The following is a 57,591-nucleotide window of genomic DNA, read 5'->3' as shown; positions in this document are numbered from 1 at the left end:
CCCCCCACACTGCAAATTATAACAGCATATAACTGTAGCCAAGACAAAACAAAGCTTCATTATGGAAAGTGTAATGCTGTGTGCCAGGCATCGTTTGCCTGGATTATCTCACTTAATTTTTTGTTTTGTTTTGTTTTTCGAGTTTCTCTGTGTAGCCTTAGCTGTCTTAGAACTTACTCTGTAGACTAGGCTGGCCTCCAACTCACAGAAATCCACCTGCCTCTGCCATCACCACCTGGCTTCTCATTTAATTCTTTTTTTTTTTTTTTTTTTTTTTTTTTTTTTTTTTCTTTTTTCGAGACAGGGTTTCTCTGTGTAGCTTTGGAGCCTGTCCTGGATCTCACTTTGTAGACCAGGCTGGACTCGAATTTACAAAGATTCGCCTGGCTCTGCCTCTCGAGTGCTGGGATTAAAGGTGTTGGCAAACATTCTCAACTACAAACTTGACCTTGTTGGTTTTCTGCTCAGTCTTTTCTCTTAAAAAAAAAATCAGTGGGTCATGGTGGCACACGTCTCGCAGCACTCGGGGAGCAGAAGCAGGCAGATATCTCTGAGTTCGAGGCCAGCCTGGTCTACAGAGTGAGTTACCGGACAGACAGGACTACACAGAGAAACCCTGTCTTGAAAGACCAAATTTAAACAAACACACTATGATCTGTAGGTATGCGTGCCCAAGTGTGTTTATGTACCCCACGAGCATGCGGGTTTCTGTGGAGGCCAGAGGGCACTGATTACCTGGAATTGGAGTTACAGGGGGTTATGAGCTGCTTGCTGTGGGGTGCTGGGAACCCAGCCCAGGCCCTCGGCAAGAGCAGGAAGCACTCTTAACTGCCGAGCCACCTCTCCAGTTCCTTCCCACCTCTTTCTGGAACCTTTCCAGTTGTCCCGATACCTGCTTTGGCCCCATTCCTTAGGCTCATCTTTTCACATTCCCCTGCTCAACTGCCCACACTGTAATCTACCTGCAGTTTTGACCCAGCCTCGAGTCTCCAATCCACTGACAATCCTATCTTCATCTTAGTGGGGGGTGGGAAGGAGGAGCTATTTCTGGCTCATTCTTCTTAGCTTCCTATACCTATTCTTCAGGTCTGAGCTGCTTGGTCATCTTCTCCTCTTCCAGGAAGCCTTTGCTGAGTTCCTGGCCTGGGTGCCGGGCTCCCTACATGCCTCCTTGGATCTCAGATCTTAGGAAGATGAGAGAACTGCTCACACGGAGGGTTAACTGCTGATTCATGGCTCCTTCCCACTGGACTTTAGCTTTAGGGGGCACAGGTTATGTCTGACCTAGCCACTGCCTTATCTCCAGCACTGGGTACAGTGCTTGGCCTGTCGTGGAGCCAGAGTGAAAAGGGACGTGAAGTAGGCAGAGAGGCCCCAGGGCCGGGATCCCTGGAGATCTACCAGCCTAACAATGAGGAAGTAGGGGACGCTGACACAGTGAGCGCATTTTCAAGGGCCAGGCAGAGTGTACGGGGTAACTCTAACTCTCTGTCTTCTCCCCAGAGCCACTCTGTGTGCAAACCTTATGTCTCAGCGCGTGTTAGAGGGTGAGTTCAAGGTCCTCCTCAGCTACATAGTTTGAGATCAGCCTGGGCTGCTTGGGCCCCATTCTCAACTCTCCTCCCTCCCCGTGACCAAATCCAAGCCAGAGCCTAGCAATAGATGGAAGCAATTGATGTCAAAATGAACACAGCAGGAACAGACCACAACTTTTTTTCTTTCTTTCTTTCTTTTTTTTTTGTTTTTTTTTTTGTTTTTCGAGACAGGGTTTCTCTGTGTAGTTTTAGTGCCTGTCCTGGATCTCGCTCTGTAGACCAGGCTGGCCTCGAACTCACAGAGATCCGCCTGCCTCCGCCTCCCAAGTGCTGGGATTAAAGGTGTGTGCCACCACCGCCTGGCCCCACAACTCTTGACCCATAAAGAAAGCACTCCCCCCTGAGTCTACCAGGTTGATCGTAGTCCTCGGGGGAGGACTTGTCCTGGAGGAGGTGGGAATGGAGGGTGGGCTGGGGGTAAGGGAGGGGGTGGGAGGGGGGAGAATAGGGGAACCCATGACTGATATGTAGAACTGAATGGTATTGTAAAATAATATATATATAAAGAAAGCACTCCCCCCTCGTGCTCCCCCTAGAACTGGAATTCCATAAAGTGGACTCTATGCTTGAATCAAAGTTCTCCACGCAGGGCTTGCCATAGGGTGCTAGGTCCATCATCAAGGGATCAGCTGGGGGAGGCCATCACCCCTCCAGAGCTGAGACGGGGGTAGGTGCAGATGCAGCCGTACAAACTGGGAACTGTTTATTTACTTTAGTGAGAAGCCCATATACAAAGAAGGCACAGGGTGGGGAAAGTGCTAATAGTACCGTGGAGGGGCGGAGCTGCGGAGTGGGCCTGCCTGCGGGTTCCGGTTCCGGGTTCCGGGTTCCGGTTCCGGGAGAGGACCTGGGAATCCGCCTCCACTGCCAGAATGGGGATGCAGCTCCTAGGGGCGGGGGAGGGGGCGGGGGAGGGCTGGGTTTCTCAGAAAGCCACAGGCAGCTCAGAATACCATCTCTGTGGTCAAGGAAGCAGAGTTAAGTCTGGCCAGCCGGGCCAGGGGTTGGGCTCTCCCCTGCCCTACATTCAAGTATCACACCCCACGTGGTCTTGTGGGGTCTCCAGGCCTTGCTCAGGCTGAGGTGGCCAGGACGGGTCAGGAGTATCTTCCCCAGCATCCTGCCAATATCTGCTGCTGGGCCAGGATTGATACCCTGCTCTCTGAAGGATGCCACCGTGCTCCAGGTCAGCTCCAGCACAGTATGTCCAGGCTGTCCATGGTTACGCTTTGTTCCTTTGGGCTGCGTTTCTTGCCAACTCCGTCTGTCGCCAAGGTTTTGGAGATCCATTCATAAAGCCCATTCTAGGGACTTGCTTTTTAGTCCATTGCTCTTGAGTCTGAGCATACAAGTCACAAGAACATCCCTTTTGGTGTGGCCCGACTCTCCAGTGGGTGCCAGGAATTGCAGCTGGGCCCGACTGTCTCCTTGTCGTCAGTAGTTTCATTCTGGACAGTAAAGTCAGTCCAGGGACAATGGCTCAAGGGGGATCCGGTGTGGAAGAGGGATGTCACCACGTCAGGGACCTTTTCCTCCTGGCTCCCGGGAGAGGCGCTTTGGCTTGGTTTTGGCACAGATAGAGGCTCGGACACGGCACCCTCCATGGTATATCTGAACAGGCCCTTAGCAGTAGGCCGTGTGTGTGTGTGTGTGTGTGTGTGTGTGTGTGTGTGTGTGTGTGTGCGCGCGCGCGCCCAGTGGGCAGAGCTGCGCTATGCTCAGCGTCACAAGGTCTTGAAGGAGATTCTGGGGCCCCAGAGAACATGCCTGCCCTGAAGGGGGATAGATGCCTGAGCCTGCTGGTGCCAGCCAAGTGAGTGGCCCCTTTTGGACTATCAGAGTCATTAATTTATGATAAATAGGAAGGAAAGGAGCACTGGGGGCGGGGGGATGACAGGGAAGGTATCAGTAGTATTGGTCCCGAATCTGCCAGCTGGTGACCCAGTGCTTCTTGGTGGGTAGGGTGCTCCCTGGAGGTGGGTAGCGCTCCTCCTCCCGGATACGCACTGCATGGTACTTGGGCATGATCCGGTAGTATCGGGTCGGTTTAAAGAAGTCACACTGGAGTTTAGGCAGAAGAGAAATTGTGTCAGTATCCAGCATTCAAATGGGAAAAGATGCACACACACACACACCCAACACGCACGCACGCACGCACGCACGCACGCACGCACTCCTATGGTGCTTACAGCAGGCTTCCACTCAAACATCCCAACCTCCATATGAGATGGGAGGATGAACATCCCCAGCCCAGACCCAGAGGAAGGAGGAGCTGAGGAAGACACAGAGGAGAACAGAGGCAGGTGAGACCAAGCAGACGCCAAGATTTTGGGCCAGGAAGACAGGGTGATCTCAATGGCCAGTGTTAGGGGTGGGCAAGAGGGTTATCCCTGGGAGATGGTGGGACTCAAGACAAAATGTTCTTGGTCCTCTCCTTCCTTGTGGGAGGGGATAGGGTTTAGAGTCATTGTGGACATGCCTGGTGATCAGACAGAGGTGGTCAGTCCAGCCCTGACTGTTTCTCTTTTCCAGTCCCCCAGAAAGCAGCATGCTCACTGGAAGGATTTCATGGCATGCTCTTGGGGTTTTAAGCTCCTGAGAGCCAGGTGTAGGTGGGGGGTCCCAGGGTTACTCAGGGTGGCCTTTGCTTTGAGATGGTAGACAAGTGAGATCCAAGCAGGCCCTAAGGCAAGAGGAGCAGACAGGACAGAATCAGAAGCCCCAGGCAGTTGGGGCTTTGGAGAGGAGGCCCATAGGCCATGTTACCCGGGTGGGCCGGGGCAGGGAGGGTGCCCCCCCCTCAGTAGTCGTCGGTCAGCCTTTCTGTCTCTGACGGCTGGCTCTTCATCTCAGCCTTCTGCCTCTTAGCTTCATACAGGGCCCGAGTGCGGGCTCGCTTGAAGAAGCCGCACTGGAGGGAGGAGGCGGGGACGGGCATCAGGGGTGCTGGTAGACCTGGCCATCAGCACTCGGGGAGCTGGGGCTTAGAGGTGGGGAACCTGGGAGGCTATGTCCTGGGCCCAGCGTGGTGGGTGGCCAGACACCAGAGCAGCCTGCAGTTCCCCAGGCGTGGGTGGCACTGGGAGCCGGGGGTGGGGGTGGGGTGGGGGGTAGGGTTGGGGGGTTTGTATCTGGAAAAGGGGCTGCTGAGATGGAGATGAGGGATGGGATGCAGAGCCGTGGGATGGAGGGAGGGAGGGTGAGCCGTGCTGGCGCTGGCAGGGGGTCTGAAGTGTGAAGCCAGTAGGCTGGGAGTCTCTACCTTCCACAGCAGGATGATGATGAGCCCCAGCAGCAGCAGCCCGGCACCGACGGCCACCAGTACCAACCACAGCTCAATCTCAGCAGGCAGCTCCTCCACCAGCTCTGAGTCAATGTCCACTGAGAACTGCAGAGGAGAGAGATGAGACTTAGCTGAGGCCAGCCTGCTGAGACCTTGCTCCGTCCAGTCACTTTTTCTGTCCCTGCTGGGCCCATAGCCCTGTTATTCGATCTACAGCCGGTAGGGGGCGGTCAGTGACTATAAAAAGGTCCAGCAGTACTCATTGAGGGGAACAGGCCTTGTGTCCAGTTTCTTAGGCACAGATTTGGCCAGAGGGACAGCCTCAGATCTGATAGGCAGCCTGGCAGCTGAGTTTGTGATCCACATATCTGGACTTGCATATCAGCTCTGTTCCTGATAAACCGTGTGACCTTGGACTAGTAATTTCATCTCTCTGCATCTTTTCCTGTGCTCTGGGAAAGAGATCACTGGTGGCTACTTTTACAGTGTAGAAACGTGGCCAAAAGCATGCATTCGAGAGCCAGGCTACTTGGGCTCAAGTCCAGCTTTGCTATCCACTGGCTGTGTAGCCTTGAACAAGTTACTCAACCTCTCTGTTATTCATCTGTACACTGGGAATTATAATCCCCTACCTCATAGGCGGTTGGACAGGATTAAAGATAGCATGAGTAGACTTCTCAGAACGACACCCGTTACATGACGAACGATGGCATGGGCGTGTCCATGTGTGCACATGTATCTGTAGGTTAAATAGCCCACACCAGAGATGCCTGCGACTAGAAGTGTGTCAGATTTGGAATTTTGTTTTATTTGTGGCTCAGAAAGCTTCAGGTTTTGGAGTGTTTGCATTTCCAATTTTTGGAGTAGAACTTCTCTAGTACCATGCTTACTTTTCACTTCCTTTGTAATTATTTTGATTTTGATTAAAAAACAAACAAACAGGTAACAGAGAAAACGAAAGGCTTCCAGTAAGTTGATGCTCTGGGAAAGAAAAAAAAAAAAACTGTCTCCACAGCGAATAGTAGTTAGTGGTGGTGATCCCAGCAGAAGGTAAGAGGGTCTTGTTATATTAGCCCAGGCTGGCCTCAAACTTTTAATCCTGTCTCAACTTCTGAGATTATAGGCATGCACCCATTTGCCCTCTCCAGCTCTCTCCATATATTTAATACGTTTGCCCCACATGGATGGGACCACGCTCTATGCACACTCCGGCAAGCTTTGTCTCCCCCATTTTTATTAATACCATCCTCTTTCCCTCTCAATTGATAAAGGCCAATCTGATCTCTTCTGCGGACCACACAGTCATTGTAGAAATGGACCACATTTTATGGAGCCAGTCTCCTACTGACAGACATTTAGATCATTTCCAATTCCCTGCTCCTATTAACGATGCTCTAAAATACCCCCATATATTTATCTTTGCATGCTCGTCCGATGAGCTCCTTGAAATATGTGAGCATGAGCTAGCTCAGAGGGAATGGGTGCTTTAAATATTAATGAATATTGACAAATGTATCTCCACAAAGGAGCCACCAATTTATACTCCAGTCAGTAACATTTCCCACTATCTACCATCACCGGACAGCATTTCTCTTTTTAGTATTTTCCAATCAGACAGGCAAACAACTCTTGTTTGTTATTTGTGGGGTTTTTTTTAAAGGTTTGTTTGCTTGCTTGTTTTTTGAGACAGGGTCTCACTAATGTAGCCTTGACTGGCCTGGAACTTGCCATGTAGACTAGACCGGCCTTGAACTCACAGAGAGGGATCCTTCTGCCTCAGCCTCTAGAGTGCTGGGACTAAAGGCATACACAAGCATGCTCAGCTAAAGGGTTTGCCTTTTTATATGAAATTACGCATGTGCACGTGTTTTACATTAAATTATGTGTGTATTGTGTGTGCAGGTGAGTGCAGGTGAGTGCAGGCTCAGAATAGGCTGTCTGATCAGCTGAAGGGAGAGGTAGCGTGGTTGTGAGCTGCCTGACAATGTGAGCTGGGAACTGAACTCAAGCTTTCTGCAAGAACAGTGTGCACCCTTAACTGCAGAGCCGTCTCTCCAGCTCCTATTCTATGTATGTGCAAGTTAAATACTTGTGTTTCATCACACATATATTATCTTCTATATTGAAATATTAAACTATATCCACACTTAGTCACGTTCCTTTGGAACTTGTCCTTTTAGCTTATCGCCTTTTGTTGTATATCGATTTACAATTTCATATAGACTAATTTCTCATCCCGTTGGTTTACTTCAGGAAATGCATCACGGAGTGTTTCATCAGCCTCCCATCCGCTCCGCTCTGTGTATCGCCTATGTGTTTCCACTTACATCCTTTGACAAGAAATTATTAGCCATCCGCCATACTTCTTCTTCCAGCTGTGACTTAGAACATTCCTTCCCCCCTGTGGAATTTCCTGAATCTCACTTGAACTGGAATGACTTGAAAAGATCCAACAAAGAGAGAATGTCGGCCTTTTTTCTATTCATAATTTAATTTTTTGTTATGTTTATTGTTATGTGTTATCCCACGGGGCTGTACACCTTTTCAGCCGTACACACAAATGCTGTTATTGTTGAGGATTTGTTTGATTGATTTTTCGTGAGACAGAATCTTGCTATGTAGACCAAGCTGTCCTTGAACTTACTAAATTGCCCAGGCTAGCCTCAAACTTGGGTCAATCCTCTGTATCAGTCTCTAGAGTATTCTACTATGGTCAGCCTTTTTAAAAATTTTTATTTATCTATTTATTTTATTATTCTTTTTTAAGTATAAAATTTTCTTTTTTTACATATAAAGTTATTTATTATGTATACAGTGTTATGCCTGAGAGGGCACCAGATTTCATTACAGATGGCAGTGAGCTACCATGTGGTTGCTGGGAATTGAACTCAGGACCTCTGGAAGAGCAGCCAGTGCTCTTAACCTCCAAGCCATCTCTCCAGCCCTATTTTATTATTCTCATGGGGCGGGGGCAGGTATTGAGACAGGTTCTCTCTATGTAGTCCTGGCTGGCCTGGGACTCACTCTGTGGACCAGGCTGGCCTTGAACTCAAAGAGATCCACCTGCCTCAGCCTCCTGAATACTGGGATTAAAGATGTGCGCCACTATGCCCAGCCCCTCCCCCCCTTAAAATTGTGTGTGTGTGTGTGTGTGTGTGTGTGTGTGTGTGTGTGTGTACTCATACATGTGTGGGCCTCCTGTGTGCATTTTTGGAGGCCAGAGATCAGTGCTGGATGTCTTCCTCTATCATTTTCTTTTTTTTTTTTTTTTTTTTTTTTTTGGTTTTTCGAGACAGGGTTTCTCTGTGTAGCTTTGCGCCTTTCTTGGAGCTCACTTGGTAGCCCAGGCTGGCCTCGAACTCACAGAGATCCGCCTGGCTCTGCCTCCCGAGTGCTGGGATTAAAGGCGTGCGCCACCACCGCCCAGCTCCTCTATCATTTTCTACCTTTTTGTTTGTTGTTTTTGGTTTTTTTAAGTCAGGGTCTCTCACTGAACTAGTAACAGTTTGCCTAATTTGGCTGGCCAGCAAGTCCCCAGCATCCACCTGCCATCACTGGCCTATAGCCTGAAGTTACAAGCATGTGTCAACACACCCAGCTTTTCACTAGGTGCTTGGGTGCTGAGGATCCAAATTCAGGTTGTCAAGCTTGTGGAGCAGGGCTTTTGTCCACTGGACCATCTCCCCAGTCCCTCACTTTACACTTCTAGTTTCAGGACAATATCCTAGGTTGTCCAGACCGGCCTTGAATTCACTCTATAGCGCAGGCAGACCTGGGCCATAATACCCTTCTGTTCTATCTCCCCACAAACTAGGATGGCTGCCCTACACCATCAAGGCCAGCATCAGTGTCCTCTTAGAGATGTCCTGTGCCGTGTGGCCTGGCCTGAGACTGCTGGCCTTGCTGACACACCGACTCACCCATGTGGTCTTGTTCTCCATGTTGATGGTAAGGATGTTGGTTCTCAGGAACAAGGTAGCCCAGCCATCCACCCGGACTCTGTCAAAGTCTCTGTAGTCCTACGAGAAAGACAGAGGGGTCCGACCTAGCGGTGGACGTCTCTCTTGGCCTCCCTCCTGACTGAGCTCTACCCACTTCAGTACCCTATGCGGCAGCACCATCACAGGACCTGTCATCCAGCCTCTCCTTCACACACAAATGCATGCCACTCACTCATCTGGGCACGGGGTCCTGTGCTGATGCTGGGACAGGAGAGATGGGGAAGGTCATAGTCTAGGTCAGACTCATGGACTAAATCTACCCCGGCACCTGTTGCTGGCACATAGCCACACCCCTTCATTTGCCTAAGGCAACCTTTGTGGTCCAGTGTTGGAAACTGAGTACATACAACAGAAACCAGCCACACAGGCCACAAAATTTGAGTCTAGTCCTAAACCAAAAAAGAAGTGGGGGAGACTAGGTAGCAAGAGAAGGTTGGCATGAGAGTGACTATAACCCATCCAAGCAGGACAGATGACAGACATATGTAACTTCTGAGAAAGGTCTGTGCAGCTCAGGAGAGTGGACTCCAGGTGCTGAAGTTAGATAGGATCTCAGTGATGAGAAGTGAAGGCTGATGGAGGCCTTGATGGCTGAACAGAGAATTCACACAGAGAGACAGAAAAAAAGAAAAGCTGGTATCCCAGTGGGGAGGGCCAGAGGCAAAGGACAGAGGTAGAATGTAATGGACACATGAGAGATCATTTTGGAAGCATTATACACTCACGCACAGACACACAATCATGACACCAATGTGGCCTATGGTGATAGACACACAACTGTGCAGAACACGACACTGTTTTGCATACTACACACACACACACACACAGCACATGCTGGCTTCAATCCCTCCCTGTCACTCTCCTCACCTAGGTGGATGACAGTGGAGACCTCCCAACACAGCACTCACCTCAATGAAGGTGCTGTTCCATACCCGCGCCTTCACGGTCACATTGGTGACGTTGGAGGTATCAGGAATGGGGCACTCCAGCCACACACAGCGGGCGCGGCCACTGGCACAGCTCTGAGGTAGATAGGAGATACAGACATGAGACAGCCTGGGTCTCCAGACCTGACGCTGCCTCTGCTCACCCTCTAGCCTTCTAGACTTCAACCCACCCCTGAGTGACCAAGGGCTTTGATCCTTGTTCTGCTCACACACAAATTCCTCTACTTCTCAAACATCGGTTCAAGCTGCATTCTTGGGACAAACTCATCTGATTCAGGGAACACAAACGTGAAGCATAGTCCTTGCTCAGGCTGCCAAGTCCCAGCCTCAGAAATTTCTCCCAAGCCAAGTACTCTGGGTATTGTCTGTTGGCTTGGGATACCCCTTCAACCTCTCTAGCGAGTTATGCCTTCCCTGGGTCCCTGTATTTGTTTCTCCACCTCTTCCTGCAGAGGGCACCCTGCTCTACACTTCCCCCGCCCCTCCCCAGCCCAAATGCCCAAGCAAAACAGCCCCCAACATGGGGTGAGGTCTTGGAATCCAGCCAGGAGCTCCTCTTTAGCTCCACTGTGATGGATGCTCCTTAGGGTAGGAGGTGGATCTGTTTTCCTGTCACACCCAGGTGCTGTGGGATGTTCTGTATGGCAAATGTGTTGCTCTGATTGGTCAATAAATAAAACACTGATTGGCCAGTGGCTAGGCAGGAAGTATAGGCGGGAGTAACAGAGAGGAGAAAAGAAAGAACAGGAAGGCAGAAGGAGTCACTGCCAGCTGCCGCCAGCACAAGCAGCATGTGAAGATGCTGGTAAGCCACGAGCCACGTGGTAAGGTGTAGATTTATGGAAATAGATTAATTTAAGCTGTAAGAACAGTTAGCAAGAAGCCTGCCACGACCATACAGTTTGTAAGCAATATAAGTCTCTGTGTTTACTTGGTTGGGTCTGAGCGGCTGTGGGACTGGTGGGTGACGAAGATTTGTCCTGACTGTGGGCAGGGCAGGAAAACTCTAGCTACACCCAGGTCCACAGCCCCTCTGTAGACCAGCATCTCTGGGTGAGTGGTCTCTGTCCCCCTCGCTTCGTGGGGCCCCCCATGCCCATGCGCCTTGTGTCAAGATGTGTAGTTCTCTCCACCTCTGCCCTGGCCACTCACCAACACAGTCTCAGATTTGGCTTTTTTGGCAGCAGCTAGCGTGACAGGTGGGGAACCTTGGTCTCCCCCTGGATCCAGTTGTCTCCGCCTGCGCTGTGGAGAATGTGGCTTGTCTCCAGGGTCCTGAAGAGGGCAAAGATGTGTTGGGAAGGCAGAGAGAGCTAAGAATAGCTGACGGGAGACCGGGAAGGGGCAGAGGGGACCCAGGCTCCCAAAGAGGACCCGTGCCAGGGGAAGATAATGGCTTTTCTGCCCTCCGGCATGCAAATGAGATGTGCATGGACCATCCCTGCTGATGAACTTACAGAGAGAGTAAGGTTGAGAGGGTTGACAAGGTTTCCAGGCGGCTGGCAGGGCCAGGACCCATTGCTATGGATGGTGATCTCCGTGGGGTACAGCAGCCACTTGCCATTGGTAACTTCATAGGGCCACTCCAGACCTAGGATCAGTGTGCCCAAGGCCGCCAGCCTGTCTCCCACGGGGCTCACCTGTGGGCACACATGACCTGTGTGTCACGGTTACCGTCTTTTGGAAAACTCCCCTATAGCTCAACAACCCTCAGCCCTCCCAGTTTTGAACCCCAGACCCAGAACAATCTCCCCATTGCCTTTCTTAAGAGTCTCCAGCCAGGATCCCAGAGGTGCCCTTGCCTGGAATTCATATTTCAGCGGACTTCCCACATCCTCCACAGTTTTCATGCCGGCCTCGCCCATCACTGTCCCACCAAAGGAGCTCTGTAGCCGATGGGTCATCCTAGGGTCAGAAAGACAACGAGTCAAAGCAGACAGGAGGCCTGCCAGAGGGGACTGTAGTGCCAAGGCTGGCTGACTACAGTTCCCCTGATGCATAAGCCCTGGTTCTACCACACGCCGGTTGTGTGGCCTCACACAAACTGCAGAGCCTCTCTGGGCCTCAGTTTCCTCGCCTGTAAGGTGGATTCAGTAATGGCTGGCACAGTGCAAAGCAGGGGTGCAAAGTCACTAAGATGTCTTTGACGTCTTTGAAAGGTGGGCTCTCAAAAAGGTGGGGGGAGGGCTGAAGAGATGGCCCCGGGGTTAAGAGCACTTACTGCTCTTCCAGAGAACTGGGGTTCAGTTCTCAGCACCCACATGGTGGCTAGCAACCACCTGTCACTCCAGTTTCAGGGGAGCTGACACCCTCTTCTGACCTTCAGGGGCACCAGGTGTGCACATGATGCATACATACGTGCAGAGGAAACACTCATACACATAAAATAAAGTCAATCTAAGAAAAAAGGGGGTGTCTGGGGAGCTGGCTCAATGGGTAAAGCACTTGCTATGGTAGTGTGAGGTTCTGAGTTCAAATACCCTTAGAACTCACTTGAGAGCCGAGTATGGTAGCACACATCTGTAATGCAAGTGCTCCCAAAGTGAGTTGGGTGGTGGAGACAGGAAGATCCCTGAGGAAATGCATGGGCCAGCTAGCCTGGCATATGCATTGTGGAGTATGCAAGAGACCCCCTGCCTCATATGGTCCTCTGAGTTCTACATGTGTTCCACAGCATGCACATTCCTGCATTCTCACACCTGCACATGCAAACACACATCATACATACATACACATACTCAAAGATAAATATCAAGAAAATTAAGTGGAAAAGTTAACATGAAGGGTAGAGACCACCACCTTAGCCCTGGGTGTCAATTCAGCCCTTCCTACCTGTGTTATAGGAAATAATAATGCAACCATCATGGTGGCTATTGTTATTAGGAAAAGATGACCCAGGAGGACACCAGACCAAGAGAAATGTCAGAGGAGCCTAGGAGGCACCTTGAGGGTAGGGAGGCCCTGGCTCAGGCACAGAGGACTAGGGGCAGAGCGGTACCCACAAGCTGAGTGAGGCCTGGAGTGTGTAGTCCACCTCCAAAGTCAGGGTCATGGGCTGCAAGTTGTCCTGGTGACTTGACCTAGGGGGAAAATGCAGGTGGTAAGGACATCCAGGACGTGAGCTCAGCCCTGACCAGACTAGCTTTACAGGGTCACTCACGTGGATAGCTGCAGCTGTGCCTGAAGGTCCCTCGTGTTCAGTGTCACCCCAATGACCTCAAAGGCGATGAGCAGCTCCATCTAGCACAAGGGTCAGGGTAACAGAAAGGAGCATTGGATCGCAGCAGGGGGCTATGGATGGCATGGGGAGATCTAGGCGAGCGACCCTCCATCCCTCTTCCTGATCCATCTCTGGTTCCCTGTCTCTTCTTTGGGTGACATCATTGCTACTTTGGGGATCTCTGCTACTTTTGCACAACCTTAAGCAGGTTACTGAAACTTTCTAAGCCTGTGTTTCCCATTCTGTGAGATAGCTTTTGTATTAGGGAAAACTGAGATACTACATCAGATAAAAGAGGCGGCATTAGGTGTAGCGGTGAGCACAGCATCAGGGCTCCGCCAAAGGGGTCTCCTTGCTTACACCTCCCCTAGAACCATGCATAGCTCCCTAGTGGCTCCACTGCTTAGTCTCTTGGCCTCTTCTCACCCCTTGCTGGGCCTTCCCCTCCTCCACTTTGGTTCTTTGCTTCAAGAAATCCCAAGAACGGGGCAGGTAAAGTGGCTAGGAGCTCGCCCGAGGACCCTCCAGAAGTGGAACATGTGGCCAGGTCTCACCCTCTGGTTCCTTTTGAAGGGGTTTCCTAGCTCACACAGGATGGTCTCGTTAGCTTGGCAGGTCCCGGACTGCGGAAAGACAGCAAAGAAGGTCAGGGTTATGCTTGTCTCCCGTCTGCTGTGGAGCACCGTTAGAAGCCCTAATGACTTGTCTCCCGAGCAGCGGAGGGAGCCCAGTCCCGGAGGAGGTCAGCACACCACAGCAAAGGATAATTCAAGGAGATGTCATATACACTGGGGTGCAAATAGACAGGAAGCCAGCTTTGGGCTGAGCCTGGGCGGTGGGCACTCACTGGGCGCACAGAGGACAGTAGCAGGGCAGGCGGCACCTCCAAGGTGAGCAGTGCCTCGTGGGCATCTTCCCCGGCACGCTCGCGGCTTGGCGTGTTGGTCACATTGATGCTCAAGAACAGTTTCTTAGTGTCTCTGCTGTACTGGAGCCTGAAGAGAGGAGCCCTGGACTAAGTTAAAAGCCCCACCTCCACTAGGCTCCGCCCCTCGGCCCTCCGTGGGGGGCCGGGGGCGGGGTCGGAAAGCCACTGCTGGGCAACCAGGTTTTACCATGTAGTCTTAACAGGGCTTTAAAGCCCCTCTGCCCACATCCACCCTACCCCTGGCCAGTGAGGCCTCGCCCCAATTCTGCCAGCCAATGAGGCCCCGCCTAGCCTGTGACCAATCAGCATCCCCCAGAAACCACCTGCTCAGAGGCTGCAGCTGCTCAGACACGAAGGCCGCTCGCATCTGCAGGTTGCTGTCACACTTGTTGTCCGGCCCGCACTCCTTCTGGAAGTGGACCTGGGGACAGCGGGAGGCTTGAGGGGGCTGCGCCCCAGATCCCCCTCCGACCCCACAAGCCCTCCTGGCCCGGGTAGACCCTGCTCACCTCAGTGTGGTTCTCCAGAGCCTGTGCCTGGTTGAGAACTGGGTAGGCATCCAGCGACCGCATCCCCAGTTTGAGGCGATCGGGCATGGGCACAGGTAAGGAGTAGTTCATGGCAATAACAATGGGACGGAGTTTATCACGGACATTGTCCTGGAGAAGACGGTGAGGTGAACCCAGCCCTCAGGTTGAATCCTCCTACCTCGCTAAACCCTAGCCAGAGTAAGCCCCAGGGGAGAGCTAGGGTTCCTTCTACCCTGAACCCCCAAGTTAAGCTGAATCCTCACGAATCCGGTCACCAAATGAGTCCTACCATCTTGTACTGCCCCGCCTCCCCAGGAGATGAAGCTTTTTCTTCCTAAAGATTGGGTGCTCCCTTTACGGATCTCCAGGTTCACTTTCCCTACACCATGATGCCCCAAAAGAGGAACTGAGCTTGTCCTGCGTCAGGGACCCACTTTTTCCAGACTGGACCAGAGCCAACATCTCTTTCCCAAGGTGATAAACCCTTGGGCCCATCCCCACCCCTGGGCGCATCCTACTCCTCCTACCACGTGAGACATGCTGTGTGTTGACACCATCCTCCAGACCTTCCCCAACCTCTGTCTTTGGGGATACCTCTGTCCCTCTGCTTTGACTTAGAGGGACACGGGCCACCTCTTCCAGAGATTTCAGAGGCCCCCACCCCATCCCGCCCCACAGCTCCTCCCTCACCATCAGCAGTAACTCCAGTGTCTGGCAACGTGTCTCTGGCATGGAGAAGAAGCCATGGAAGACAGCTGACTGGCTGCGGGCAAATCGGAGCCTAGGTGGGCGGCGGTCCCGGTCGGCCTCCAGTGTGTAAGCCAGGGCTGTAGACAGACCCGGCAGTCAGCAGGTGGGCCAGGTGAGCATCCCCCCCCCCCACCCGAGCACCCTGTGCCCAGCACTCACTGATGTTCCGCCTGTAGTTGGGGTTCCCAGCGCTCTGGTTGTAGGCAAAGCACAGCTCCAGCTGAACACTGTTGGGGGGGACGCACAGCAAGGCCTGGTCACAGCGGGAGGGACAGCCGTGTCCTACTTCTCACTCTTGTGCTAGGCAAAGGGAACTCAGGACCCTTGTGTGGGGGGCGTGGAGGAGTCGGGAGCAAAACTGGGGGGTCTGCAAAGCTGTAGTGACTTCTTGCTCACTGTTTCAAGAGGTCACCAGTGAGGAAACTGAGGCGGGGAGGGGGGAGGGGAATTTGTCTGATGTTATCAGGCAACTGATGGCCCTGCCCAGGTCTTGGAATCTCCAGACCTTCCTTTTGTCACCCACCCCCGGCTTTTCCGCTCAGTAGGCCCCTTTGCTATCAGACTGACAGCCACAGAAGCCCTCAGGGTCACCACAGTCTTTTCCACTTTCTTCACTACGGTTTTTTGAACACTTCCCGTAAAGAGTACTTACTGTGCTTAGGGCTTTTCTGTATATTGTCTCATTTAATTACCTCAAGGACTCTGTGAATTGGTTATTACCTTTCATATGTTATCTGAGTCTCGGACTAATTATTTGCCCAGGGTGAGTCTCCTTCCCCACACCCATCCACCTAAGAGCATTCCTCTTCCCTTCCTTCCAGCGCTCACTCCTCGGAGTTCACCCTGCTCTCCCCCCAGCAATGAGTTGGCTGGGCTTTGAGCCAGATGCTCCGGAGCTCCTGTTTCCTAACCTTGTGCTCACACATTAGTTCCTGCAAGGAACTTTGAAGTGAAATGACATTGGATAGGGAAGGTATCGCTGCTCAGGGTAGGACATCTGGAGTGTCCAGGGGAGGGTTTAGGGCCTGAGCCCTCTGGGCCTGCCTAGACATAAGGAGAGGGCAGGAAGAACCGGGCTGACAGTCTCACCAGGAGGTAGCAGTACAAAGTGAGGGGTCCAACACAGCTGGCCTGGCCACCAAGGTCCTTTGGAGAATATTGATGACAGGCCGGGCCCTATCGTGACAAGAAAGCAGGCAGAGATTAGTATTTCCTGCCTACCCCAGGCTAGGGCTGGGGTTCAGGTTTCTGTGGATCACTGCAGAAGGTGGACAGGTCCATAAAGATGAGGATGGAGGAGGGACATGCCCCTGCCCACAGTCTCCTAGCTCACCGCAGCAGCACAATGTGGTCCGACAGGCTCCCTACTAGCAGGTCTGGATAGAAGTTGTCATCCACATCCATCTTCCCACTCAGAGAGTAGCCGAAGGTGGACAAGCCAGGCAGTCCTAGTTTCTCTCCGTGGACTATCTGAAGCCAAGAGGAAGTGGTAGGGGCAGGCTCTGAGACATGCTTGGAGGAGGAGCCCTGGGGGATAGGGGTATCAGACACGTCCCCGTGGACTCATACCTGCTGGGGCTGCCTGAGGAGTCCCCCGGAACTGCTGTGGTAGATGTAGACCTTGCCCAAGCCCTCAAACGGAGCTCCCACGGCGATGTCTGGGGAGGAAAGACGGGGCAGGGTCACCTGGCACTCCGGGCCCCATGGCTCTTTCACTCTCTGCTGTCGGCCACTGAGCCCAGCGTGGCGGTGACCTCAGCCTGGCAGAAGTGTTCAGAGCAACAGGGAAGGTCATCGCTTCCGAGCTCTGGTGGGAATGGAGGCTGGGGGAAGGGGAAGAAGTTTCCTCCAAGGCAGGCAGCAGGTCAGTAGCTCACACAGAGCTTTGCCCCATATTCCCCAGCGTAATCCGGTGTTTCCTGCTTTCCCTATTCCCCATCAACCACTTCTCCAGACACCTTGGTTCTTCTAATGACATTCGCCATCAAGGCCAGAGAAGAAGCCATTCCCCACTGAACACTGCCAGCGCTCACAGCGTCCATTTCACTTAACCCTTACAAGAATGCCCGGTGTGTGTGGGGTCCTCTACTATCATTTACCCGCTTCGTAGATGAGCGGACTCAAATCCCAGAAGCTGGATTATAACTACAATGTCACAGTGCACTTTGTCCAGTATAATGGACCTTCAAGTGTCAAGACTTTTAAAATGCTAAGCAATGTTTCCTGAGACTCAACACGTTTGACGATCTGTCTTTGCTGGACTCAGCTGCTCCACGTGATCTAAGAATGTCCGGGTAACGGTAAGGGGGTCAGGGAGAATAAGTGGCCCCTAGGCTGAAAACAGTGACCCTTCTGTGGGAAGAGCTTGGGCCTGCTGGCTGACCTTCCTGGCCTCCACTTCTGCCTCTTCAGAGGCTTTGCTGTCCCTTCGGTTCTCAGCTGTGTTCTGACTTTTGGTGAGCTGAGTGCTCCCCTCAGTAACCTGGCTCACGCCCTAACGTGTCCTCCCTGTGACTTCCCGGGTCCCGCGGAGCACCTGCCAGGTAATGCCACTATACCTAAGGCCCCCTCCCTTTCTCGTCACCTGATAGGGTACATCCCTGGTCCTACCTCCCCAGGTTTCCTACCTGCTTCCATCCCACACCCCTCGGGAATCACCCTCCAAAGTGTCAAGCCATCATCTAACGTCCCTGCTCCAACGATGTCTCTGGATCCCTCCGCACCCCGCTCTCGCTACGCCCCAGATGGAGAAAAGCCCCATTTGCTCTGCCTGGCTCTCAGAGCATCCTCCAGCCCGTCCCCAGTGGACACTTTGGTGGTGCATATCACACGGCAAGTTCCTATGCTCACGCTGCACGCCGCCTGTTCCTCTCTTCTGGGTACCCTCAGCCCAGCCACTTGTCACCCACTCTAGGTGAGCCTCTGCAGCATCCTCTGCACATCCTCTCTAGCATCCCCTTGAGCAGAGAGCCCGGGAGGCAACTGGTGCTCAGTCAGGGAGGGTGCTGAGGGCGGGGTGCAGGCTCCTACCCTGGAACCCATCCTGGTTGATGTCACCGATGCTGGCTATGGAGAGGCCAAAGGCAGAGCGACTGGGACCATGAAGCAGGAGGGAAGAGTCGTTCGGGAAGGACGTGCCCGCCTGGTTCATGAAGACGTAGACGGCACCCCCTACCTCCTCTTTGCGCTCAAAGTAGTAGGGAGCACCCACCAGGAGGTCCTGCCACCTGCACAGGAGAAGAGTGGGAGTGAGAGTGGGAGGTTGCCCCCCCCATACACGACGAGACTGGCATTGAATGAGCAGGATTGTGCCAGGGCCATGCAAATGAGCAAACGACCTGCCTGACCCCCCGGCCATGAGAAGGCCAACCAGACCCACCAAACAGAAAAGTCGCGTCATGGAGAAATCATGCAGGCAGAGATCACACCCGGAAAAAAAAGCTCCTTCCCCATTGGCACCTTATGGATGACAGGCATGATTGACAGGTACAGACAAGCAAGCACGGTGTCATGCAAATGTCCAGACTCCCGTCAAGTGTGATCGCAAGACCCTAAAAACAGTGACTGTGCGAATGCAAAGCTTCTACTTCCCTGACCTAGCTTGAGCAAGCCTGCCACCCCTGCCCCGCCCCCCACCCCACCCCCACCTTTCTCTCCGGGCCCAGAGGATGTCCCATGTCCCTAGGTTCTCACCCATCATTGTTCAGGTCTGCCAGAGCGATGGCGCTGCCAAAATAAGCGCCCACCTGCGTGCCTTTCAGCACCTGCCTCATCCGCAGGTCTCCGCCTGCCTCTTGTCTCAGCAAGAAGACAGCGCCCATGTGTTGGTGCCGTGGGGCACCCGTCACAACAGTGATATCCGTGGGATGGAGGACGGCACTGCCTACCTGCATCGAGTACCCTGGGATGAGGAGGGGAGGGGGTCAATCAAGGACCCTTCTGTACTGGACCTACCCCTCTAGTCACCCACTCTCTATTATCTTCTAGTCCTCTGTTCCAGATGAGGAAAAAGAAAAAGTGGGCCAGAGATCCAGCTGTAGCCTCCCTTGCATACAACTAACTTTGCACCTGGAGGCTTTAGACCAGAGCCACACATGCAGGCGGGGTGCAGTGAGTGTGTGCCAATTGAACTAAAGGCCACTCGTCACACCCCACAGCACACCAGAGGTCAAAGGGTCAGTACATTAGGGACCAAATTGACTTCCTCCATCCTCCAGTGGGCCACCAGCACTGGACTTACCAATATAGAAGTTTCCTTCGTCCTCGGAGCCCTTATAGCTATATTCAGATAAATCCCAGTCCTTGCGCTGAATCATGTAGCTGTTTCCTGCAGGAAGATTGGGGAAGGGAGCAGAAAGTGTTGGTCACTCCCTTTTCCCTCCACCGTGCCGCCTCCCTTGACAACAACAATAACCCCTGCTGTGTATGAGCACTTAGAAATCACTGCTGTTGGGGATGTTTGTTTATTTTGTTTTGTTTTTGCTTTTTTGTTTGTGGGTTTTGTTTTTGTTTGTTTGTTTGTTTTGGTTTTGGTTTTTCGAGACAGGGTTTCTCTGTATAGCCCTGGCTGTCCTGGAATTCACTCTGTAGACCAGGCTGGCCTCGAACTCAGAGATCCACCTGCCTCTGCCTCCTGAGTGCTGGGATTAAAGGCATGTGCCACTACTGCCCAGCCGATAAACCACATCCTCTTTAAGGATTTTTGTTTGTTTGTTTGTTTTTGTTTTTGTTTTTCCGAGACAGGGTTTCTCTGTGTAGCTTTGCACCTTTCCTGGATCTCGCTCAGTAGACCAGGCTGGCCTCGAACTCACAGAGATCCTCCTGCCTCTGCCTCCCAAGTGCTGGGATTAAAGGTGTGTGCCACCACCGCCCGGCCCTCGTTAAGAATTTTATGATGGGAGGCTGGCTGGAGAGATGGCTCAGTGAACAAGATCACTGGCTGATGCTCTTCTAGGCCACCCAGGTTTGATTCCTCGTACCCTCATGGTCTGCAACACCAGTTTCAGGAGATCAGACAGGCCTTGAGCTCATGATCCTCAGGCCTCAGACTCCCACTTGTTGGCATGTACATTACACCTGGTTGACGTGATTATAGGTATGGATGTTTTGCCTGCATGTATGTCTGTAATATCACCTGCATGCAGTGACTGCAGAGGCCAGAAGAGGGCGTTGGGTCTCCTGGAACTGGAATTAAAGCCACCGTGTGGGTGCTGAGCCATCTCTCCAGCCCTTTAAGCAAGAATCTCGGAGACAATGAAATCTTCTATGACCTCAAAAGGACAGTCCTGTATGTATTGACCTGAAACATGGCTTTTAGCTTATGGTGAATGAAAAGACAAAGTGGAAAGCCAGAGCATTTAATTGGATTCTGTTTGTTTTTTTGTTTTGTTTTTTTTTGTTTGTTTGTTTTTTGTTTTTCGAGACAGGGTTTCTCTGTGTAGCTTTGCGCCTTTCCTGGAACTCACTTGGTAGCCCAGGCTGGCCTCGAACTCACAGAGATCCGCCTGGCTCTGCCTCCCGAGTGCTGGGTTTAAAGGCGTGCGCCACCACCGCCCGGCTGGATTCTGTTTGTTTTTAAGAAGATACCTATAAGTACTAAAATAAGGGGCTGGAGAGATGGCTCAATGGTTAAGAGCACTGGCTGCTCTTTCAGAGGTCCTGAGTTCAATTCCCAGCAACCACGTGGTGGCTCACAACTATCTGTCATGGGATCAGATTCCTTCTCTGATGTTCATGAAGACAAAGCACTCATATACATAAAATACATGAATAAATAACTTTTTAAAACTCATTAAAAGCCGGTGGCGGTGGCACACGCCTTTAATCCCAGTCCTCGGGAGGCAGAGCCAGACTGATCTCTGTGAGTTCGAGGCCAGCCTGGTCTACAGAGCAAGATCCAGGACAGGCACCAAAACTACACAGAGAAACCCTGTCTCGGAAAACAAAACACAAAAACGAAATCATTAAAGATATTAAAATAAGTGTGGAAGGAGTCCTAAGACACGATGAACACTGGGAAATGGGATGAGGGAGGTTGGGAAAGAGAAGGGACTTTTTAAAAAATTTTTCCCCTTCTTAATTTGTGGTACTGAAGGTTGAACTTAGACCCTCATACTCTGTACAGTTCTCCTTTTTAAAGTTTATCTTGAAGCAGGGTCTTGCTAAGTTACCCATGCTGGGCCTGAACTCAGTATCCCAGGCAGAATTATGGATGGCATCCTCCTGCCTTGGTGTCTGAGTAGCCAGGATCATAGGGTAGTGCCACTTTTTTGCTGGCCAGTTTTGCTCTTAATTCTAACAAATCCTAAGCTGAGATTTTACCTTTTTGCACCAGAAGCATGATTGTAAAATTTCCCAGAGGTTGAGCTGATGTCAGACAGGCCACAGTCCAGCCTGGGTTTCCTTATTTACTTATACTTTGCTTTTATTTGTTTGTTTGTTTGTTTCCAAGACAGGGTCTCACTAAGTAGCTTTGGTTGTCATGGAACTCTCTGTAGACCAGGCTGGCCTCGAACTCAAAGAGTTTTCACCCTGGAAGCAATGCCTCTGCCTCCTGAGGGCTAGGAGTAAATAAAGATCTGTCCCAGTGGCTTACTGGGGACAGGTGGTTTCTGTCATCCCTCCTTCTCCCGGGTCCTCACCTTTCCAGTTGTAGGCTCCAGGGGCACCGAAGTACACGGTGTTCTGGGTGAAGCCACCACTGGTGCCCAGCTGGCACATTCCAGTCTGCAGGTAGTCAGTGTTGCTATTACACATCTCATTGTGGTAGGTCTGCCAGTCGTCACCATGGTCCAGCTGTAAGTCGTTGCCACGCACGTAGCACTTGCCCACCATACGCCGCTGGTCCTCTAGCCCAGACCATAGCACCTGGGTGTAGCGATGAGCACAGACCTAGGGACCCCCAAACACACAGACACTTGGCCTTAGCCAGGATCGGGGGACCCATGGCAAGCTGTATGTCTCACCCTGGGCACTGCTGGCTTTGTGAGTCAGAGGCCAAAGAGGAACGCTGTCTTCTTTCTCTTCCTGTGGGGACACTGAAACGTGTGTCCCCTTTCCATTGTTTAGAAATCAAGGGCCAGAAGCAGATCTGGGGAAGCCAGGAAGCATGAATTTGAGAGTAGCTGAGGAATCTTGGTGAAAGGAATTGGAGAAGGATGAGGGAATGTGGGTCTTAGTCTCCTGGGCTAAAAGGAGCCATTTACAGGGAGATTGTCCCCAGATGATCCTGTTGTTTAATGAAAGGATCATTTAAAATAATAATAATATAGCATTAGAAACAGCAGTGAACACTTACTGAGTACTTACTATATGCCAAACACAAGTCCAAGTGCTTCTCATATAGTAACTTTTAAATTTATTCTTATCTTATTTTCTCTGTATGGGTATTTCGTCTGCATGTATGTCTGTGTACCATGTATGTCTGGGCCTGCAGAAGCCAGAAGAGAGCATCAGATCCCCCTGGAACTGGAGTTACACACTGTTGTGATCTGCCATGTGGGTTGCTGGGAATTGAACCCTGGTCCTCTAGAAGAGCAGCCAGTGCTCCTAACAACTGAGCCGTCTCTCCAGTCCCGCATCATATACACTTATTGGGAAAATCAGTGGAACGGTAGGGTTACTTTAGGGCTGATCATGGCTTAGCGTTTTTAAGACCCTGGGTCTGATCCCTAGCAAAGCCAAAACAAACATAAAAAACAAAATCCAAACTATAAATTTAAAAAGGACTCTGAGTCAGTCATGGTGGCACCCACCTTGCATCCCAGCACCAGGGAGGCAGAGGCAGGCGGATCTCCGAGTTTGAAACCAGCCTGGTCTACAGAGTGAGTTCGGGGCAACCAGGGCTAAGAGTGAAAGCCAGCTTCCAGGGGGTAAAAAAACATTCTGAATTAGCCTTTGGGCTATACAATAGCCCCCTTTCTGTCCATCAGAGCAGCGAACACCACTGGCATTTCACGGGAGCCTGTCCTTAGATACTGCTAAATTTCTGGTGCTCAGAACCCAGCAGGTGCTGACTAAATATTTGTGGACTGGGTGAAGGTGGGGAAGTAGCTAATCCCAGAGTCTGCAATCACTTAGACAAACTTCTAGGCTCACACCCACAAACAACAGGGGGTACAAAAGGGTGGTCTGGTGCACTGGCTGCCAGTCTGCAGCCTGCCATGGTGTTCAAAGGGCAGAGATCACAGCAGGGATGGCTGTAGGAGTTGGTGGCTGCTCACAGGTGGACCAGAGACCTTTCGGGGGTGATATAAAGATGGTGTTTCATGGGCGTTACACAGGCTTATCACCGGTCAAAGCCTGGAGAAAGTTCATGCCTGCCCTTCTCACTATATGGAAGGTTTATATACATCTAAATAATGTCAGCCTGGGACGCAGAAATTGAGATCCCCCAGGGCTGGCATTGAAGAGTGGTCTGCAGCAGAAGGTGACAATGGACATCAGGGAGTGGCACTTAAATCAGTGCCAGGGTGAGCCAGGGTCACCAGGGCTGTGCTTCTTCCGGCAGCCAACCTCCCAGGAAGGAGTGCCTGCCAGCGCCCAAATGCCCCGGGGCTCTCTCTGCCCTTTCCCCCTCCAAGTTCTCTCTGCTCTTTCCCACCAATGGTGAGCATCCATGCAAGTCACACAGGACCCACGCCACGTCCAGCCTTGGGAGAGCGCCAGACAACCCTCTCCCCAGAGTCCAGGAGTCAGGGAACACACAGGCCTACAAAGACGTGAGGCTGCAGAAAGAGACATTTGCAAAGGTCCCAGCCATGCACAGAGGGTCCCCAGCCACCCGCCGCTGTCCTCCCTGGCTCTGGGAAGGTGACGCTAAGTGTTCACTTACCAGGACTCGACCTGCCGGGCCCTGGCTGGCCACAGTCACCCCAAGCCACATGTCCTCAATAATGTGATGGTCAGGGTCACCTGCAGGAATGGGAGGGCTCATGAACGAGGCCCCTCGTTGCATGTTCCAGTGCCCGAAGCCTCCCCAGGGCAGCCCTCCCTCCTCGCTATCTATGTCCTGCCTGTCATTGCTCGGAGCTCGCACCATCTGGCCTTCCGCCTTTCTCGGCTCCTCTTCCCAAGCAGACAAGACAAAGCATGCCAGCGTTGCTTTTTTTTTTTTGTTTGTTTGTTTGTTTTTGAGTCAGGGTCTCCATGCACATCTCAGGCTATTCTGAAACTCACTATGTAGCCCAGGCTAGCCTTGTTCTTGCTGTCCTTCTGCCTCAGCCTCAAGTGTTAGAACAACAGGCACGAGCCACCCTGCCCTGCTGACAAGCGAGCCTTGTATCTTCTCTCTTTGGGCTCTCTCTGCCAGACTCCTGACTTTAGCTCTGCTCCCAGCCTCTCCTCACTTTTCTCTGAGATGTCCATCCGTTCACAATCGTTCTTGAGGGCAGTGAGGGGACACAGGTAGACAGCGCCGGTCCGGTTGGTGTAGCCGTCAGCCACAGCGAGGTCCCGAGGAGCACCAGCCAGAAGCCTGGGAAAGGGAGGCAGGTGGACCAGACTTCCCAAGCCTCCCTCCAGCCAACTTGCAAATCAACCCTCACTATGCATGGGCTCCAGACCATGTTCTGGGGACGGAACATTAATAAAACCTCCGTCCTGTCTTCCGGGAGAGCCCGTCACGGGGGAAGGCAGGCCAGGGAACACTAAGCATCTCACGAGGAAAGCATGGAAGTCTGTGCACGAGATGCCGTGGCCTGAGTGCGAAGAGGACAATGGCCCAGGGTCACCCAATGAAGGAGGGAGGAAGGGCTCCCGGGACAAGGGTACAGTATGTGCAAGGACCAGGAAGCATGAGCAAGCCAGTGATTCAGGCACCAGCCCTCTCTACAACCGGAACCCGGCAAGAACATGAGGGCAAAGGCCTTAGAGGAGCCACAGAGGGACCCCCGGCAAGGCAGGTCAAGACCAGACCTGGTTTTGTGCTGTATTTCATTCTCTTCTTGAGACAGGGTCTCATGTAGCTGAGGCTAGGATGCTCCCTATTCAAAGATGGCCTCGAACTTCTGATCCCCCTGCTTTCAGCTTTCAAATGCTGGGATTTTCAGGTATGTACCACCATGCTCAGTTTGGAGTAGGAATTTAACCCAAGGCTTCCAGAATGCTGGGTAAGCACCCTACCAACTGAAGGACATTCCCAGATCCAGATCAGGGGTTTTGAAGGAATCCTTTGGCCTCGGAGATAAAGGCAGACATGAAGGAATGACGGTTCTGGGTTGAAGTCCCGGGGCATCAGGGAAGGCAGAAAAGAGAATCTGTGTAAGGGTGGGTGAGTTGTTGGAAGCCTGGATCTCTCCTCTTGAAACCATAGAGCACATTGCTCTAAGAGGCACATATTTCTAAGTGAGCTGAGTGATGCCACCATTTGCCCCACCCCCTCCTTGAGACAAGCACACAGGTACGGGGTGGGGCTGGATACTAGTGTGGCCCAAGAACAGAGCTGATGTGGGTGGGAGTGGACAAGGGCTATCATCTTATCCCCAGAATCCATCTTTAGGGACATCAAGAAATTCCCACAAGGGGGCTAGACCCTGGAACCCCATCACCCACACCAAAGGGGTAACTTAAACAGAGCAGACAGGGGATCGGCCCTGAAATCCTATCTCAGACCACCCTCAGGTGTTTGCAAAAGATCTCCAATGTAGGCTAGGCCATGCAAATAGTATCTGGGGCAGCACAGCTTGAGAACCAAGTTATTTCTTGTGTCTTCTCCCTGCAGCCTTTCCATATTCTGATTGGAACACGCCCTCTGCCACCTTCCCTCCAACTCAGCCTCCTGGGTGGCAGAACTTCCCAGGTGCCCCTCTGTTTAGCCCAGCAACACTGTGGCCCTGAGGCTCCCAGGCTCCAGGCCTCTCGCCAGTCTGGAAGTGCTGAGCAACGGCTGTGCCTACAGCCCTGCTTAGGATCTGGTTGCGAGGGAGGGCGAGGGCGGCAGGGTGTAGGAAGGGCAGGGCTCGGGCATGCTGGGGCCTGGGGTGCCTCCGCCTACCCGGAGTCAGGAATGCATTGCCTCCAGGTGCTAGGAAAGGGGTGGACCTTTGCCTGCACCTCACGGCTGCAGCTCAGACATCACCCTCAGTGGCTGTTCCTCAGGGCAGAGGCAAAGAAAGCTTCCCCAAACATAGCGTCCTGAGCACCCTAGGGAGGGGTAAGGGAACAGATGTAGCAGATGCTAGGCCTTTAGCCAACTTTAGGGAGGGTACCTGCCGGACCACCCTGGCCCAACACAGGCACCCACCCACCCCTGGCATGCTTGACAAACGAAAGGAGGAAGCTGGGGCCTGTGGGAACATCTCAACCTGGGAGCTAGGAACCCACTCTAGGACTGGTGTTGTGACGAGAGTGATTTCCTTTCCCTGCTGAGTCTTGAGTGTCTTATCTGTAAAATGGGAACCCCAGCTGAACGCCCTCCTCCAGGGTCTGGGGGAAACAAATGGGCTCTCTGACTGAGAAGACATGGTTGGTGTGAACACTGTTGCTCTGGGTTTTGTTGTTGTTGTTGTTGTTGTTGTTTTTTGTTTTTTAATGGTACCAGAACTGGCCCTAACTTGACTCAAGTCTCTTTGGGGACTCAGGAATTCCAACACTGCAGGTTAGGGAACCTGAAGCACAGAGAAAAGGACAGGCTGCTTCATTGTTTAGAAGGAATAAGGGGTGAACAGAAGTAGGACTTTCCCATCCCGAGGACGGCAGGCAGCCACTGGGAAAGGGGAGGAAGATGCTGGCGTCTGCTCATCTAGAAGAAGAGCTCAGAGTCGGCTGGTGGTGGGCTCGGCTACAATGGGCTTGGAGACTGGAAGCTTCAGTGGGTGAAAGGGGGACCTGGGAGCATACAGTGTCAGGGATGCACTACGCTCATGGCTGCCACTGTCCTGCCTAACCCATGTAGCAGCGGGGAACTGAAGAGCAGGGTTCCCATGCCTCCCAAGTCTGCCTCCGCCAGGAGGGACTGAGGGACCCTTCCTCTTAGCTGCCTGAGGTATGGACCAGGCAGAGCCAAATATAAATTATGGCTGGATTAGAATAAGACTCCATGCAGTCTTCGCATTCCTATCCTTGTCTGGTGCCAGCCTTGTGCCCACTGATGGGGACTGGGAAGGGGCCAACTCCCTAATCCCTAGGCTCCTCCTCCTGAGAGATTCCACTGGGAGCTCCCCCACACCCCCTGGAGTATTTTTAGCTCCCACTTGGCCCGCTTAGAGGCCCTTTAAGGCCCTCTGGCTCCCAGCCCAGGATGCAGTAGTCTACAGCCAGAGGCCTGCACACGGATGGAGGGAGGGGGTTCAGAGGGTAGGGTCCACCTTCCTCCCACCACAGCCAGGTATATGTAAGACCAGGGTTAGGGAATCCCGAGACTGGCACAAACCTTGCTGGTCCGTAAATTGAAATGTAAAGTACTACGTAAATGAATATCAGGTAGTACTATTGGGTCCGGGTAAAAAATAAAAATCTAAAAGCTGACCTCTCCCAGACAACCACGGAACCCAACCCCCATCCACAGACAGAAGGGGCAAAGGCACCTGGGGATGCCTAGATAGACTCTCAGGAGATAGGACTTCCCTCTCCTGGAGTCAATTTGGGCAGGGAGGAGCGGAGAGCGCGCCCCCCGGAAGCAGATGTGGGTGAAATGGAAGATCAAGGGCTCTCAACAGCTGCCTCCTCATCCTTTCATTTAGCTCCAACTAGAAAGCCCCACCTGGCCTCCGGGGAGCCCCTGAGTTCTAAGTGCAGGGAGTGGGACTCTTCCTCGCCCTGACCAGCCCTCTACACCTCCATTCCTCCCACGCAGTTCAAAGCTAATAGGATAACTGCACAGAAAATAGCAGGATCTGAGAAGGCTGGGGAATGGGACCCAAGAGAGACAGGGCACCAGGCAGGCTCACCCCAAAGAGGAAGAGGCCCTCGGGACTCCGGGAGTGCACCAAGAAAATCTATACGATTCAACTTCATTTCAGGGAGGTGTGTGGTGGCGCCTATGGGAAGATTCTGGGGAAATCACCAGAGCCTTTCTTGGGGTCGTGGTCACTGTGCCCCTCCTATGGAAGGCGTAGAGGCAGGAGGGGAGGCAGGAGCTGCTCCAGCCTGAGTAGGGGGGAGGTCAGTTCCTGGATGCCAGCTCCATGCCCCGCAGCCTGATTCAGCCACCTCCCCAGAGGCTCTCCTGTGGCGCTGAAACTGCAGCCCTCGCCATCCTCCTCTACCCCTCCTCATGCTGCTTACCCAACCCCCTCCCGCCTGGTGACTCAGCCCTAGAACCAGAGCAACAGGAGAGAATGAGAAAGATGGAAGAATGAGATCTTGGCAGGGCCCTGAGTGAAAGAGGGTGAGACCGATTTCCTCCTCGTTTCTCCTCTTTCCTGGCTTTCCAGCAGGTATTCCAGGTTTGGCCCTCTATGGCATTCACCTAACCTCAGTCCGCCTCACTGCGGTGATGGCTCTCTTCCTTTCCTGTTTTGAGTCTGACAATGTGGCCCGGACACCCAGCAAACTGCCAACTCTCCTGCCTTCCTCTCTGAGTTCTAGCATGACAGGTGTATGCCACCCCACGGGACACCAGTCCCTCCTCGTGGCTTCCTTTTCTGCAAGATCAGCCCTCCTCCACCTCCTGCCCATTTTAAAAGCCTTTGGGCCTAGCATGACCACCGAGGAAGGCAGCAGAGGAGGATGAACCAGATGCAGGCCTTGTTTCCACGGCCACAGCTGCTGTACCATTGCTACTGGCTCCAGCCAGGAAGGCTGCCAGGAACCCGCCCTGTCCAGGGAGCCGTTCAAGAGAGCGCAGCAGGTAAGCCAGGCCCCTGCCTACCTCAGGAATGACCTCATTTCCAGGAGCCACTCCCTCCCAGGTTTCCCAGACACCCTCATTTCCAACCGTGAAAGAGAGAGGGGGCCCAGAGGAATCAACCAGGGAGGGCAGGCCAGAAAAAGAAGGGATAACAGAGCAGGTGCAGGGAGGGGGGTCAGCAACCACCTCGCCAATGAGCGGCTCTTCTCCCTCTAAGGAGAGCTTATGTCACATCAAAAAAAAACTCAAAGTGAGCCCAACAAGGGGGCACAAGTCTTTAATCACAGATTGGGAGCCAGGGGAGGGTGGATCTCTGTGAGTTCAAGGCCAGCCTGGTTTTACAAAGCGAGTTCTAGGACAGCCAGAGCCATCTCAGAGAGACCGTGTCTCAAATAAATAAACGAGCCCAAAGTGAGTGGTCTGCCCCAGATTCTCACTATCGAACACTGAGTGCTGCAAACATGGGCTGTGGGTGGGGTACTCAGCACAGAGATAAAGGTCGGAGCAGCAAAGGGGGTGTCTCTTGGATTTTTACACTTAAGCTATGTATGCTCTCCCCTCCCTGACATATATGCAAACCTGTGATTGTGCACATACCTCTCGGGAGCCCCAGGACCCCTGGCAGACCCCAAAGGAAGGACCATGAGCCACACCGCCCTTCCAGGGGGACTTCGATGCTGACAGAACCTGAGGCTGCAGTTTGACTTAGTAGTTCCCTAGAATACTTGGGCAGCTGCTCACATCTGGCTACACAGCTGGCTGTAGTGAATCCCAGCTGTTTCTCCCAAATGGCTGGAGAGCTGAACCCCATTAGATGAGGACAGAGCTAAGGTACAGGAGCAGCTCTGGGCAGGACAGAGAAAACACATCTGTCCTCAGAGTCCATTAGTTTCAGCATTCTCCCCGGCTGCCCGGAAAGGAAAGCAGAAATCTTTCACTTGGCCAACTTGGGTACGACCCATAGGCAGAAGAGGTTCACCTCCAGCCTGGTCTCAGCCCCAGAGCCTTCTGGTGTCCACTGGAGAACTGGACACGCCAGGACCTTTCTAGACACACTATGTCATCAAAGCACCACTAACCCCGAGGAAGCGAAGGCTCAGGTGTCAGAGACAGAGCCAAGACGACAGGCACGGGGACACTCAGCTTCTCCCTTTACAATGTCAAGGTCCCTCTCACAGGCCAGCAGAGAAAGGGAGGGGGAAGAAGCATACAGATCCAGGTACAACCTCATCCTGCAGGAAGCTGACCCCTGGGAAGGAAATATCTTCCTCAAGGTCACAGAACGTGTGTGCGTGCATGCAAAATTGTCTTTTACTCTTTCCAGGTCTCTTCCACTGTCCTAACTCAGGCCATGCACATTCAGCATCAGAACATAGGAAAACTACATTCTGGGTTAGGACAGGGGAGGAAAAGCCACTGCTGTAGCCACTACCCATTGTCAGAGAGTCTCAGAAAGGTAGAAGGTTAAACCTGCCTGGCCAGGGCAGGAAGGGTGTGGTAGCCCTACCTTCTGCAGGGGCCAGGTAGGGTAGAAGCTAAGTCCAGGTGGGCAGTATGGACGGGGCTGGGCCAGCAGGGCAGAGGCAAAGACTGAAGTGAGCTGGACTTTGAACATTCCAAACTTCCTCAAGTTTCTACAGGCCCGAGGCAGAGCGGAGAGTGGTTTCAACACTCTTCCCTTGACTGTGTCTTTTAATTTAGTAACTGTCAGAGGCCAGGTAGGAATCAATGCCTGGTAGGCTATCCAGCTCAAAAAGGTAGAAGGGGTCTGTGTGATCATCACTGTCTTTGCCTGGGCAGCCTCACCGCCTCTGGCCACCCCTTTCCCTCAGCCAGTCACCCTCAGCACACAGAACTCATACAGAGAAACCTCAGACACCTGGACATGACCCGTTGGGCATGTGCGTGCATGGGGAGGGGCAGGTGGCTGGAAGCAATCTCCTCCCCTCCTCCACTCTGCTTAGCTCTTCCCGCTTCTTGCAGCTGTTGCAAAGGAGAGCAGAAGAAAGAGAAAACACCATTTTCCCTCTTCAAACCAAAACAAACACACTTAGGGCTGCTGATTCAACATGAATCTGTGGAATGCAGGGAGATGTCTGGTGGGAGTACCCCACTGCTTCCGGGTGGGCTCTGGCCTCTGAGGCTTAAGACAGCGCCTCCTCTGTCTTCTACTGTCCGTTCCTCTAGGGGTCAGAGGGAGCCTCTGGACAGCTCCAGACACCCAGCCTCTTCATCACCTCACTCTGCAATGCCAAGCCCTTAAGAAGCGGTCCAGCCTGGCTCTGCAGAGGGCGTGGTTGCTGTGGCCACAGATGAGAGATGTAATGGGGGCTTAAACGCATATATCTCGGGTTCTTCCCCAGGCGGAAAGGAAGAGGAGTGTGATATGTGTTTATTTTACGGGCTCCTCCAAGCCTGGGGAAGAAACTAATGTTAGGTACTGGATTCTCGGGGTGCTGGGCAACCGAGACCCTACTTCTGCTCTCCAAAGAGGTCTGAACGTGGAGCGGCCGCGTCTAGACAGGTTCTGGCCAGGTCAGCACTTGCTATGATTACTGCCCCCCATCCTCCACTTCCCGCCAAGCCCCACAATCGGAGGGCTGCGGGCGTACCCGCCCCCTTAATCCAGGCTCACAAGGAAAGGCCAGCAGCAGCAGGCCTGGAAGTCAGTGGGCCCAGGGCTCGGTCCGACTCAGCTTAGGTCAGGCATCAACACACGTACCCTCTCTCACCCCACCTCACTGCCGCCAGGCTGACTTACAGGTAGCGCTGCTGTCGCTCGGTTTGCCGATGGAGGGCGACCGAGTAGCCGAAAAGGCTACCCGGGTTCACCGCCTCCTTCACCACCAGGAATCGGGTGTCCAGGTTGAAGGCGAAGGCGACCCGGCCGCTAGCCGCCACCATCAAGGCCAGGGTGCCGAGCATCCAGCCGGGGTCGCGGGGCGCGCAGCGGGGGCTGGGGCCCATGGCCGCGAATGCGAGCCGGGCGGGCCGACAACACAAGAGGGCTCAGCACTGGGGGTGGTGAACGGTTCACCTGCTCCCGGCGCCGCCAGAGGACACCCGAGCCCGCAGCGCCGCTGCGACCGGAGTCCCAGACAATTTCTTGCCCTGGTCCGGACCAGCTTCACGTCTGCTCTGGGGTGGCGCTTCTCCACTCCTCTTTCCAGGTCTGTGGATCTACTCTCCCGCTGGTCGGGTGGACAGGTCACCGTGCCCGACTCCGGGCACCCGGCACCCTAGATGGTCCTGGCCGCGCCCCCTTGGCGGTGTTAGCTTTTTGGATCTCAGCTAGGTGGAGGATCTGAAAAGGCAAACCCTCGACCGCCAGGAGGGCAGGAGGGAGGGATTCTCTCCTGTGCATGCCCCGCCTCCCCACTGCCCAGCCCTGCACCTCCCCACCTTGCGCGCCCAGCCCGGGCTCCGCTTTCCTTCCGGGGAAAGAGAAAAGGTCCCCGCTCGGCCGCCGCCTCTTAAAGGGGCAGCGCCGCCCCTCCCTCTCCATCATTCCTACCCTGACTCCGCCCTCTCTCTCAGACACCTGTCGGGAGTCCTTAAAGCCTGGATTTCCCTTCCCAGCGGTTTGCTTCTCCCAAGAAGCATCGCCTTAGGTGCAAAACGGATGGGACGGGCGGGGCCGGAGGTGGGATTTGTCTGGTGCTTCGCAGCGGCTGCAAACTGGAAAGGCCGTTCTAGGCAAAGCCGCCACCACCACGGTCCGGACTGGACAGACCAGGCGCTGGCTCTCCGTTGAACTGTCGTCGGTGCCCGGCTGCCTGGAATGCGGACATCCGCCGCACTGCAAGACCCTAAGAGGTGACTACGGGTCTCCGGACTTTCATCTTCATACTCAGTGCCCTCGATGTTATGTGCGAAGGAGTATGTATTTCTCCTACCCACCTGCCTCCTCTCATCCCGATTCCAGCCGGAACCGGCTCCTCCGCAAAGCCAGACAGATATTTAGCGGTGGTGATGATAACTCATCAGTAATTGTAATTAGCAAAGGGCAGCATTTGTCTCTAAGGGCAGCGAATGGGACCTCAACTCCTACAGTCGTGTTCTAGGTGGTGTCAGGTGGAGACAGGTAGGGTAGGCTCCAAGATCTCATTATCCGGGAAAGAATAAAACCGAAAGAGAACTCCAAGAGGTCATTATGGACTGTGAGTCTAACTCAGATTTCTCCTGTTGCAGAACAAAGACTCATTTTCCCTGAGCATCATTCTCTGTGTGTCCTTACAATAGGAAGGAAACATCACGTGCAACAGGAACGATGCTAACTGCTTTACTTAGGAACACTACTTTTTCCAGTCAATTTTTATCACCTGTCACATACACACAGCAAGGAAAAGGAAAGCAGGCAATAGACCCATCCAATGGGATTCTGCTTGGGTGTGTGAGAAGCCAGTGCATTCTGGGTCCAATTCCCTGCCTACGCAGTGTGACCTTAGAAGAGGCTCATTTCCACATAGATGATCTTATCCCTCGAACCTAAAGGAGCAGCCCTTAGAGAGAGTGCTGCCTTTTTACTCCCGACAGTTGGCCGTTGTCACCACTATGTCATGTATGTGTTTCCGGGTCTGTACCTGTTGTTTACATGTGGGAGCAGGGCTGTCCCTACATCGGGCACCGCAGCAGCTGTGTTGGTGGGATGCTCCTTTGTAAACACAGCCCTGGAGGGAGCAGCTCTTCTTTCAGAAAGCAAGTTTGAATGCTTTGCAGCCCTGAGTGCCTGCCTTGGTTCAGGGGAACCCCGATGAGTCTGGAGTTAAGAAGTGAGAGTGGAGGTGAGCTGCTGGAAGACACGTTCTGCAGTCATTACGTCCTCACAGCAGCCATCAAGGTGCCCTCCGCTTTAAGATGGGCACACCAAGGCCCAGGGGGGTTGAGCGATTTGGCTGAGGCCACACAGTTAGGATTCTAATAGCACAGGATCTAACCCCAGAACCCTTCTTAACAATTATGCTAATGATTAACACTTAAGGGCAAATCAGATTTTGGTGAGATTTGGCTTGACAGGGCCTCTCCTTGGGGAGTGTCCTCAGTCATTGCTACTTCCCTAGCTTCTGCCTGGCACAGTGAATTCTAACCAGAAGCCCCGCCTAAGTGGTTAAAATGGTAACTGCTAAACAATCAACCTTCCTGTAGCTTTGCAGATACCAGAAGATCTGATGACCTTTGTAACATTGCTTCCTTGTCTTCTCCTACTGACTAACACATACTCACCACTGTGCTGTTTAGCTCCTGATAAGCAGCCCGTCTGTTTTAGGAACATACAGGAACTAGTCCCAGGAGATAAAGTGAATTGCGGTGTTCTGGACAGAGGAGAAGAAACAAAACAAACACACCAAAAACAAACAAACAAACAAACAAACAAACAAAAAACAGAGACAACCTCTTGGGATCACTACTTCTCGATCCTTCCACTGTTACGTGAGTTCCGAGGTTGAACTCAAGTCATCAGGCTCACATGGCAAGTGCTTTTACATGCTAAGGCATCTTGCCAGTCTGGTATGACATCTACCATGTAGCCCAGGCTAGCCTCTGAAGATTGGCTTTTGAGCTACAAGCATCCTCAACCAGGTAAGGTCAGGAGCACCATTTTAGAATCAGAGCCTGGGAAGTGGCCTCAGCCTGACGTCACAGCTTACAAATCATTTCAAGGGCAGACTCACTTCATCTTTCCAGGCTCCCTGTGAAAGTCAGGATTGTTGTCCTTGTTTGCCTCGTGAGGGAACAAAGCCTCAGGAGTGTATTTGGATGCCCAAAGCCATACAAATGATGGCAAGAGAGCAAGGCACAGCTGGAACTGGAAGCCACTTGACCACAGCTGTGTCTTTAAGAGAAACTCCAGGCAGATGTTGTTCAGACAGTCAGACATACCTAAACAAGAGCAGCTGTGATAACAGTTTTCTCTGTGGCGTTTAGGAGAGGACATTTGTCCCTGGCTGCCCTTGGAATGGTATTAATCCGAGCTGTGACTTCCAGAACTACTCAGCCTCTCTCATGCTTTGATTCCTGCCCTAAAGCTACCAAAGGTTTAAGAGACATCTGGAGTCAAGGAGCAGGAAGCTAAGCCAGACGCAAGTTGGGCCATTGAATTTGCCCCTCTGGTCCTTGGCCTTATGATGTCTGGAGGAATGTCCATGGCCAGGGCCAGGAGGGCCGGGTGGACACTTGGAATAGACAGGGGTCCTGCCCAAAATAGCTTTGAGTCATGTGATGATGACAGATGGGCTCCATGCCAGGCCTTATCTCATAAACTATCCCAAACAGGAAGGACCAGCATGTCCGATCTGGGGACCAGGAGCAGGAAAGGGATGAGGGATGGCATTTCCAGTCTAAAGGAGTGTTCAGAAAGAACGTGGGAGCAGGAGCTGGGAGACTGGTAGAAGACAGACCCAACTGAGGAATGTGGGAAGTGTTGAACAGACCTACGGGGGGTGGACTGGAATGGAGGGAGCCTTGGACTGTCTGAGCCTGGGCTGGAGATCTGGAGAGAGAACTCCCAGTTCCATGCTGCAGGGCTGAAACTCTTTGTTCCGAAGGACTTTATCTTGACGGCGTCATCTCAAGCCTCCAGTTGACTTTACACTGTCTGCTCTTACCTCACGGGGAATGGACCTGCCTAGAAATATAGGATGCATGTGAAATGATGGGCCTCAGCTCAGCTTTTGATGTATCTCTGGATAGTCTTTAGGCCTCTCCCAGTTCTCTTCCCTAATGGCTCACACCTGGACAAGCCTGCCAGAACAGACAGGGCCTCCCTTCATTGTCTGAGGGAAGGAGAGTCCCAGAGGCCCTCCCTCACACCAGCCACAGTGAAAATCCAGGTTATCCTCCTTCCTGGCTCTCAAGCCATTTGGGACCTGGTGTCCTGAGAGACTCCCTTTCTGCAAACAACAAAACCTTTCATGCTCTCTTGGTTCATGAGTAGTGTTATCCATCTTGACATTTGAATAAAACCTTTGAGGTCCCTTGGCCTTTGCAGGTCACTATGTAGGAGTCAGGGAGGCTTCTGGGAGAAGGAAGAGGGGGTGCCAAAGGAAAAGCAGGCCTAGAGTGGGAGACCTCAAGAAAAGAAATGCAGAAGTTGGCCTAACTTGGGGTCAAGTTTCCCCAGCTGGAATAGTGACAATGTCAATATCCTCAGAAGGCGGCTTCCGTTCTTCTTGGAGCGTTTACTGTGTTCGCACCAGCGTGACTACACAGCCCCAGTCAGCTGCGGCAGGAATAACAAGGACACATCGTGGCCTGCTGCTGGGACTGAGCACCGGCTAACCTGACTTCTCACCCTAGCAAAGTTACCTTCCTACCCCAAGCCTTGGAGTCCCACATAGTAAGCAAGAAATCTGGAGAAAACATCTTGGTATGACTCTCCGTCAGCATTCAGTGTGTCTCAAGGGTCCTCAGATCTGCAGAACGAAATGGACCAACTCTGCTACTGAACCTAGTCAGGTCACTCTCTGGCTCCAACAGAAGATACAATTACTTGGGGAGGGGAGGTGTGGCTGAGCGTGAATATGTTTATCAGATTTCCTTTTCCACTGACCCAGATTCAGCTCTCTCTACCTCAAGCCTCAAGGCAAAAATCCCTCCTCTCAGACCTGAGTCCCCCAGTAGGACTAACAAAGGTAGAGATTTCTGCTAGGAAGCCAGGCCTCCATCCGGCCCTCTCCTCTGTCTTTTTGGTTTTGAGCCTAGTGTTTAACAGCTGAGCCATCTCCCCAGACTCCAGGAAGCCTTCTGGAAACCCAATATTAAACAGGCTAAACTGACAGTGTCTTGTGCTGTGGAGGTGGTGTGTGTGAGGCTAGAGGGCCATTAGAAACAGCATGCTTATTGTATGAAAGAAGACTAAAGAAAAAGAAAGAAAGGAAGAAGGAAGAAAGGAAGAAGGAAGGAAGGAAGGAAGGAAGAAAGAAAGAAAGAAAGAAAGAAAGAAAGAAAGAAAGAAAGAAAGAAAGAAAGAAAGAAAGGAAGGAAGAAAGAAAGAGTGTGCTGCTTACAGCCTGAGGTTGGCATGGCCAGGACAGACAGAAGGACCAGCATGGAAGCCTGGAGACCAGGAAAGACAGGTGCAATGGTGCACACCTGTACTTCCAGCTCCAGGGAGCCTGAGGTAGGAAGATGGAGAGCTCGAGGCTGGCCTGGTCTAACTGGTAAGTTTCAGAGCAGACTGAGCTACACAGAGGAGACCCTGTCTCGAGAAGAAGAAGAAGATGGGGGAAAGGTGGAAAGCTGGCTGAACAGGGCCGGGGAGGAGGGAAGGAGAAGGGTGTGTGAGTGAGAGAATGACTTCAGGTACAGGTAGGGAAGGGTCTCATGTAGGAGAGCTGAAGAGCATTAATGGGCAATGTCCCCTGTGGGGCCCTAGTGAGTTACCCCAAACAAGGGTAACTTCCCTGACAGCCGACCACCTCTCATTCTTCCAGCCTCTTCCAGTAGCATTTCCTCCTCCTGCCTAAGGTATAGCCTTGTGTCCACACTGGCTTGACCCCACGGTCCCCTCCTTTCTTGTCTGGCTCCTGACTCTAATGGGCTCTGCAACGCTCTTCATGTAAAGTCAGGATGGCCCCTTTGAGAAGGAGAGGCTGTGGGCCCACAGGCTGAGTTCCTTCCATGTGTGTGGTGGTGGTGGTGGTGGAACTGTAACGAGTTTTTCTTTGTACCACCAACTCCCAAATAATGACGTGGAGAGTTATTATTAATACGAAAACTTGGCCATTAGCTGAGACTTGTCCCACTAGCTCTTAGAACTTAAATTAACCAGCTTTTATTAATCTACATTCTGCCATGTGACTTGGTGACACCTCTCCTCTGTACCATATGTCCGACCTCTTCAGAATCTCCCTGGCATCTCCTGTCTTCTTCCCAGAGTCCTCTCTGCCCGGAAGTCCCACCTATTCTCTCCTGCCTCGCTATTGGTCATTCAGCTCTTTATTACACCAATCACAAGGTGCCTTAGGCAGAGACACATCTTTACAGCATACACAAATATTCCATAACAGAGGACTGACTGCCCTTGACTCTTATTAGCCAAATTCTCTGCTCAGGTGGAAAACCTGGGCAGGTGGGGACTTTATCTGCCCACTCCCACTCTTTTTCACTAGAGGTGGAGAGTCCCTATAGAAATGTTCATTAGGCGCTGGGCAGTGGTGGTGCACACCTTTAATCCCAGCACTCAGTGGGCAGATGCAGGAGGATCTCTTGTGAGTTTAAGGCCACTCTGGTCTACAGAGTGAGTGCCAGGACAGCCAAGGCTGTTACACAGAGAAACCCTGTCTCAAACACCCCCCCACATAAGAACATAAGAAATGTTCGTTAGGACACGTATCCGCAAATAGTCTCTTGTATGTTATTGTATAGTCGTACCTGTTTGCCTGTGTGACTGCGTTTCTGAGTTTTTCATGTGCACCTGGAAAGGGAACTGGTATTTATTGAGCATGTATTATCACCTGGCTCTTTATATGGGGTCCCTTCTAAAAGTCCTGTGACACAGAGGTGTCACCTAGTTTCAAGATGGCCAAGGTGCAGCAGTTGTGAGCACTCTCTTATATGACAGGAGCCACCCTGAGGGCTATCCTGACTCCTGGACAGGTCCTTTTCTCCACAGTAAGTTCCTCAGGGACATGGTATGTGAAGTTTGCATGCCTATGTCTATCCTTCGGCCAGTGGCTGGTTGGTACAATAGGTGGAGAGTTATGCCTAGAGAATGGCCTGGTAGATAGAATGGCGGCATCCAGGTTGCAGGAATACATACTCCTGCTCTGGGTAATCCACGTAACTAGCGCGACTGGTCTTACTCTACTAGAGGCAGAGGCCCTTGTGGCTTACTGATGACTTGATTTGTTATCTTTGTGGAGATCTCTGTGTCTTACTGTCACAGCTTCGATAGGAAGTGTCCCCACCAGCTCTGCTTTAAGAGCTGGTCCTCAGCCTGTGCTGACTTTCTGGAAGGTGATGCAAGCATTAGGAGATGGACCGAGCCCAAGGAAGTAGGTCATTGAATATGTCATCTTCTCATCTTGGGGCTATGTCCGGCCCTAGCCCCTTCCTGCTTCTCTGCTTCCTGTCTGTGATGAGGTAAGCTGCCTGTCTCTGTCACATGTGCCCACGGTGATGTCCTGCCTCCTCACAGCCCAGCATCAAAGGAGCCAAGTGGTCATGGGCCGAAATCCTTCAGCGTGTGAACAGATAAACCCTTCTTTACATTGTTTCTCTCAGGCATGTGTCACAGTAACAAAAACCTGACCACATGCATGCAACCAAGAAATAGGATTGATTGTGTGCTCAGGCAGAAATAAAGATACAAAACCACTGGACAGGAGGCTTGCCTGGACACGAGGTGGAGGAAGGAAGATGGTGTGTTTGAAGCTAGCCGGTGCTACACAGCAAGACCTTGTCTCAACAAAAACAACAACAAAGGCTGTGTGTGTGTGTGTGTGTGTGTGTGTGTGTGTGTGTGTGTGTGTGCTCTAAGTAGATTGTAGAGTGATGTCTAGCATGCTTGTGACCCAGAGTTCTGTCTCTAGCATGACAGAAACAAATACCACAAAGGAAAACCTATCTTTTGTGTTTTGTTTTGTTTTTGAAATGGGGTCCCTCTACATAGCTCTGGATGTCCTGGTACTCACTATGTAGACCAGGCTGGCCTAGAACTCACAGAAATCTGCCTGCCTATGCCTCTTGAGTGCTGGGATTAAAGGCATGCCACACCCAACCATTGTGTCTCCTTGACAACTAGGTAAAAGTTGTCCCACTGGCTCATTTCCTATGTATGTATTATGTATGTATGCATTGTGCATGTGTGCATACATATGCCACATGAGTCCTGGTGAAGCTTAGAAGCAAGCGCCTTCACCTGCTCACCCATCTTGCTGGCCCCTCCGCTGGCTCAGTTTTGAGGCAGAGTCTCCCTATGTTACCCATGTTGTCCTTGAACCCACAATCCTCTTTACCTCAGGCTCCCAGGTGATGGAATTATAGTCATGTGCCTCCACACCTGGATCTCATCGGCTCTTACTATCTGAGACCCCACGGTGGTAAGTCTTGAACCAGCACCCCACTCAGAGCCCCAGCCTGTAGCTGTAGTTGCTGAATCTAAGTCAGTGAAAAGCAGAAGATCTCAAAACCCTCCCCACTCCCCTGTCCCCCACAGCTCCCCCTCCCAGCTCCCCACCCCGCCCCTACATCTCCCAGCTCTCTTGCTTCCTAGGTCTCTCAGCTGGAAACCTGGCCAGTGCTGCTCCTGCTCATTGGCCCATGGGGACAAGGGCCCCACACACACGTGCCCCCACCCCCCCCTCCATCTGCCTGCCCTCACCTTGTGCATTTTTTCACACTTTCACTTCCCCTCTTGGAGTCCCTCCCAGATCTCCAGGGAACCACCCTGCCTCTTGCCCCTGTCCCTCCTCTGTTCTCAGTCCCCCGCCCTCTTTGATACCTTGTGTTTTTTCAGGCTGAGAAGTCACAGCCTCTGAGTCACCTGTCAGCCCTGTTCTGGAGCTGGGATCTTCCCTGGGGTTATCATGGCCAACCTGGTTTCGGTCCCTCCATCTCTTGGAAGGCTCCTCTTGTCCTCCAGCTGCAGCTGCCTCAGAGGGGCAGAGGCTGCGGCAGCTCAGGTCCTTGGCCCTGGCCTCTCTTCAGTGTAGCCATAACCTACTGAGCTAGGCCTCTGCATTTCATTCAAACCCCTCCTCTCCCAGGCCCTCACTGTCTCCTCCCTGACCTGACTCTTCTAACACAGGTCACCCTCCCCATGACCCCTGCAGGCTACTGTTCTACATGCTGACAACGCCTGCCGAGTTCCTCCCGGCTCCACGGGTCCCTCCACAGCCTGCTCCTCCTGTCCCCTCTGTATCTCCCTCCACTCCCAAGGGGAGTCCACAAACAAGCCAGGCCAGTCCACGCCAGCACCCCTCACAGGTGGCCACGCTGCCTGGAATGCCCTTTGCCCACTGGACCACTTGGGAAATGTCCACGTGTTTGGTCTTCAGAACCTTTTGTGAGTTTCCACTCTCTTGGTGACTCTGTCCCTCACACCCATGTGTACACAGACCAACACAACAGACGCAGTCACTGGAAACTTCCAGGCCTTGCTCTGACTTTGAGCCTGAGACAGTTACTGAATGGTGGGACTATGACGTTAAACAAGTCTCTTTACTTCCTTCGGCCTCAATTTCTTTATCTATAGATTGGGCACACAGATACCCAAACTCACAGGTTTGTTGAGGCAGCAAAACAAAGGCCCAGTCCTGAACACCCTAGTGGCCGCTGTCACATTCCCCAGGAGGACCCCTGTGTTTCCCAGCCCTGTGACAGCCCTCCGCACGTAGCAGGTCTTCACCTTCCTACATGTCTAGCTGGCCTCAGTCAGCCACAAGCTCGCATGGCTCTCCACCCACAAGCAAGGAATCCAATGGAATGGAGCAAGAGGCTGTCTGTCTCTTTAACATCCATGGCTGCCAGCCCCTCCTCCACCCCAAGATCCTGTCGGGACAAACGTTTTGGCTCAGTGGGTCGAAAAGGAAAGTCAGAAGTTTGAGGCATGAATTGCTATGCCCATTGACTCACTTCCTCCTCCGGGCCTGCTCTGCATATCCTAGGGCCTGAGTAATACAGGTGGACACCTCCCCGCCCCCATCCCTTCCTGGGACCACCTGCAGGAAGGCAGTGGCCATAGCTACCACTGGCCAAGACTAGTGGCGAGCTGGTACAGAGCTGAGGAGACAGCCACCCGAGGGCAGGCCCAGTGAGAAACCAAGTGTGTTCCCAGAAGCCTGAACCTGGTGGGCAAGGCACCGTGGCTCCATGCAGGTTTAGAGCTAGCAGCCACAGCTCACCCCTCTCTCTCATTCCGGCTTTCTCCCGTTAGAATCACAGGGAAGCTCATCATTAGGACCCTCTGGGATAGGCAAAGGGCTGGCCTTCGGAGGGCTTTAAGATACCAGGAGGCCCACCTGGCAAGGGTAGCCCTCCTCCTCCCGGGCAGGGAGAGGGCAGGATGTGACAGCGCATTGCCAGAGATGAGGGCCCAGGGCACAGATGAGTCAGACCACTGAGAAGGGGGTGAGAGGAAGGGCCAGAGCCTGGGAAAGGGCGGAGACAAGGAAAGATTTAGTAGGGCCAGTGGGGGCAGGGCAGGGGCTCCATGGGACGGAGAGGAAGGTTTGACTTTCTGACCCTTCCCTTCTCGCCCACCCCAGACCACTCTCCTGAATGGAGGAGACAGGTGAGGCTCGGAGGGCATCAAGGCTACTCCCTCAATGGCAGAACTGCTCTAGGTTACATCCTTGGGGGGCAGTGTGAGGGCAGAGCACAGCTCACCACCGTTACAGCGAAAGGGACAAGGGGTTGAGAGGCAGATGCGGAGGAAAAGATGAAGGGGCCGCCCGAGATGCTCTCCTCATGAGTAGGGTTTCATCAGCCTGCACCCAAAGGGAAGGTTACTCCAGGCACCAAGTCGACAACCTGGAGATTATTCAGGGCATCAAGGAGACCATGTGTGGGTGGATGGAGGATAAAAAAAAAAGAGTGTGAGGGGTTGGAGAGATGCGGATGGACTTGAGAGATGTTTAGATGAGGATGTGTGAGCTGGAGCTGGTACCTCGTGGGAGGAAGAGGAGACAAAGGGCGAGTGAGAGCTGAGACACAGAAAAAAGACTGGGCGGTGAGTCTGTGGAACCACGGGGGTCTCCTAGACAGAAATACAGCCAGTCACCTGACCAGGATGGGGATGGAGACAGGGAGTCCAGAGCCCAGAGGGACCCTGTGGCAGTCCCAACAACACACCAGCAAAAAGCCCTCTCCCCGTGATGTTGACCAGGCTGCCCTGGCCTGGCTTCCACAGGAAGCTCAGCCAGCACAGTCCCTCTGGTGCCAATCCCTGCAGGCCTTCCAGCGCCGCCCTCCATCCCCCTCGGTAGCTCTCTAGGTGGCCTGGCTGCAGCCCCAGCGCCTCCACTTTATCCATTTACGATAATCTTGTTTTCCTGCCCGCAAATGGTATCCACCTGACCTACCAGTGTGTAAAGAGGGCCAAGGTCCTGGCCCATCCCCAGGGAGTGCGAGGGGGGTGCACCAGACACACACACACACACACACACACACACACACACACACACACACACACACGGGGGGGGGGGGGACTCAGCCCAGTGCACATCAGACTTCAGGACCCCAGAGGATGGACTGGATGGAGTTGGACTAGGGAAGCCCCTGGCATCTGGCCCAAGGCCTACGCTTCTCTTGAAGCCTTCTCACCTGGACTCTGGGAGATCAGTCTGTTTTCCCCCAACCCCAGCCTGGATGACACACAGAGCGAGCAAGCCCTTCCCGGACAGGACATCGTGAGCTCCTCCGCGGGCCACCTCACCCACCTTCACCACGGTCCTCCCCACACAGCCCCGCCAGTCAGGCGGTTCTTAAAGCTCATGCCTGCTCCCTACTTTCTCAAGACTTCCAGCTTGGCTGCTCTCTGCCTGTGAGGCCCCAGCCCTCCTCTGCCTGGTGACTGTAGCCCTTCTTTCATGGGCAGTAAAAACCCACCATCCCCTAGGCTTCTTGGGCAACCCCACGGATTCTCCCTGGAGAAACATTTGCCGTGTTCGGTCACCTGTTAGCTTTGGGCATAGTTTATGTTCTCTGTGCCTCGCTTTTCCTATCTGTAAAATGGATTTAATTTAAATAAATAATCGGACCCTAGTTGCAGATTCACTGCAGCGAGTTAGAAATTGTACTGGGCTTTGCACTGAGTAATCGCTGAGCAAGTGGTATTTTTATTTGAGATGATAACGGCAGCTGTGAGAGTGAGGGGCTGTGGTGGACTTGCTTCTAAAAGGTAGGATCTCCAGGAGGTGGGAGTGGGGGTGGATTGGGGGGAGGGCTGGGGGGTGGGAGGAGGGAGGACGGGGAAATCCGTGGCTGATATGTGAAATTAAGTTAATTATAAAATAAAAATACTATTTAAAAGGGGGGGCAGGATCTCCGGGAAAGCAAGCTCAGACTCTCTCCCCACGCACCCTGCCTGGAGCTCTGTTCACAGTGCTCTGCCTGGACTGGAGAAGGACGGCATGACTGAATCTTCTCTGCTCCATTGAAAACGATATTCCCTGCCGGGCGGTGGTGGCGCACACCTTTAATCCCAGCACTCGGGAGGCAGAGCCAGGCGGATCTCTGTGAGTTCGAGGCCAGCCTGGTCTACAGAGCGAGATCCGGGACAGGCTCCGAAGCTACAGAGAAACCCTGTCTCAGAAAGAAAAAGAAAGAAAAAAAGAAAAGGATATTCCCTGCAGCCCACCACAGGTCCCATCTCTGTGGGACACTGGGTCAAGGAAGTAGACACCCAAGAGCTACCTGGATGCATAGGCTGCTGTTAGCGGTGCCCTGGTCACAGAGGAGCCCAGAAAGCTTACCCCAGGACTCAGATTAAGACCCCAGTGTGGTGACATGGAGTCCGGAAAGGGGGTATCCTGGGAGACTTGGTGAAGGAAGAAAATGGAGAGCCGCTGACTGAGAAAGAGGGATGACAGTCCTTAGTGGCTGGCTCCTTGGGTCAGCCTTCTCAGCGGCCGGGTATCCTTTCTTCTCTACAAAAAGCCTGGGAGGTAAGCCATGGTGACTCCCTTTCCGGAAAGGTAGCAAAGGCCCTGACGGGGGTCAGTGACATGCCCGAGTCCAGGAGAGGCATTCTCACCGGGTCCAGGGGCTGCTGGCCTTTGAGGGGAGCATCTGAGGATGGAAGGATTCCAGTTCCAGGCCAGCTGCCCACTCAGACAGGGAGGCTGTGGGCGGGGCGGAAACAGCTACCAGAAATCAGGGGCACGCGGCAAACAAGGGTGCCAGGAAATGACCCGGACCCCGGCCTTTCCTCTCGGCCCGCCCTGTGCCCCTGGCTGCCTGCCACCTGCCTCACATTCCCAATGCTCCAGCTAAGGGAGTAGAGAAGGCTGGGCTGGGGCCAAGGGATGACCCTACATGGAAGGGGCGCTCGGGAAAGGGAGGTTCTAGGAGGCCCAAGATAGCTCTGCCAGGCTGAGCCCCCGCCCGAGGTCCCTAGAGGAGAGACACGGGGCACGGTTCCAGGGATCTTGTCCCTTTGGCTTCAGAAGGGCCTGTACGAGGCCGGACACAGGGGCCCTACTCAATGAATAGGTATTGAGGGTGCAGCCAGCGGGGGTCAAAAGCGTTGGGGAGGGGATAATTAGACCCCATGGCCCTGTGCCACCTGGTGACCCTGGGTGAGTCTTGGAGGCTTCCATCCTTCAAAGCAAGTCGCTGTCTTGGAACACACCCCACCGCTTGGGCCTCTTCCAGCTCTGACAAAATTGTCCCATTCTTTTCCACACTCCCAAACTTGTTATTTCAGCCCAACACACGGCGGCGGCGGCGCTCAGTAAATATATTTTGGTACAAATGAGGTGAGTGGAGTCGTGGCGATAAGCAAAGTGGACGGGAGAACAGCATTGTGTTCAGAACAGAAACCCTCTCAGGTCCCATGGCCTGAGGTCTTGGAGGCTGGCATTTCCCAGCTGGTATTTCCTGGGGCATTAGAGTCCCTGAGTTTTGTAAACATACAAGGGGAGAGCTGAATGACCACAAGGAAAAGAATGCAGCTGGACCCCCACCTCAAACTTTACATAAAAGTCAGCTCAAAAACAAAAAACAAACAAACAAACAAAAACCCAACAAAACAAACAAAAAACGGATCAAAGACATAAATAGGAGGTCTAAACCTATAAAACTCTTAAGACATGGGAGTGAATCTTTGTGGTCTTGGTTTTGGTAACAGTTCTTAGCTATAACACCAAAAGCTATAACAAACTCAGCTGAGCACCATCAAGTTTTAAGACGGAAGTGCAGTGCTGGGGTAGAGGAGAAACCGAGGCTCTGGGGCGGGGAGGCCCGGCCAGCGGTGAGAGGACTTACTGTTTCCCTAGAGTTTCCTGCAGCCACGTGGTGCTCACAGCTACCTGTAACTCTGCTTCCAAAGGATTTGTCACCTTCTTCTGGCCTCTACGGGTTCCTGCATGTCCACAGAAACTCAGGCAGGCTTATACACACACATTTTTGAAAAACAGGTGTGGTGACCCACACTTTCACTCCCAGCAGTGGGGAGGCAGAGGCAAGCAGATTTCCGAGAGCTTCAGGCCAGCCTGGTCTACAGAGCAAGTTCCAGGACAGCCAGGGCTACACTGAGAAATCCTGTCTCAAAGGGGGGGGGGAGGATATTTATTTTATGACTCTCATAGGGATTTTTATTTAGGCTATGTAAAAAAAAAAAAGTCCAATTCAATAACAAAAACAAGAAGACTGGGAGCTGAGTAATGGTGAGGTGGTTACTTGCTCTTGTAGAGGCCCCGGGTTCAGTTCCCAGCACCCACATGGTAGCTCACGACCATCCATAACTCCAGTTCCAGGGGATCTGATACCCTCTTCTGACCTCCACAGGCACCAGGCATGCACAAGGTGCACATAACACACCGACAGGAAAAATACTCATCTACAGTAAATAAGATAAATAAATCCTTTTTAAAAGGAGAGCTGGTGAAGTGCTCAGAGGTAAGATGCTCAGACTTGTTGCACAAGTCTAATGACCAGAGTTTGGTCCCAGAATCCCATGTCAATGTTATAGAGAATCGACTCCCACTTCACAAAATTGTCCTCTTACCTCCACTCATGTGCTGGGGTATTCATGTGCCCGTATGCATATCACACACACACACACACACACACAAACACACACACACACACACACACAGACATACACACCACCACCACCACCACCACCACCAACAACAACAATAATAAATTTGAAGAGTGGACAACAAGTCTGAATAGACCTTTCTCCAAAGACAGGGAAAGGGCCAGTAAGCACACAAAATGATTTTGTGGGAAAATGCAACTCAAAAGTACAATTAGATACCACTCCCTCCTCCTGAAGCGAGGCAGGACTGAAGAGGTAGCTAGACTTGACATATATGGAGAGAGCTGGAGTGTAGCTCAGTTGGTAGGGTCCTTGCCTAGCATGCATGAAGCCCTGAGTTTGATCCTTGGCACTGTATAAAATGGGTATGGCAGTGCATGCCGGTAATCCCAGCACTTGGAAAATAAGACAGGAGGATCAGAAATGTATAAGTCATCTTCAGCCAAATATTGAGTTTGAGGCTAGCCTGGGATACATGGGACCATGTCAAAAAAAGAAAAAGAAAAGAAAAGAAAAAAGGGAAGGAAGAAAGGAAGGAAGAAAAGAAAAAAGGAAAGAAATCAGAACCTCCAGTTCTAATAGTAAGAATATTTAAAAAAAAAAAAAAAAAAAAAAAGCCTGGCATTTCTTGGGAGGGTTAAGTAGAGAGAATACCATTTGACTCAGTTTTTCTACCTGTAAGTCTATACCCAAGGAAAACAAAACAAGCCCATACAAAATCCTGGACATGAATATTCATAATAGCCAAAATATAGAAGCAGCTCAAGCATCCATTGATAAACAAAATATGGTCCACCCACATGAAATTTTCTTTGGCCATAAGGCATGAAATTTGATGCAGGGAACGATAAGGGCAAACCCTGAAAACACACCATCTTAGTCACTGTTCTAATGAGGTGAAGAGACACCATGACCAAGGCAACTCTTAGAAAGAAAGAAGTTAACTGGGAGACTTGCTAACAGGTTCATTGCCGTCGTGGAGGGGAGCGTGGCAGTAGGTTTGGCAGACATGGTGCTGGAGAAGTAGCTGAGAGCTACATCCTGATCTGCAGGCAAAGAGAGAGAGGCTGGGCCTGGCATGGGCTTTCGAAACCTCAAAGCTAACCCCAAGTGACAGCTTCCTCCAACAAGGCCACATCTTTTAATCCTCCTAATCCTTTCAGTCAGTTCCTCTCCCTGGTGACTAAGTATTCAAGTCCATGAGCCTATGGGAGCCACGCTCCTTCAAAGCAACACACACACTGAAGGAAGGAAGCCAGACACCAAAGGCTATTTACACCAGGATCCCTTTATAGGGACTACATGGACAGGTGACTAGGAAGCAGAAACTGGACTAGTAGCCCTCCGGGGTTGAGAGTGGGAAAGTGTCAGGGTCAGAGGGTGGTGGCTTTGAAAGGTCCAGGGTTTTATTATTTTAGATGAGGATCTCACGATGTCACCTAAACTGGTCTCAAACTCTTGGGCTCTGGTGATTCTCCTGCCTCTGCCTTCTGAGTGCTAGGGTTTCAGATGCACCTGGGGCTATGATCTCCATTTTACAGATCAGAAAACTGAGCCTTAGTTTACCATATCTCCATAATGAGCTAGGGTCTCACTATGTAGCTGCAGGCTAGCCTCAGACTTATTAACCTCTTGCTTCCGCTTCTGGATTATGGAATTACAGACATCTTGTATTCCACTGTGCCTGACTCAACTTTGCTCTATATTACATAACAAGAATGTCCACTGCTGTGGGGTTAGGGATGGCTTTGTACATAAGGGAGTGAACCTGGACAAACACACACTGTTGTTATCTTTAGCATCCAGGCTCCCCACTCAACCCAGCCAATGCTCTCATATGTAGCTCCTTCAAATCCCCTAATGGTCCTGCCAGGGAACACACTAAGACTCTTCTGTGCAGCAGAAAGCTGGAGGGTCCCTTGTACTCTCAGCTACCTGCTGTGCAAAGTGTCAGCAACTTCCTCTGAAGACATCCTTGCTGCCTTGATCTCAGGCCAGAAAAAAAAGAGATCAGAGTCGGATGAGAGCTGTGTCCCCATCAGGAGCAGGGGTGGGGTGGGGGGATGGCAGCGGACACCCAGTAAGTACTCCAAGAGGTGGGGAGGGGGACAAAGAGCAGTTGGAGTTCATTTCTCTCCAAGAGTCGAGTAAGAGCTTCTGGGAGGGCAAAAGTTAGAGTTCAGAAAGAACAAGCATTCCAAGGAAGTCTGTGCTTCCGTGAGATGGTCTGGCATCTCAAGCCTGGAGTAAATGCAGATAGCTATCTTAGTCTTAGTCACACACACACACATACATACATATGTACATACACACACATAAATATGTATATATTTGCATATATATATATATATATATATATATATATTTTTTTTTTTTTTTTTTTTTTTTTTGAGATAGGGTTTCTCTGGGTATCCCCAGCTATCTAGACCAGTCTGGCCTCCAACTTAGCGATCCACCTGCCTCTGCTTCCCATGTGGTGGGATCAAAGGTGTGTGCCACCACCACCTGGCTCAATATTTTTTTAATTTAATTTTTAAAAAAATGTGCACTGGTGTTTTGCCTGCGTTTATGCCTGTGTGAGGGCGTCAGATCCCCTGGAACTGAAGTCACAGACAGTTGTGAGCTGCCATGTGGCTGCTGGGAACTGAACCCAGGTCCTTTGGAAGAGCAGTCAGGGCTCTTAACTGCTGAGCCATCTCTCCAACCCCTTAGTCACTTTTTAAGAGGCAGGGAAATAACTGACATGGAGCTGCCCTATGGCTATTTCAAACCTGCCGTATGGAAGGCCCCAGACCCTTGGTGCTCTCTCAGCAAAAAGGCCAAGGGGTGGCCCCCAAGACCTTCTCTCAAAGCAAGTGTTTCTCGTTGCAGGAAAGAGTTGACTGTTGGTGGGGGGGAGGGGTGGGCATTATTCACTCCCCAAATATTTACTGACAGCGTTCCTAGAGCCGGGCCTGCAGCCAGGGACCTGGGGTCAGGCCCTGCATTTTGTCCATTACTCTTGTCTCACTCAAGCAGCCCTAGGCACAGGGAGGGGACAAAGGGAGGCAGTCGCCCTGGGGTGGGCGTGGAGGGGGTGATTTAAGAAATGGTAGCTTCTGTGGCCCACCCGCCTTGAAGGAATCTGGCTGTATCCCAAGGCTCAGGCCTGCTCTCTGGAGAGGTGGGGGAGTTGGGGCAGGAAGGGGGCCTCCTGGGCTAGGGATGGGAGCAGCGATCAGTCTTGCTAACGCCCTACCTCGCCTTACCCAGCTCCCAAGCAGGGACTCCCCCAGGGCCAGGTGGGGTCAGACGAGCCTCAGCCTGCCTCACATCCTGGGCAGGAGGCAGGCCCTGGAGGCAGAGCAACAGGAACAAATAATCAAGAGTCTTGACAGGAGCGGAGGGGCTGTCCTGGGCGCAGCAGCCTAACAGCGGGGTTACTTCTCAGGGCACCTGGTTGCACCATACGTGACAGCCCTGTGACACCCCTGTGACACCCCAGAACTACCTGCTAGGGAGAGGTTGGAGTGGAGTGGTCCCCCTAGAAAGCTAAGGAGTCATTTTGGGTGTTTCAGAGGTGCCTCTCACCATGGTCCAAGCCAGTCTGGGTATCTGGCCCAATCCCCCAGGGCCCTGCCCAAGGCTCCCTTCTGGATCCTTCTCTCCTACCCCTTCTCTCCCCCTATGACCTGCTTCCACCCCCTTTTCCTGTCTCCCTCTCCCTTAATTCCTGTCTCTCCCAAACTCATGTCTGCAGACAGGCCGGGACAGGAGCCCAAGCCACCCACCCAAAAGAGGCTTGATAGGAAGAAGGGAAGTGGGCCGGAACTGGCCATGGATTGATTCTATTGGAGTGTGGAGGGCCCATAGCCTTAGCCACCTGCAGGGCTCTCCGGGATGAGAGTGGGTGCTTTGGATAGACACACACACACACACACACACACACTGCACCCCACAGTATGAATGTGGGGGTCAGAGGAAACTTGCCAGAGTTGGTTCTTCCCTTCCACCACACTGGCAGCAGGGGTCTCTACCCCCTGAGCCATCCCACCAGCCTGACAAGACTTTAAAGTAAGAGTGTCCTTCTTGGATCTTCTCAGTCCTTCCGGACCCAGTCCTGAGAGCACAGGATCAATACCTCACTGTCCTTTGGGTCTCCCTCAGCACCCAGTTTGGAGTAGACACTCAGAGAAGAAGCCTGAGGTCCCTTCCAGCACAGTCCAGGGAAGGTCTGTCAGGGGGAGGGGCCCCTTGACTCCAGGGCTCCCGTATAGGATACGACCCGGGCTCCTTTGCTGCCTCTGTTCCCCCAGACCTGCTGGGACTGGATTCAGGCAAGGGTGGGTCTGAATAAGTCCTGAACACAGCCGGCCTGGGGACAGCTGGTTACATTTTCTACAGCTTTTGGGGTCCGGAGACAGTGCAGTAAGAGCAGGCCCACCCTGAGATCAGAGTGGCAAACAGGGCAGTCACGGAGGTCTGAGCCCCCTGCTCAGGCCACACATGTTCCTTGCTGCCTCCCCGGCTTCTGGAACATTCTTGTTTTATGACTACCACTCTCTGCCAACCCCCAGTCCTTCAGAGCCAACTCCCCTCTGGTTAACTTAGAAAGTCCTGGAAGGGCTGGAGGCATAGCTCAGAGGTGGCTCACTTGACCAGCGTGCAGAAACCCTGGATTCCTCCCCCAGCATTGCATAAACTGGGCATGGTGGTGAGCTTCCTCAAGAGCAGCACCAGAAGTTCAAGGTCATGCTCAGCTATATATCCGATTTAAGGCCAGCCCGGGATACCTAAGACCCTGTCAGAGAAAGAAAGGGAAGAATGAAGGGGTGAGGCGGGGGGTGGGGGGGAGGTCCTGGAGGGGCTGGAGCGCCCCTCTGGCAGGGGGAGGTTATGTGATTGTTTAGAATGCAGGAGACCCCAGATTCACTCCAGCATGTCCGGCACCAAGTCCTCACTAAAGCTTTGAAGAGGACCCTAAGCCCTTTCCCCCAGTTCATGAGCGTCATCAGTGAAGAGACACCCCAAAATGAGGCATGTCAGTGTGTCAGTGTTCTGAGTGATTAGGGCTATCAGGTGAGGGTGAGACAACCTCTCTGACAAGAACATTTGGAGATGAGTCTTGAAGAAAAGGATCATATAACCCCAGACTTCCGTTGCTCTAGAGGCCATGCCTGCCACATTGGTGAAACCTGACTGGGGCAGTGAGGGAAAAAAGAGACATGGACGCACATACAGAAAAGCTGGAATCAGGTGGGCTAGTTCTGAGGAAACACACCTACCCTGTCATGGCCCAGGACCTGGGGTGCCAGGGTCCAGCCTCGGCTTGGGTTCAGGTCCTGAGACGGGGATGGGAGGTTGGCATAAGGAAAACCACTGACCTCCAAGTGGGTTGCACTCAAGAGGCCCCCGTAGCTCAGGCCGTCTTTATTTATACTTAACAGAGTTTTTTCTTACCAGGGTTACATGAACAGCTCTATTATTGGCTTCTATTTTTTTTTTTTTTTTTTTTTTTTTTGGTTTTTTGAGACAGGGTTTCTCTGTGTAGCTTTGCGCCTTTCCTGGAACTCGCTTGGTAGCCCAGGCTGGCCTCAAACTCACAGAGATCCGCCTGGCTCTGCCTCCCAAGTGCTGGGATTAAAGGTGTGTGCCACCACCGCCCGGCTTGGCTTCTATTTTTGACTTTAAGAAATACATCACGATTTAAGGAGTACATGGCGATCATTATGAAAGCCCCCATTGTTCCCCTTTATGCTTCCCCAAATGCACCTTCCAGCCCCCCTGCATAACCTTATTCTAGACATAGCGTTCAGCATTTTGCAGGCTTGACTAAATACCGAGCCAGACACATCCTGCTCTTGCGGCACTTAGGTCAGCTGGCGGCGACTTGCGGTTACAAAGTTAAACCGTCATAGACACGGGCACAATGCCTTAAAGACAGCAATATTCAAACCCAGACAATGCTTTCATGCCTGCAAGATATGCTTTTATACACTTCCCTTTTCTACAAGAGGGTCCCGTGTCTCACTCTCTCTGTAAAAGGCAGACCTTGGTAAAGCACTCTTTTCTCATCTCACTGTACCATACTTCTCCGACCAATATCAGCTCTTACGTATAATAAAGACGGATCTATCCATCCCACGTTTTACATTGGAGCACACCAGATCCTACCAATGATTCTATACTTGGTGTCCAGAGAACAGTTGGCACCGTGTGTATTCCTGAGGCCTTCTTCCTAGTCTGTGTGTGCCTGCCCTGCTCTCCTTTCCTGAACTGTGGAACATGGTTAATGTTCCAAGGGTTGTTTTTTTTTTGTTTTGTTTTTGTTTTTGTTTTTCGAGACAGGGTTTCTCTGTGTAGCTTTGCGCCTTTCCTGGAACTCCCTTTGGAGAACAGGCTGGCCTCGAACTCACAGAGATCCACCTTCCTCTGCCTCCCAAGTGCTGGGATTAAAGGTGTGTGCCTCCACCGCCCGGCTCCAAGTATTGTTTTCTCATATGTACCTAACTATCTTCATAGAGTCAGAAAGGTTCCCAGGGTTGAGAGTAATTCCAGATAAGAGATTTAAGAAGCATTAACACACACACACACACACACACACACACACACACACACACACACACCCGCTGAATCTCAGGGGAAAATATTTGATTTTTTTTTTTTTTTTTTCCGAGACAGGGTTTCTCTGTGTAGCTTTGTGCCTTTCCTGGATCTCGCTCTGTAGACCAGGCTGGCCTCGAACTCACAAAGATCCACCTGGCTCTGCCTCCCGAGTGCTAGGATTAAAGGTGTGTGCCACCACCGCCCGGCAGGGGAAAATATTTGAAAGAGAACAGAATTTTCAGGGAAAATTACAGCTGTTGCGTGTGTGACTGACAAAGTATAATGAGAGAGAAAAGAGCCTGCAAGCTGCATGAATTTTGCAAAGTCCTATGCTGTCATGTGGACTACTGGTCCTTGCCAAGTGCGAGTCCATTTCCACAGGTGCCAAGGAAACCCACTGGACAGGTAGGCATATGCTGATCCAAGACTAGGCTGCTCTGCTGCCAACACGGTGTTCACTATACCCAGCACAGGGGAGGGCTAGCTAGGCGTGAGTAGAGGAACAGTTTCAGGTTTTGGTGAGATCCAGGAGGCTGCAGTTGCTGGGTTTTGTACACACTGGGAGATTACCAGGACTCATCGTCAACATTCAAACTCAGACAAGAAGAAAGCTCTGGCATCCCTCAGAGCCTCACCCCAGGGGTGAGGTGGGGAGGCTTTGCCGTTCCCTTGGGTCTGAGGCACTGGGTCCTTGGCATGGCTCTGCCCAAGTCAACAAGGCACACTCACTCAGGGCTTCCTCTGCTCCACACACATGCCCATCCCTGTAGTTCCTCCGCTCATGCTGACTGGAGCCTCTTTGATCACAGCAAACAGAGCCCGTGTGCAGTGCCTGCCTCCAGCCCCACAGCGCGGCCTCCGATATATCTGTACTCCGGCCACTCCAGAGTTGCACCATGATGTACTATGCAACCCAGACTGTAAAATATGTTCCCTTACACTTTTTGTACTGATGGCCTGGGCCAGGCTGGTGATCATTCTGTGAGAACTGAGGTCCTTGGGAAACATCACAGTCAAAGGTGTGAGAATCCTGGCAGGCGCCTCTGTCTTAGTCAGGGCTTCTATTGCTGCCACAAAACACCAAGACCACAAAGCAAGCCGGGGAGGAAAGGGTTAATTGCTGTTCATCACCGAGGGAAGTCAGGACAGGAATAGGGCAGGATCCTGGAAGCAGGAACTGATGGCAGAGTCCGTGGAGGGGGAGCTGCTTACTGGCTTGCTCAGACCCCTTTCTTATAGAACCCAGGACCAGCAGCCCAGGAATGACACCACCCACCATGGGCTGCCCCCCCCCCCATCACTAATTGAGAAAATGCCTTACAGCTGGATCTCCTGGAGGCATTTTCTCAGCTGAGGCTCCTTCCCAGATGATGACTCTAACTTGTGTCCCCCCACACCCCTGGGGTATCTCACCCAAGGCACGGGGCGGGGGGGGGGGGGGGGTGGCGTCACATTCCGGGGTGGGGGTGGGGGTAGTGGGAAGGAGCCAGCCCTTTACACAGTAAGATCCTGGCAGCCATGTTCCCCCAGCTTTTACCCAGTGTGGCCCCTGGCAGTCACGTGTGCTCTGGCTGCCCCTGGGGTTTCCATCCTTCTGTCTCTGTCCTCAGCTCTTCTCAGGAACACCCTGGGAAGGGTTCTCTGGAAGCTCCACTTGTCCCGGCTTCTAGGCTGGCTAGACCTCTCTCACCCTCTTCACATTCCGGAAGGCCCAACAGAGATGTCTTCCTCAGGGGAATCCTTTACTGTAGCCATGCCCGTGTGGCTTCTTGTTGTTATTGCTTTATAAAGATAAGGGGGGGGAAAGGGGGCTGGGGATTTAGCTCAGTGGTAGAGTACTTGCCTAGCAAGCACAAGGCCCTGGGTTCAGTCCTCAGCTCCAAAAAATAAATAAATAAGTAAGTAAATGAATGAATGAATGAATGTATGAATGAATGAATAAATAAATAGGAAAGTGGGCTGCAGAAGAGGAAGCAAAGTGTCCAGAGTCATCCAAAGTGAGGACAAACTAGAAATGAGAAACTGGGGCTTTGAACTTCCCATCTCAGAGCTGTGGGACTCCGGACAGATGAACAGATCTCTTTAAGCCGCCTTTGTTTTAATGGAAATGTTTTCTAACTCGTGGGGGGTGGGGAGTAGGTAGGGTGTTCCCATCCCTACCTGAATGTGGGTTTGTGCTCGCCAGGGAGTGTCCTGGAGGTCAGAGGGCACCGTCAGGTGTCAGGCTTCACATTCCACTTGGAGGCATAGTTTCTTTTATGTTGCCAGCTTCTGGTGCAGCAGGCTGGCTAGCCCAAGGGCTTTCAGAAGTCATCTGTCTCCACCTCTGACCTCACTTTAGGAGCAGCATCAGGGCTGTAGACATATGCTACCGTGGCCCGCTTGCCAAGTTCTGGGGATTCAGTCTCAAGTCCTTACGCTTATGGTGCAAACACTGTACCCACTCAACCAGCTCCTCATCCCTCAGTGGAAATGCCTTACTGAGGCTGTAAAGCAAGACAGAAAATCGCATGGGTTTTCACAAAGAGATCACACGTGATTACTCAGGTCTTGAAATAGGATACTCCCAGCATTTCCGGAGCTTACTACGCCACCTGCTAACCTCTGCTTTCTTGCATTCTGCACATCGATTAGTTATGCCTCTTTTGAACTTGCTATCACCCAACCATAGGATAAGTGCCCTGGGCGTCTAGATTTTTATTTCATTTTGTCTTATGTGTATGGGTAGTTTGCCTCAATGTATGTCTGTGTACCATAAACATGCCTAGTGCCCTCGGAGGCCAAAAGAGGGCCTTAAATCTGGAACTGGAAATTCAAGTGGTTTTTGAGCCACCATGTGGGTGTAAAGAATCAAACAGGGGGTCCCGTGCAAAGGCAGCCAGTGTTCTTTATCACTGAGCCGTCTCTTCCGGCTCCTTTGTCATTGGTGGTGGCAGTAATAGGTTGTTTTTATTTTTTATTTTTTCATCATTATGCTTGAGAGAATGGTCCAGGTTGTTCTTGTGGGCGGTGGCTCTTCTTTTGCACTGCTGAGTAGTATGCCATTATAGAAATATGACACCATTTATATATTCACTGTTGATGGACAGCTGAGTTTTGTTTGTTTGTTGTTGTTGTTGTTGTTTAGTTTGAATTGTTGACATCGGTGCTGTGACAGACATTCTTGCCTGTGTCTTTCAGGACACTGTGGGTGCTTCTCTGTTGGATGTGGCCAGAAATGGAGTTGCTGGGTCACAGGGGACGGCAAATGTTCAGTTCTAGTTGATGCCGCAGTGGTGTGTTGACTCCACCAGTTGCCAAAAGAATTTGGTTCACTTCCCTGTGCGGCCTTTTCATTTTTGCTCACTGTGGAGCTCTGCTTCCTCACCTCCACCTCTATCTGTTAGTGTCTGCAGCAGCCGCCGCCGCCGCCAAAGCAGCTACGTCATCACCTGTTGCCAGGCGCCTTAAAAGTGCCCACCAGGCACAGCTCGCTCTCTTCTCTCTTGCCTCTTACTCTTCTTTGTCTCTTCTTTCCTCTCTTCCTCTTGTCTGCCTGTCTGTCTGTCTGTCTGTCTTTCTCATGTCCCCAATCCAACACAGCCTTTTGCTCCCCCGACCGACCCCCAGTGGACCCCTTGCTCTAACTCTGCTGCGCATGATGTGTTTGCATAGTGGTATACCTTGGTGGGAGCCGCTGAAAGGCACCCACCCTGCATTTTTTAGGTTTATCATCACACCATCTTCTTCTCTTCAGGTACTGAAGACAGATCCAGGGCCTCGTGCTAGGTGCTAGGTGAGCTCCGGCTTAGTTCTTGCTACATCTCCAGTCCCCTCAGACCTTTGCTGAATGGTGACGTTTTTCTTCTCTTTGAGACACCGACTGATGATGTAGTCTCAAACTTGTGATCCTCCTGCCTGTCTCTCTAATGATAGCTTAACCCCATTTTTTAATGAATAATACTTTTTTCAAATTTCTCCTTAATACTTAGATACTTCTGGTGTCCTAGTTAAGAAATCCGTGAGCTAGGTATAATAGCATACACCTAAACTCTCAGCACTTAGGAGGCTGAGGCAGGGGGATTGCAATTTCAAGGTCAGCTTGGGCCACAAGGTGAGACCCTTTCTTAAAAACTAGTGGGCTAAGAGGCTAGCAAGGACAGGCTGTCGCTGTTCCAGGTCACTCTGTGTTGTGCCAATGCCAACCTTCAGTGTATGCCTGCCCCGGAGTGACTCCATTTTATCAAGCAACAACCCTGACCTGAGTTACTTCATTT

General features: G+C 52.2%; 1 protein-coding gene across 2 annotated transcripts; it reads right to left on the bottom strand.

The window, feature by feature from the left end:
- Positions 1 to 2,273: 2,273 nt before the first annotated feature.
- Positions 2,274 to 32,537, bottom strand: Itga3 (integrin subunit alpha 3). 2 transcript variants are annotated; one of them, XM_028868988.2, is made up of 26 exons: positions 31,805 to 32,532; positions 24,602 to 24,729; positions 24,088 to 24,167; positions 21,896 to 22,145; positions 19,495 to 19,581; positions 18,948 to 19,155; positions 18,285 to 18,481; positions 16,824 to 16,912; positions 16,588 to 16,724; positions 16,344 to 16,430; positions 15,414 to 15,481; positions 15,195 to 15,331; positions 14,484 to 14,633; positions 14,298 to 14,395; positions 13,894 to 14,041; positions 13,601 to 13,669; positions 12,987 to 13,066; positions 12,829 to 12,906; positions 11,629 to 11,731; positions 11,284 to 11,466; positions 10,979 to 11,101; positions 9,788 to 9,901; positions 8,799 to 8,897; positions 4,858 to 4,983; positions 4,362 to 4,506; positions 3,569 to 3,656 (listed from the first exon to the last, which is right to left on the bottom strand). In XM_028868988.2, exons 1-25 carry the CDS (start codon positions 32,008 to 32,010, stop codon positions 4,396 to 4,398), a joined length of 3,156 nt encoding a protein of 1,051 aa, XP_028724821.1. In that variant the 5' UTR covers positions 32,011 to 32,532; the 3' UTR covers positions 3,569 to 3,656; positions 4,362 to 4,395. The 2 variants fall into 2 exon arrangements, with proteins under 2 accessions (XP_028724819.1, XP_028724821.1); XM_028868986.2 differs by lacking the exon at positions 4,362 to 4,506 and having other exon boundaries at positions 2,274 to 3,656; positions 31,805 to 32,537.
- Between the last annotated feature and the right edge of the window lie 25,054 nt (positions 32,538 to 57,591).

Source organism: Peromyscus leucopus, chromosome 8b, assembly GCF_004664715.2.
Source record: "Peromyscus leucopus breed LL Stock chromosome 8b, UCI_PerLeu_2.1, whole genome shotgun sequence".
NCBI classification, from domain to species: domain Eukaryota; kingdom Metazoa; phylum Chordata; class Mammalia; order Rodentia; family Cricetidae; genus Peromyscus; species Peromyscus leucopus.
The sequence above is the reverse complement of the archived record's forward strand: the minus strand, read 5'-3'. Positions and strand labels throughout refer to the sequence as shown.

Bases quoted from the DNA above. Each gene is read 5' to 3' on its own strand.
- Itga3 (XM_028868986.2), bottom strand. From the start codon at position 32,010: ATGGGCCCCAGCCCCCGCTGCGCGCCCCGCGACCCCGGCTGGATGCTC. The intron at 11,467-11,628 runs GCAAGGGCACCT...GTGTGCCCACAG, and splicing joins CGCTGAAATATGAATTCCAG to GTGAGCCCCGTGGGAGACAG. The intron at 11,102-11,283 runs GTAAGTTCATCA...TGCCCTCTTCAG, and splicing joins CTCTCAACCTTACTCTCTCT to GACCCTGGAGACAAGCCACA.